This window comes from Electrophorus electricus, chromosome 15 (assembly GCF_041902795.1).
Source record: "Electrophorus electricus isolate QZ-2024a chromosome 15, ASM4190279v1, whole genome shotgun sequence".
NCBI lineage: Eukaryota > Metazoa > Chordata > Actinopteri > Gymnotiformes > Gymnotidae > Electrophorus > Electrophorus electricus.
In genome coordinates this window covers 8837234-8909322 of record NC_137511.1, presented here as the reverse complement: position 1 = coordinate 8909322, position 72089 = coordinate 8837234, and the positions used below count along the sequence as shown (strand labels likewise).

Below are 72089 nucleotides of genomic sequence, written 5' to 3'. Positions count from 1 at the left end.
ACCAAGCTGATTCTCTAAACCTAACTATAAGATTTTTAGACCTTTGGTTTCTTTAAAGCTTTAATATGACAAGTGTCACAATCCTTTAAAATTGTTACCTGTCCTGTCACTTTAATGTGTGAACATAATATCTAGGATAAACAGATTATCTAGACATTGTAGCTTCTAGAGTTCTAGAATCATAGCATAGAAGAACAAGAACAATGCTTAAACACAGATGAAGTGAGGGAGAGATGGACAGAAAACAAAATTATGAATTGCATAGTTATTATTGGTATTATGAAGAATAATACAGTTAACTTCCAGCATGAATGTAGTAGTTTCTTTCAGAATATCCCTCTCCTTCTATGTTATCACCATAACACTAACATTAGTCATCACAATGTACACCATATGCTACTGTACAACAAAACTCTACACTAAAACTCTATGTGGACAACATGGAAGATTCATGGAAGCTAAATAGTGAGAGATAACAAATCAGGCTATTCATAAGGCTATTTATTCACAGTGAACATTAACCCTATGTGCACTACTATCCAATAGTATTGTTTATTGCTCTTCGCATTTTTATGCCTATTTAACTTTCATTTTCATTTACTTCGGCTTGGTTAATTCCTTGATTTAAATTTCATACCTGTATGTTAAATCTGGGTTTTATAGACTATTTGAAATAAATTACATGACTTTTTCATCTGCCTGCCTACTCAGGTCAGCGTCAAATTGAAGGAGAAAGAAGTAGAGGCCAAGATGTTTGTGGAAGCAGAAGTACACTAGGAGGTCAGCATATGGCTGGAATAACTGAAGTAGTTAGCTAAACCCCTTCACAGCTCGGTGAGGAATAACAAATTGTGTATTTTATGTGAAATGCTTCTTTCATTTAGAAAATGAAGCTCCTGAACATTGATCTTTATTGTTCACCTCAGCAAGTTCATACTGAGGACCATACAGCAGTAAGAACACCAGTACCTTCAAACTCTTTCTTACTACCTTGCTGGTTCTATGTCTGCATCTCTCATCTCTGCATCTCTATTCTGACTCTCTCTCTCTCCTCTCTCTCGCTCTCTCTCTCTCTCTCTCTCTCTCTCTCTCTCTCTCTCTCTCTCTCTCTCTCTCTCTCTCTCTCTATTCTTTCTTTCTCAAAGGATATCAAAGACAGCTGAGACAGAGATGGAGCCAAATTACATGAAGATGTGGGTGTGCACACACACTCAGTCTCTCTATCTCACACACACTCTCAAACACACACTCACACACACACTATTGAATTTCCCATTTCCCTTATACCGGAACACAGAGAATCAATCTTAGATAAATAATTCACCTCGGAACATGAGGTACCTAATTGTTTTCAGCCTGACTTTTGGGTTTGAGTTCATGCATTGAAGTTTCTCTACTTTGGTTCTGGTTATAGTATAGACTCTGTAAATAAATTATTAAGTTTTACTGTTATCTGTGTTTTAATTTTTGTATATTATTACATTTCATTTAGAGATATTGAAGTATAACACCAATTGAATTTTATTTAATACTTTATCTTGCCATTTGAAAGTATTTCATTAATTGGCTTGAATCACCATGCCAGAGGTCATATAAATCTCATATATATCACCAGGACACAAATAGGAATCAAATACAGTGACTTTTGGATTACTGAAAATCAATTAAACCATCACAAATAATTACTCTTTTGTGCTGTCAATATCTACAATATATATTATCTATTAGAGCGCCATTTCTATAATCTGCCTAAGCCTGTTAATCAGCAGTGTCAAATAAAGGCTATAGGGTAAGGAAAGGCTGTGCTTGCTTATAACTAACTAACTATCAAAAAAACTCAATATTAACCCAAGGAAAAATTTTCCCCCTCCTTTCCACCCAGAATATTGATAATAGACAGATTAAAATAAAGCTATTATTTTTTTTAATTAACATTCCCTTCTTGAAAATATCACTTTTTCAGCTGAACACATAATTGAAGGGTACTGTGATAGAGGGAAGTATTAGACATTTAAAACTTGGCGAATATGTACTCTTGCAGTGTAAGCTTTGCCAAGTGTAAGTGCTAGAGGTAGTGAGGATGGCTTCATTTTTTTCTCAATGAGAAACAACTGAGCCTCATTGGGAGGTAGGGAATCACTGCTCTCATGTGCCAGTCAGTTGCTCTAATCAGATCTGAGGAGCTGGTTAGAATTACCGTCACCCACAGTGGTGTGCAGTCAAATCAAATAAGCTTGCTACAGTGAAATTAGAATATGTTCCACAAGCCACAGGCACAATTAGCACAACAATGGCTTAGGGAAACAAAGCTCTGCTTGATGACTACTATTGTGTGCACTGTACAGCCACCTCATGGGAGCTAAAAAAAAAAAAGGGACAGAATAAAAATATCTCAAATGGGAATTTGATAGCTGTTTTGAGGAATGCACCCAGGGACATTCTGTCAATGCGTTAGGTCGCAGAGGACAGGTGCAGATTGGATGTCAGTGTCCCTTGGGCACCATCCCACACTTCCTTCCTGTCCTCCCGCTGTCCTGCAGTATGGCTTTGTCACATGTAATTTGACTATTTGGCATAAGTGGTCATGGTGTTGAAACCCACTTTGTGCTCCTGATGAGTCCAAGGGAACAGCATGTGTAAGGAATGTTTCTTAGGAGTCGGGTCCTTTTTAAGCTATTTTAGGTTTTATCTGTGGCAAAGACAAGGGGAACCTGCAAGTCTGCTCTTTATTACTTGTCACGATTAGTCCCTCCCAGCTTCCATGTTCCGTGTTTTCCCTGTCTTGTGTATTTTAGTTCCATGCCATAGTTTCATTTTCTCTGCCCCGATTTGATTTTCCACACCTGTCCCTCATTTAGTTCATGTATTTAAACTCTGTCTTGAGGCTTTGTGCTGTTCATTGTTTATTTGAATCTGTGCCTTTATGTGTTTAGTGAATGTTTTTGAAAGCCTGTCTCTGTATACCTGTAAGTTTGTACTCTGTGTATCCTAGCCTTCATGTTTCTTTGCGTGCCCTGAATTTTCCCTAGTCTTTGTTATAGCCTAATTCTCATTTGCCTTCGTGTGTTTTTGCCCAACAAGGACGCAGCGAGATAGCGAGACTCTGGGAGGTGGGCGTTCCACTGGGATGAAACTCCGTCTGTTTCCACCCAGTCCGAGTTTGTTATGTCTCAGCGCCACCAAACCAGAGACAGCAAATCCCCTGGCGCTGTGGGTACATGGGCATCTTGTTCCTGGAAAAAGCAGGATCATGTTTATTTTGATGACCACAAGATCCCAAGTAAACGCCAAGAGTCTACCTGTCTTGACCAACACTGCAGGTGGGAGTGGCCTGCAGCGCAAGACGTGAATAGGCAGAGTGAATGCACAGACAATCCTTGGCTAGGCACTCGGCGTGCACTAAGGAGCTCGCTGTTGCGCTTATCACTCATGTGAGCCTTGGGAGCTGCTGAGAGGGCTCTGTCTGTGTGTTCCTCCAGGGTCACCCCACCAGTACCTGTGGCTATCCTGCAAGCTGCCCATCCTGATCCAGTTCCTGTTCCCGGCGTGAGATGCCACCTGTCCTGATCCTGGTCCTGTTCCCAGAGTGAGACTTGCTGCCGCTGAATGCCGCAGCCGCTGAACTCCGCAGCTGCGCCCCCAGACCTGGCAGTTCCTGTTCCTGGAGTGGAGGAAGTCACTCCATGAGCCCTTGTGCCAGGCCTGTCCCCATGCCACGTGCTAGACTTGTCCCAGTGGCTGCTCCTCTAAGCTCTCCTGTGCCCCAAAAGGCTGCCACTGCCACTTCTCCAGTCTCTTCCGTGTCCGCAGACTTGTCTCCTGATTCACAGGCTTCATGTTCCCTGCCTGTCCTGCCCTGGCCTGTGTCTCCTGTTCCCTGTGGGCCTCCTGTGTCGCTGTTGTTGCCTCCTCCTGCTGCCCTGTTTTTGCCTTCTCTGTTGCCTGGTTTTGTTTTTGCTCCTGTTGTGTTGTCTGTCCCTCTGCCCATTTTCTGTCCCTGTGCTCGTCTGCGTGTCCGTCCTGGTGCCACTGTCCGTTTGTTCCTGTCCCTTGCCTTGCCAGGTCTGCTTTGCGTTTTTGTACTCTTCATCCTCCCTCCCAGCACTTGTCATCCGAAGTCTGTTTCTGTTGTGCATTCTGTTCCTGCTCCCGCTTCTGTTCCTGTTCCTTCGGTTTCTGTATTGGTTCCTGGTTCTTGTTCTGTCTGCTCCTGTTGCCCAAGTTTGTGTCTGCTCCTGTTGCCCAAGTTTGTGTCTGCTTCTGTTCCAGTGCCTGTTCCTCATCGTGCCCATTCTGTTCCTGTTGGTGACTCGCCCTAGTCCTGTTCTTTGTTTTTGTTTTTGGTGGATCTTGTTTCCACGCTCCGGAGTTGTGCGCTTTGGGGTGGGGAACTGTCACAATTAGTCCCTCCCAGCTTCCATGTTCTGTGTTTTCCCTGTCGTGTGTTTTAGTTCCATGCCATAGTTTCATTTTCTCTGCCCCTCATTTGATTTTCCACACCTGTCCCTTGTTTAATTCATGTATTTAAACCCTGTCTTGAGCCCTGTGTGTTTGCTATTCATTGCATGTTTATTTGAAGCTGTGTGCTTAGGAACAGGCTTTCAAAAGCAATCTCTGTATACCTAAGTTTGTACTGTGTATCCTAGCCTTTGTGTTTCTTAGCCCCGAGTTTTCCCTAGTCTGTTCATAGCCCAATTCCTGTTTGCCTTCATATGTTTTGCTCATGTATCCACATACTCCCCATGTTGGCTCTGAGCCTGGATTGCTATGACTCTGATTTTGGATTTGCCCATAAATCTCGCTCTTCTTCGCACATGGGTCCACCTCCTTACCGCTCACCGTTACATTACTTCTAATTACAAGAAATGACTGCAGAGATTTGTTAAACAAAAGGCCCCGCTTGAGTGTTTGACTTTTTTGTTAATATTGTTCATCTCTTGACTTCTCCTGTTTTAGTTCTAGCTACCTCTCCTTCATTTGCTAGGACTCACAGTTGTAAGAGGGTGATGACTTCCATACACCTGTGGGAATCCTGCTCCCATATCTTTGAGCTACCATCCATGCAACATTGTTAAGCATATCAACATGCACAGAGAAGAATGCTGAAACTCTCCTACATCTTACTGTCTCATACCTAGCAATAGGGGAGGGTGATCATTCTGTATTCTTGGAAAACCCAGCCAGGGAGGGCACACAGGTCAGCTGCAATTCAAACCTCAGTCACAGTAGCAAGGGACACCTTTGCACTGATAAGCAATGCTTTCTTCTCCACATGCACCACATGAGGGAAACTGTTACAAACATTACAGCAAAGAGAGGAACTGGTGCACATGTAGTAACCATCATTCATGTGCCAAGATAGTCAGTTACTATTATGCCCCAATATGATCAATTTGTGTCTATTCTGGTCATATGATTGTAAAGCAGGGACACTGAGGAAACAAAAATGAATGATATGTTGTTTTACAAAGGTGAGGATGAAAGCAAGAAAGAATAAAATGTAAATTTGACCTTTCTTTATTATTCTAATCCAATCTTAGGTCAGTGGTTTATCTCTTGTAACATTTATTTGCATTCAGTAATGACCTTACACCCAAACACCAAGGGAATACTGATAGGCCTGATACTTCAGTAGCTGTCAGAGGCAATGAAAACTCTCACTTAATATGGCTATGTCTACAGTATGTGAGAATACCAATGAATTCAAAACAGCAATATACAGCAATAAAATACAATCATAAATCTGTATAGAGGCCATGACAATTAACAGGTGACATGTAGAAATGAATCTTTTAATGCGTTCATAGCTGTCTTGGTTTTGTTGTGATGACCATCATTAAGCACCATATTTGCTAAAAGCATCTGTTGTGATAACCTATTATAGCATTTATTATTGGACTGAATTGATTTGCTGTTTCATTATTGAATTTTTCAGTCATATTTTTCCACCTGAGTCCTGTGTTGATGTGAAATGCTAATGTTTATAATATCACTTTAAAATTTAAATTTAGAGCCAATTAAGGATGGTATTAAGGCTAGCAAGTACTGCAAATATTATCCGTTGGATAGTCTGCTATATGAGCTAAAATGAAATAAATTGGAAGTTAATTGAAGTATAGGAGAGGGCTGAATCTCATCTAATTTAGGCTCATTATCATCACTATCTAGGAGACCTTATCCACATTCCTTATGCAAATTGGACTTTAGCCATGATATTCATTAAGTCGCACAGTTTTTAAATAAACAACTACAGCCAGCCTTCTGTGATGCCCCCCCCCCCCCAAAAAAAAAAAAAAAAATTAATAGACCTTCAAAAGTTTAACTAGTCAATACAGGGATCCCTTTAGTCCCTTTGTTAATCCTCATCAATCATTTTTACTCACTGTCCTTCAACAGTGTATTCTGAACTGCTGGTTTTTCACATCATGATGTTCAGTGTGACAGTCTCCATGAGTGAAGTGTCACCACATGGCCATGTCACTTTTCTGGGTGGGTGGACTGTCACATTTCCACTCTGTCACATGAAAGCAATAGAGACTGACAGGCTCAATGAGGATAGATTTGTTTTTCTGTCCCCACTGAGCAATGATGAATGTCTGTCAATCTGACCTTCTGACTACCATCACATGGCTCTCCAGATTTTAGCTCCTCAGTACACTGGGGAATGTGGAACTAGGGCGATTCTGGTTGGTTTATATTGCATTTTGAATCATAAATTCCAATGTCTTTAATACCCTAATAGATGTTACAATAGTTGATTGAAAACAAGTAATATATTATGGAACATAAATCAAGATACAGAAACTTGCTTTCTCAGTATTTCATTAATCAATGCATGAGTCTCATTGCAGAGTATATTATCCATGGCAGAGAACACCAGGCACATGACATTTAGACACACACACACACACACTCACTATACTGCTTGCCAATGATAAACCTTGTCCAAAGCTGATGAATCCTCATGTGCAGGTAAACATGGCAATGATGTATGAGCTCCATCTCAGACACTTATGGCTCTATGCCACATCATGATAAATTACCCTTTACAGGTTCACATGGTCCAGTCCCCAGTGATAATATAAGAACAACACAAACATGCTTCAGTGTGTCCATCTCTGTGAGCTCCTACACACCTACTAAAACATTAGCATGAGAAGCAGATGTGGGACAAAAATCTGTGACACTCTTTCGTCTTCAGATATGCATCATCTCTTTTATATTGGAGAAAAAAATGGAGGGAAATGTTATCGATGTTGACCAGACTCTGAATTCTGTTTGCTAAGGATCAGCTTGCTGGTTTTCAGCAGCCCACAGATGTTGATTGTGGAAATGCTCACCACTTTATAAGCCATACAGTACGCTCTACATTCTCATGCTCATAAAAGACTGTTAGAGGGTACCTTTAACACCAGTATCAGTATTGCCAGGGTGATTTTAACATGGACTATCATGAATAAACTTTGAAGATGATTTGTGCACAAGAATTACAATATTTGGCTACATGTGAGTACATTTCTGAATCTGAATGGAAATTCATTATGGAATGGGCCTTGGGGTGATGGAGCCTGAGATGAGAGAGGAGAAACAGTGTACTGCGGTGCAGTGACTCCAGAGCATTCATTACTCCAGCAGCTCAATTTCAAGAGTTCTCTACCCCCAGTAAGGCAACCCAAACTGTCATTACTTGGTATAATCTCCCCTATAGGTCCGTATTATCCATTAGTAACAAAGTGAAGGTGTGATTATGATGAATATCTCTGACCCTATAAAAGGAATTGTCTCTCTGAGTCCAGTATCTAACCCACTTCTGTTCTTTGAAGAATGCATGGATCCATTCTCTTGAGGAAAAGATGAGCCATTCATTTAAATAGAAAGTAAGCGATTGGTTTTCCCCTGTGTACAGTAAAAGCATGTTTGCTGGATTCTAAGGAATAGAAATCACACTGGATATGCAGAATCTCTAACAATCTGTCAGCCTAGGAATTAACCACAGATTTGCAGTTCATGGTTCACACAAGACACTGAAAGGATGTCACACCTCTGTAAGCTCTTTTTATAGCAAGGTTTGTCATCAGGCTTAATTGCTTACTGGAGACTTTACGCAAGGCAACACATTTGGAATGTCCTCATTCTGCTGTTCAATCGACTTCCTCCTTAGATATCTTTATTCTTCTCCCTTTCCTCTCACTTAAAAATCCACATATCTGCCTTAATTCAGATTCTCCCAGAGCTCACTGTCTCTTTCTGACCTCTGGCTGGGGCAGCCTGCAGCCTGAGAAGCATCTCCTGATAGAGGCATGAAAATCTCCCAGCAGCTGACAGAGTGGCAGAGACTGTGCTTGGGGCTCTGTCGTCATGCCAGCCATGGCTTTTAAGGATTAGCCCAGCACCTGAGCAGCTCTGTGATCACTCATATGTCGGCTTGTGATGAGGTAAACAAGTCTTATAATGCTGTAGTGGTGTCGAGCTTATAGCAGAAGACCTAAGTGTGCCATAGATGGTGTTCTGTTAACACTGCTTTGCAGAACTGTGAAAGGTAAGTGATAGGGCTGCATTACAGCTGTAGCAGCAGCTCGGAGGCAGTCTGAAGTGGATAGTAAACACAAGTGAATGCAGTAAATTTGCTATATACAATGAATTAGCAAAATATATTCAGCAACTACTGGGACAATAGCTATCATTTAAAAACACACTAAGGACACAAACAATAATTATTTTTTTCTTTTCACCTTTTTCTTTTTTCTCTTTTGTTCTCTTATGCTGGAGACTCCAATATATCAGCTTATTACTTGACAAAGGTGTAGTGTATGAAATCTATTCTGAATTTAAAAATAAAATGGCCTTTGGGACAAAAAAAAAAAAACCTAAATTGAAAGCACAGTAATAAAAAAGACACTAAATTGGAAATGCTCTATTCTCCAGAAACTGGAGGCAATGCATGAGATACATTTTTTTCCAATGAAATAAAGGACTCATGTGTTCTATGTGTCTTATCAAGGTAAAGCACCCTCTCTTTCAGAGGTTTAACACATCAACGGTGATGTGGAAAAATAGTACATGTTGAAAATAAATATAGAATTTCAAATAGAATATATAACAATAAACAAAGACCAATTATGAATTACAACAATAAATATAGCTCTAAATCCCGAGGTTAGATGATATTTGAAAAACGTTCTTCGTCACTATACTCAATTGTTTACTTTGTTTTTTTACTTCTTTCTTGTAAAAAGCCCCAGACGCTGTAAATCTCTCGACATGATGAAGTGAACTGTCAGACTATACAAAAAAGCACATTATTACTGAATCACAAACTTGCAAACCTACACACAAACACACACACAGACATTCAAATAGTTGACCATTTTAAACAACCATTCAGTCAGTTGTGAATAGGTTGAATATTTTAGCAAGTGACTGCACAAGGTTCACTGGCAAAGCCTTCTTAGAAAGAAGCCTTGGATAAACATTTGAAAAAAAAAAGAAAATAAATAAATAGGACAAGAGGAGTGAGAGCAAAGATCCAGTGGCTGAATCAGGCTATTCAGGCTTGTCACAGCATGAAGAGAGAGAGAGACAGAGAGAGAGAGAGAGAGAATTTTAGAAATCCAGGAAAGTATGTATATGAAGAGGAGGATGCAAAAAGAGGTAACGTTGAGAAGAGGCAGCATCAAAGGTTAGCATAAGAAAACCACAGCCAAAGACATCCAGAAACAGAAGCATTAGTGAAAGCAGCAGGAAAAGGCTAGAGCTAGCATCCATAATATCTTCATGAAACTAAAAATAAAAACAAAACTGCACATCAATATGAATTCTGTGAACAGCATTTTGCTGTCCTATTTTGGGAGGATAAAACAACAAAACACTTTTCTTCAAAAAACTCACTAATAACATATACTGATCAGATCAAATTTTCATTACCTTACGTTTTACTCATGAAGACTTTAGAACACCTTTAATATTTTCTTAGAAAACACATTCAGTTTTGTGCAAATCACATTTTATAAACAATACTTATTATACTACTACTATTACTCCTTCTATTTGTAAAAATGAACTGCTTCTACTATTATGAGGACTACTACTACCATTACTAATATTATTGTTATTCTTTCTTCTTTGGTGTGGGCTTCTTCAGATTCCTTGCCTTGGTCATTATTATCTTCTGGAGAGAGTTCCTACCAGTCCACTGGGACAACCAGGATCATGCAAAGGATGCATTTATATCCAAACAATGTAAAATTAATTAGGGTTTATTCCTGCCTTGCATATTTCAGACAGGCACCATGGACATTGTGCAAATCTGGAGAATTACTGTCTTGGGCATTAACTTCCAGATCTTTTTCAGTTTAAGTCCTGCTACTTGCCAGTTATCCCCTTTTCACTGGCCAGGATGTTCCTGCCATTTGGAATTGCATTGTCATTGATCATTGCTCTTCTAATTCCCTTGTTAATCACTGTAATGTCCAACAATATTGCAGGTTTTTTAACACCTCAATTTTGTCCAGGCTTAGGTAACCATGACTTTCATTGCAAAATAACCTAGCTTGCAGATGCTAATGTGTACAAATGCTGTGATATTGTTATGTACTTTAGGCTGCCATGTTCCTTTGTATCAGAAGAATGATGACATGCTACTCTTTTCACAGCATAGGCTTTGGGACATTGGTGACCTTCAGTATTTTGGTTTGGTAGCATATGATGCTAAGGTCATGGGACTGTGTGCCAGTGAAAGCTTCTCCTGGTGCATTTTCCACCAATTTCTCTTCCTCTTTCTGCTATCAGTGTTCTTGCTTGAAGTACTGATGGTGTTTTCAATTTGACCTTCCCTCCAGCTCTTGATTTAAGCTTTTCCAATCTCTTGTATTTCATTGCTAGTTGTACTGTTTCATAATGTCATTGTTATTATTATTATGATTATTATGATTATTATTATTATTATTCCTGTGTTTTTCATCAGATGACAAATTACCCAGAAAACATAAGAGACATGGGAAAATTGGCACAAAAAGAAATTTCACTCAAAATTTACTTTCAAATCTATATGGGTTTTGAGACTAGTCCTGAGGTTAAGCATGGGGGGGGGGGGGGTGTGGCTACTTTTTCCCTTAGCATTTTTCAACACATTTACAATCTGCTATGAGCACCATGAAGATGAAATGTAAAGCCATTGTTAACTTTGTTGCATATGAACATGCTGTGTCTGTGTGTGTGTGTGTGCACTTTGGGGTAAGGTGAACGGAAGAGGTGATAAATCACATTAATGCTTCTTCAATTATTTTTTATGATATGTATTAATCTTATACCATGGCATACACACAACTTTGTTTGCCACACAGAGCCTCCTCTTTCAATATATGTTTGTTGATGAATCATTTCGGAAAGTTATTTTTAGAAGGTTATTCAGTCCAGTGAAACTGGAACCTCAGCTCAATATTGCCCCCCATTGGTGATACTAAACATGATGATGTTATTTACATCTAAATCTCCCTCTTCATTCTCTCTGTGTCTGTCTCTGTCACTCTCTCCAGCTCCACCTCCCTCACTCTCACACACACAAGCCCATGTGTACACAAAGATGTTGATATAAAGAGAGATACAAAGTGAGCACATACAAACATTCATACATGCCTTGAGCAACAATGTCATTTATTCATATTATATATATATATATATATAGATTGATACACACAGAGGGAGAATAAACAAACACATAAGCAGAGTTCATTATCCTTTGTATTATTCTATTATTCTTCTTTTAGATATTTATTGAGATGGGGCAAAAGAGAAAAATAACACTGGCAGTAGGATACCTGCTCGAGACATACAATCTTCTGAAGCAGACTTATTTTAAGCTGTGTTTTAGCGCTCAAGTGAAGTTAACAAAACTAGCTGGAATTGAAACTTAACAGTGTTGCTTTAAGAAATGGAAAACTTTATGGAAAATAAATAAACATTCTCTTTGGGAAAATGTCTAAATTCATTCTTTCCATCTTGCATTATCTTTCACTTGTTGGTTTGGTGCATTTGTGCTACCTAAAGGTGTCTCTTACCTGAACACCTACTAGATGATGTGTTGAACAGGTAAATTGATGCTAAGGGTGTAGGATTAAGCTGCACCATGAATGGTTCCTCAGAAATATGACACATATGATAAGATTCTGACCGTTTCCTTCAAAATCTATCATTAGCAAATCTAATGTCACTCTTGACAAGAAATCTCTGGGCATCAAATATATTAATTCCATCTATACTGGTAGTTAGGATTTTGTGCTGTTTGGTTTGAATTGGCATCTTAAAATCAGTAAGTGCCAGAGTCTTTGACCTGCACTACTCACCTCATATCATCTCAATGGGCTAATTCATCCCCTATGAACAACTCCATAAATATGGACCACTTCCACAATGTCCCATCTTAATGTGAATGGGCTGGCCCTGGTTAACCCAAAGCATATTGTAAAAGTGTCCTGTGTAGGACATTGCTTTAAATTACCCTGACCTTTCTCTTTGTCTTCCTTGTTATTAGTTTGGCATCTGAAGTGCATTGAGTGCAGTCAGTGCATTTTGAGGCCAAAGAGCCTTTTCTGATAAAACATAGGGCTGGGCTGATAGTGGCATTGAGAAATGGCAATACTAAGCTCTCATATGTTTTGATTTGTTCCTAACTAATTCTTTTGCCATTACTGTCCATTTTCCTAAATTAAACCACTGTTGACTGGGTCAGAAGCTTGACAAAACTGGCAGTAAACACAGAACTTTTGCGGTTTCTACAATTAAATATACAATTTATATTTCAAAGATGAAAAATTAGCAGTAACCCAGCACTATATTCTGGTTGCATAAAATTGATACAAATAAAAATAAATTACCAGTGTGTGGTGTATGACTGAAAGAGAAGTAAAGAGAGAGAAAAAGTGTATGCATAATCACAGATCACAGAAACCAAAAACAAATTGTGGATGAAGATTTGCCATAACAGGAAAAAGTTTTTCAGGCAAAGTTAATTAGACTCTGCATTGCTTTGAGGAAACTCATTCTTTTATTCTTATCTGTTAATTTGTTCTTTTAGTTGGATAAATTTCAGATAGTGAAGACAGTACATCCACTCTCCCTGATATGCATGGTGGATAAAATGTTAGGCAACCCATCACCACTGACTCGCTTTTTTTTTCTGCTGGTAAAATATTCATAGAGACCCATGTGCTTCAAAGTGTCTTCACTAGATAGGTTATCAGGCATGTGGTACTTTTATACAACTCATCATACGAAGTCTTCTTTGTCTATCTATCTGTCTTTCCCAAGCTTACTCTTATTCTCATAATCTCTCTTATTTATTTATATTACAAAAAGAAGCATCACATAGTTGTTGCCTTGCTATCTTCCCCGACACCATTGTTTCTCCCAGCTAAATATAAAAAAGATAGTGTTACCATTTTCTCCCTATTGGTGTACACTGCTATCTACCCAAACACCAAGGTAAGGACAGATGATAATGACAGACCCTAAGAACCTGCTTGAAGACCTTCCAACAAAATACTCCCAACTTGTAAGAAGCAAGAAAAAAGTGAGACCTACTCCAGAGCCACTCTCCTTTCTGTCCTCCTGCTGATCTACATCCTATGGTCTTTCACCTTCATCCATTGTCACTGAAAGGTGGATTAGACTGGGCTTAGATTGCTTTAGACATCAAACATCAGCACGTCCATCCATCATGGAATGCCTTTTAGGCCATGGATCATTACTGCCATCTATTGCTTTTTCACTCCTTTGTCCCTCTCTCCTTCCCTTCTCCTTTATTCTCTGCCCCTCTCTATTTTCTCTCCTTTGCTGTGTCTATCCTAACCTCCCAGTGCCAGCCTTTATGTATCCTTTCACCCCCACTGTGCTCCGTGGCAAGCTAAGTCAAAGCCGCAGCTCTGGGGTACTAAAGGCTCTCCTAACCCCTTCTCTTTCTTCTCTCTCTCTCTCTCTCTCTCTCTCTCTGTGTCTCTCTTTTTTTTGTCATCTTTTACAGGGGACTTGTGAGTGGCAGCCAATCATGAGATGAACCCTCTCTGCCTCACTCTTTCTCTCCCTGACAGCAACTGAGAGAAAAAGAGAGAGAAAGTGTAAGAGTGAGAAAGAGAATGAGAGGGAGAGAGAGAAAAAAGCGACAAAGAGAAAATTTCAGCAAGCAACAGAAGCATTTATGAAGAGAGAGAATTACAACAATTACAACAAAGAGTGGCAAAAAGGCTCAAAAGAAGAAAACACAAATATGTGAAAAGGACAAGAAAAGCTGTCACACACAAGCACTGAGAAAGACGGAGTAAAGACAGCAAGTGAGGGTGAGACAGTGCCATGGAGCGACACACATTCCAAAGACAAGGGGTGTCAGTAAGGTAGCTGCTCTCTCGCTTCCTCTCTTTCTTTCTCTCTCTCTTTCTCCTGCTCACAGAGTCTCAAAAGCACAGTCTCTGTCACACTCACACGCGCTCGTCCATGCACACACACATGGTCCGTACTCAGGCTTAGAGTGTAAGTGCAGGAAAGGTGACAGAGCAGACAGTGCTTCGCTTTGCTAAGGAAGGAAGCAGCAGCATGCCTGCTAACGCATAGATCAGCAGTGGAGCATGAAAACTGAAGGTAAAACCTCTCTCACTCTCCCTCCCTTCCTATTTCCCTCCATTTCTTTCTCTCTCTCTCTCTCTCTCTCTCTCTCTCTCTCTCTCTCTCTCTCTCTCCCTCTCTCTCCCTCTGTCGCTTTCTCCTTCTCTCTCTTTTTCTCCCTCAGACAGATGAAAGGAGCGTCCTGAAAGAGTGCAGTCATGTACATAATTCCTCCAGCATTCGCTGAATCTAAAGGTTATCATTAAGACAAATGTGTCCTACAGAGCAGGATTTCCACAGTTGCCGTGGAGATATACATCACTTTAAACCAGGGAAAATAACTGATTAAAGATTGACAAAGAAGAATTGCAAGCAACTGAGAAAACTGCATGGAACCAAGAACAAGAATGTGAGTGGATGAATATATATCTACACTTATTTATTTATTTTTAGGTGCTTTAGGTAGAGAGTTTTTAAAATGCAAAGAAAGGAGTGAAAATGTCTGTAATTAACATGGAATATGAGTAAGTACTGATTATACCATCAGTTTTTGGTTTACATCTACAGATTCTCCTTTGAATGGCTTGTAATGTTACTGGTGGACTTTTTAAAAGCTCAGACTGAGCTGACAGCATTGAACAAGATTTTAATACTCATACTAATTCAGGCTAAATTGTTCACACTCTACATGGTTGTTGTGTTTAACTTGGTGAAAAGGCAGTGTGCAGAGGAAGATGTTGCAGTTGTTGCTTCTGTAGTAGGAAATATCTTAGCAGTTCCATACTGGACAATGATGGATTTGCATATTATTAATTTGAACATATTTTATCCATATTTACATGCAAGTATTAATATTCATGTTGTACTTTGAAAATATTTATGTTGCACTTTGTACATTTTAACTTCTGACAGAGTGGGCTTAACGCCATTAAAAAATGCAGAAATATGAGAGAAAATGCAAATGTGCCTGTTAAAAGGCTTAGAGTTTCCTTGAAATCAATCACATAACATGAAATGTCTTGGTGAGGGTTTAGAACAGAATTTTTACTTTGAATATGTTCTAAAAATAATGCTGATAGGAATTCTCCAATTACAATTTGCTCTCCAATTACATGCTTTTCCATGTTTCCAGTAAGCGGATTATTTTGGTGACCTGTGCGTCATCTGTACAGTGCTCTTCTTCTTGGCCTTGGGTCAGATAATAAATGGGATGTGTGTGTGTGTGTCTGTGTGTGTGTGTGTGTGTGTATGAGAGACAGAGAATGAGTGACAGATAAAGAAAGTGAGAGTAAGAGAGAATAGATATGAGAAAATACTGGGTAGCATCTTATTGTGCTATGTGTTTATGAAATATCTCACACACATATACATAAATTATAATCATACACTAACTGAGTATATGTATTTCTGAACATGCTTTTTCAATTATCATTTATGCTGCATGAGCATGATGCTGATCTCTGGTATATTGATGTATTATTGTACTGATGTGTTATTATGTCCATTATTCTTTTAAATGTTATTAAACAATAATATTTAAATAATTAAATATATCATATATCAAAATATATCATTATTAAGTATAATGGTCTTACCTTGCCCTTTCTAAAATCAAAGTGAGCTATTACAGGCTTTGTATTCTCACTCTCTCTCTCTCTCTCTCTCTCTCTCTCTCACACACACACACACACACACACACACACACACACACATACACACACACACACACACACACACACACACTGAACATTGTGTCATTTCTACAATTCACCTCCTAGCCTAGTAATTTTGCAGAATAAATGATTGTAGAATAAATGCATTTTTGTCAAAGCAACATGTTTGCATTTGTTGAACTGTGAAGTGTGATCTTAAAGCCCATGTGAATTACAATGAATTAAAGTGTATTCCCTTTGAGTAAAGTAATAAAAAAGGTACCCAGCAGCCTTACCTAGTGCTTACATACAGAACTTTTCTTATAAGTCAAGTTAGTGAAATTCATACAAATATACAAATGTGATATCATGTTTATTTGTTCATACAGTATCACAAACTTTGTTTTGTTACTTGGGAATCATTTTGATTTTGATAGATTTCAGGATTTTAACAATCATGCAGCTTATGGAATCACAAGCATAAAAAGTCCTTTACTATACAGAGTACATCTTAATTAGTGTTCTGTCAAGCATATACATACCTACATTCAATATTTAGACAAAAAGGAAAACAACAGTATTTTCAATTATGCATGAATTGAAAGGAGAGATGAAGATAAAGAGCACTAGAGAGAGAGAGAGAGAGAGAGAGAGAGAGAGAGAGAGAGAGAGAGAAACGCACATTGCAATAGCTCTGCTGTTGTGTAGAAGAGATGAAGAGCTCCACCAAGTGGTCATGTTTTTCAGCACTGCACAGCCATGCAGCCTTACTTATAGATCTACTAATTTAGATGATCACATTATACACTTTCTCTCTTTGCTTTTCTTTCTTTCTATGTATTTCTCTCCCTTTGCCTCTCTTTGTGCTTTGTGTCTCTTACAATCCCTCTATTTTTTAATCTCTCTCTTTTACTCTCCTTCTCTTTTTCCCTTTCTCTGCCTCACACTTTCTCTGTGTCACTGACACCAATCACCCTGACATGTTGTACTGGATCAGTATCAGTATCCTATATTTTTGAATTCGTTCAAATATTCTAGCTCCTGTACCCCATGGGACTAGTGCTCTAGGCAGAATACAGGTGTGGTAGATCTCGCAGAGGTATATCTGAAAGACTTCAGGCAGTGTTTCAATCTTTTCTCTTGTATGCTGTCCATAGCTCATCCAATAAATGCTGTGCTAGCGAATAGCTTGCCCCTCTTCCTTCTTCCCTCTCCATTTCTCAATAAGCCTCACCACTCAATCCCATCAGGGCTTCAAATCCATTTTCCATCCTCCACATATATGCAATGTCAAGGTCATTGGGAAGGTAAGAAAAAAAAAAACCTTTCTCTACTGGCTATGTGTAAAATGAATGTGGAGCTGCATACTAGTGGTACCCCACATACGCCTACAACCATCAGTCAGCTGAGAGCAAGGCATGGACAGCACTAGCCCAGATTCCCTAAATGATCCATGTCTGAGGAAGTCTTGGGGGGAATACACCAATAGGGAGAGAAGGAGATAGAGAGAGGGAGAGGGAGAGCAAGAGCATTGTGAGATGAGGTTGAGCAAACGAGGCTGTGCTGGACTATGGGAAATGTACTCCCAGTAGAGACTGCTGCTCCAGACTGATTTTATAAGTCTCTAGAGAAATAGAGCCCTGCTTCTCAGACAGGACTACAGCAATTACAAAGACAGAGTCTTGCTAGCCAGGGCACAGCCGCTCCACTCTTCCAACTTGTGTGTGTGTGTGTGTGTGTGTGTGTGTGTGAATGGGTTTCTACTGCTCTATGGTCCTTTGGTTTAGTCAGGTATTGGTGTGTCATAGTAATAAATCCCTACATAACAGACCGAAATCCTTAGTGTTTATGTAACTACAATGTTCTTAGAAAACCATGGAAGCTCCTAAATGTAGTGTATTCCTTCTAATCTCCTCATTACCTCTTCATTCTGACATCAACGTAAACTAGCTCTGGTCTATATCCTGTTTCTCTGGAAACCTTGTGTACTAAATAAAAATTTTAATCCCTCTGCATATTTACTACAGTACATCGCAATTTCTCCCTGGAATTTTCATCATATGTACATATTAAGGCACAATGAAGCTCTGAACCTTCCAAACATATTTGAATAGATATAAACTTACTCGTGTACCTGAGTAAATGGCGGTTAAGTTCAGTATACTTAAGTATGCTCTCTTTCTATATTTATAGACTATTTCTTATGAAGCTATAGTGAAATTATCCCACACTGACGTTTACCTTCATTCCCTTCATAAACAACTTTTAAAAACTTTATTGACTTTTAATACATTAATCAAGTTGAGCTAATCAAGCAAACATCTGTTGAGGATTATTTCTCCTCTTGTGTAGTCTCTCCAACCCCCAATTTGGGTGCAGTAAGTGGAATATGAAAAAAAAAATAAAAAATGCTGGTTTATGCTTAATAAGCATGCTATACCAAAGATTAATATCCAGAATGCTATTAAAACTCAAGGACAGCCTTGAATGATAATCAGAAAATGCAATCACAAGAATCACCACGCTTTAATTGCCACAAGTCTGATTTTCCAGAATGATCTTGTCATCATTGGGACAGTGCTGGAGAGTGAGGACAATAACGAGCAAAAGAGAATGAGAGGAAAAAGAGTTATAAGCTTATTGTGGGTCCCCTGATATCCACAAGAGTACATAATCTCCTCTTTGGTGCCTTCCAAAAAGAGCATTATCTAAAAAGTCATGTTACCCGGAAGCAGTGTCAACATTTTCTCAACATAACTGGTTACGTGCACAGTACTTTCCTTAAGACAGCATGGCCTCATGTGTGGTGCATACTGTGATATCTCAGTGTTGCCATGCTTGAGTAAGCAATGCCTGATGTGTCACTTACATGAACAAAGGACAGGAATGTGTTTGCATATACAGAACCAATTTAATGTGCTGTAATTAAGTATAATAAAAAAAAAGTGTTTTTTGCAGTTCACACATACACACTCAAGTGTATCACCATGTTGAATGAAGGATGCTCACAGTTACTCCGTATGGTATGAACGTCGCTGATGCTAATATTGGCATATTGCAGACTAATGTCACATACTACAGAGTAGTGCAGTCTAGCATCCACCAAATTCATCACTGTGTGAGGGTGGCCATTGGTCAGATAGAAGAACTTTCAGCTCTGGATAGTTTGAGCATTAAGAAAAGTGAGACTGAATTAAATCTGATGCGCATCTACCAAGATCATGGCACAGGTTTAAGCATACCCCATGTGGTAGCCCTATATCACATTTCCTATTGATATGAATAGGGTGCAAATAAACATATTTACATGTCTCCACATTACATAATGGTTGTATATTAATTACAAAATTAACAATATTGTAAATCTTTAACTTTATTTTATGGAAAGTTCTGTTTTATTCATGAAGGCTTCTGATGAGGTTTTGAATGTCAATATTTTCCCCGGCTCCTTTTTCCCCGAGATGCATGAAGTGTATGAAGGAGTCCCACAGAGGCCTTTCTATGCTAGCCCTGCATGAATTCATTATTGACATTAGCACATTCAGTGATTCCCCAAATTACAGTAGGCAAACTCTCATACTGACGCTTTGTGAATAATGGCTGGTTTCATCTGTATCTCATTAACCAATTTATTTCACCCATACTCCTAAGATAATTTTAAGTGTTGCTTCAGTCATGTGAGATGGACTCAAAATGTAATTTTTTTTTATGGACAAAAAAAGATCCACTTTGTTCATCCAAATGTCTCTTGTGACATTGTACCTTTTCATTCTGCTTTCTTTCTCTTGTTGATTCAGATCGGAGAACAATATTATGAATCTACTCCTCATTTGCTTGTGATTCCCCTAGACAAAGTGTAGGTATTAAATGCATGTTAGGCTGGCTTGGTACTTTAGGCCCTCTGCATTTTCCTTGAAACTGAGCTTCCATTGAATTGGGAAAACATTTTTTGGATTAAGTTCCAAAAACCCATAAATTATGCATGCACTCCTTAAATTACCTATCAGGAGTGGCCCTGGAGGACACTGTACTTCATTGAGCCATTGCAGGTTTAGCTAAGCCTACTGCTCTGTCTATTCTATAGCATAGAGTAGTATGTAATTAGAACTTTCAGAGCACCACTACAGTTTGCTATAGACTTTTCATCTAGTGCTGTGTACACTGTTGTGTATGCTCTAGGGAAATGAAGTTTTAAGCAGGTTTAGTGCTGACCAAGTTATTTAAGTATTGGATAGCTCAGTTGGACACTATTTGGTCATTTTGTTTGCCTGAATCTACACAGTATCTTGTCACTGTGTCTGCTGTGTCAGCTTAGGGTTATTCAATTACTGTTATCTTTGCCTGACTGCAACAAAAGAAAAAGTAGCACAATGCTTGACAATGTGCTTCATCAATCTTTTCTTGCCTTCTTTCAGGTGCAGAGAAGAAAGGCAAAAAGGACACTGAGGATAAGATGTGCCATTCTGTTGTGATCTGCATTCAGTTGCATTCTCTCATACAACACTCAGTTGCTTAACTGATTCCTTATCGAGCACTCTCCAGGAGTGATTGGATACAATGATAACCAACCTGTTCACTTTGCTCCTGCTGTTGTCCATCCCGGAGTGGAGCTCCACCCTGATCCGCCCTGTACCTGGAATTAGCCCACCTGATAAGGATGGACGGACACTTCACCGCACTAAACGTGGATGGATGTGGAATAGTTTCTTTCTCTTAGAGGAGTGGACTGGAAGTGGAAAGCAGTATGTTGGCAAGGTAAGGCCTATGTTTTAAAAATGATTCATTCAGTTGGAGGTTCTCATAAAAATAAAGATCCTAGGAGAAGACAAATAAACCAAGGATGAGATTATTTTCCATCTTCGTAAAAGAACTGATTCTTGAAATGCTGCTGATCGACCACAATGCTCGAGAGCTAGGGAGGAAAAAAAAACAAGCAGCTAAACAGAGCAGGCACAGTGCTATTTTAGAAAACAAATACGACTTCCTTTGTTCTACATGCAGACATGCAAGCAAGAGAAATAACACCACCACCACGTCATGCTAAAACTTCAAGCCAAGTAAAACTGGTACTTACAAAATGTCCCAAACCATTTTAGCTGTGAATTTGACTATGGAAATCTCAGCTGGAAATAAAGACACCGAATAGCCTGCGTTTTCAACAAAGAACTGAAAGACAGCAAAGCCCTGCATGCAACAGTGTGAACTCTACATGTTCGGCAGTAACTGCGAGGTGTGCCTGCCAGCGAGCAGTGCCGCGATAAAAATCACAATAGCGGAAGTGTTCTTCACAGCCCGTGTGGCATCAGATCAGAGTGACATGCTCGTCAAGCCACCAGCGTTACTGCTGAGCTCCGAGACAGCCATAATTTAGAGAGCTGCGGTTACACTCCTAAGAGGGAGGGGGAAATCAGCACAGTTGTCGGCAACCAATTTTGTGTTGAGGAAGCTTGCTTTCATCGCTCCCTTCATCTCCCCCAAGTAAACAAGTGTCATGAGCAGGGGAGTGGATTGGAGAGGGGGCCTGAGACAGTGAACATAGGCTGAGACATGCCTGTGACATGTGTATGAGAAGATCACTGGGTAAAGGAAAGATGCACAGAAACACAGATGAAAGTGAATAAATGTGAGAAAGAAAACAATAAATCAATCAAAGGGAGCAACAAGCCAAGAATGCAAGATTGATGTTCCCACTCGTAGTGTAATGTTTACGTAATGAAGCAGCGAAGCAGTGCTGACTGGGACAAGCCCATCAGTAGAGGAAGTGGTAAACTCAGCATGGCCTGGCCTTCTTCCCAGAACTTTGATGCTTCTGTTTCTTCCCACCCCCCAACCCCTCACCCAGCCCCCCTCTCTCTTTCTCTAGCTGGCAAGTTTCTCTCTGGCATGACAGCAATCACATGCATTTGGCCCTTGTCTTGCCCACAGTTCAAGCTCCAATTAAAGTGCCAGAAAGACATGGAGCCACCATAAATGCTGAGGAGGAACAAAACACCCACATGCTGTTTTTAAGGAGGATTCTGTGGAGCTGCTATATCGTTAATTTCATTGGTGAAATTGAGTATCTGTGTCTGCGTGTCTGTATGTGTGTGTATGTATATGTGTGTCCTGCTCATTGAATAGGCACTTAAAAGCCCAGCAAGAAGCCATCTCAACCATTGATGGTCCCTCTAATAAAGATGATTCAGCAGCCATTGCTGAGACCTGTGGGAGGCCATATTTATTTCTGTCCAATCAAGGCCTCCACTGGTCTCCTGTCTCACTGAAATCCCAACCATAGACTTATTCATATTCACCAGTATAGGGACAGAAATAACCCAGAAAGAAAAACAATTCACCCATGAAAGCTTCATGTGTCATGGTCCTCTAAGACATGTCTATTATGCATCATGAAAGCCATGGAAAGCTATAGAAGCAACCAAATATAAATAAAGAAAAGAACAATGCATGTATGCATTACATTTATTCATTCTTGCCAATTAATTCCCAAACGCCCTACAGCTATCTCAGAAATAACCATTTGGAAATGGTGTTAGACATTCAGAAATGCAGTTAGACACCAAAACCACCAATTTAGCACTGATGGTCCTGAAGTTCATTGAACATATCCAAGAATCTAGTAGAGCTCAGCAAGGATTTGGTGGTTGACACAAAATGCCCTACCAGCCTTTCAATATAAAGCAAAACAGCAAATCCTCAGTAACATTTTGCTAAACACACACTTGCCACTAGATTGCCATTAGTCAGTAGAAGTCCATAAGCACCCTAGCCCTGGTGTGCGGCAAGGCACTGAAAAGGGCTGCTTCTCGGCATGCAGTCAGCCTGCTTTTGTGGATGCAGTTTGGTGAGAGGGCAGTAGCTCAGGCGCTGTTCCATCAGCACTATTGATGCGAACAAAATCCTATTAACCTTCCCAAGCCCTGTGATTCACTGGGTAAGTAAACAAACTCATGCTCTCCTGGCTTTTCCTTGGCCCTGTTCAGCCCCTCCTAACAAGCCCTTCCTGATCCTCTGCACTTGACTTCTCTATGGCCTGTTGGGAAAAAATTATTATTGTTATTAGTAGTAGTAGTAGTAATAATAATAATAATAATCAGCAATAATGTCAATAATTAGTATTGCTGTCGCCTGAACAGTGTGAAGAGTGAGTATTTTTGTAATTATGAAAGCATCAGTAAGGGAGTGGAGGAGAACGATTGCTAACTGTATGCAAACGCAGAGGCTTTGCTAAAGCCACATAAGCATGGATTATAGCCCTGTTTGAATATGCTACACTACAGTGCTTCCTGAAAGGCGAGGGCCTAAACTCACAACCTGCCCTACAGCCACCCATGGCTTCAGTTTCAACACAAAGCCTTAGAGTCTATAAAAGCAAAAGTAAAAATCCACTATTGCATAGAAAATAAAGAGTAAAACCAAACAGGGCATTGCTTCTATCTGGCTGAAGTGTTACCAAAGCAGTGAAATAAAACAGCTTATGTCCACTCTGCAGTAACTTGAAAATCTCAGTCACTTCCTGTTATGGCAGAAAACAAAAAGTTGAAGATACCTTGTTTCAAAGTTAGTCATCAACAGGAGTCTATCATTTAATCCTGACTTTTGCTAAAGCACTTCCTTCAGGGACTACCCTGTAAATTCAAACCAATCTCCAGGATATAGTGTCTCTCTACTCATGCTATCAAGACACCTGTTGCTGCTCATTAGCTAATTGTCTAGTTGATGATACATGATTTAGGTAAACAATTGTACACAAGCTAATGGAGTCACTTGAGTTTTAGTGCCTTGATTACTAAATTCCATGGCAATATAATTATGCACATCAGACCACATAATTACCTGGAATGAGGTGAAAATTACAGCCAAGGCTAAAATGTCTGTCTTGACTTTACAATGAGGCATACCAGTATCATAATATACTGTGCCATCTGAAAAACTTAGATATGCTGTTGTTCCGAACTGCGAAACAAAAAGCATTGTGTGTAAACGTTGAAAGCAATCTTCCAGATATTTCAGCACTTTTGTGGACAATTTTGCAGACAATCTTACAAGGTATAAAAACCATCTGAGTGCTTGCAGTGTTTCTCCTTATTCACATAAATACCCCAATAGTGCCCATAGCTAGAAGAAGAGATGAGAAGAACTGGAGGGAAGGCAATGGTCGATGTTCATGCGCCTTTCAACCATTTCAAACAAGATGTTCTGCACAAGCTGAAATGCACTGGGAACTACAATGTGTGAAATAAGAGTGACGATGAAGCTCCCCAAGCAGGGCTCAAATGAGCTGTAGGGAGGAACCAATGGATAGTGTAAACTACTGAAAAAATACCTGGAAGGAGGTAGAGAGAATGGGATGGGGGCACATTTCAGCTAGCAATGGAAGTGTTTGTATGAAGAAGGAGAATTGTAAACTAAAGTGTAAATTAAAGAGGAAGACAGGTTTGATAACCAAGAAAAAGATTAAAGAAATAAAGAGAGAAAGAACGATGAAAGTACAAGAAAACAAAAAGGCCTAATGGTTGAAAGGGAAAAATAACACATCCATAGTTATTGTGGATCCATTGTCGGCATATCACTTATTGTCCTATCTTGCCTATGAAGCACTAAGCAAGTGTCCACCAAACTGACAAGAATTGTCAATTATTTCTTCTTTGCTCTGTGTGTCTGCAAGGGAATTAACTCTTCAAGAGTCAAAGGCTCATTTTGTGAATCAGTAAAAGCAACTGAAAACTAAGCACAATACAAAACATGGTTGCATATATAAAATGTGTGCATATATATAAAACAGTTGAGCATTTTACACACTTGCAGTATGCAGCACTCATTCTTCCATCTTTGTTGAATAATTATTCCTGCTATAGAACAAAGAGTATCTGTTCATGTTTGTCAGTGCCACAGAGAGTGCAGTGTCGGGCCAAAAAGGGTGCTATGTTGTGCCAAAAAGTGTTCACTGAGCAAATGAGCTAGCTATCAGCATTCCTTGCCATGCTGTGCTCTCCCTGTAGTGTCTCTGAAATGAGTGGAGAGACAGTGCCTGGGGTAGAATGAGGAACTGCATGGCCAGAACACAATTTTATTTTACACGAGTCACTGTAAATGTCCACCACATGGCCGAGGGATGTTTTATTTTGAAATGTCTTTTAATTCGTCCCCAAAACCCCAGAGGAGCATTTTTTCCTGGACACTAATTAGGACACTGCTGAGAGCATAGAGAGCAGCTGAATGGAAAACATTGGCCACACTTTGGAAAAGAAACATCTGGAGCATTGTGATTCAGAGCCATCGGAAGAGACAAATACAAAGGGAATTACAGTCAATTAGACCTGTTATTAATGGCGCTGTAAGTGCAGTAATGGTATATGCTCAGGTTGACATGCATGACACTGTGCATACCTGAGAGCCATTTTTGTGCATTAGTGCAAGAGAAAGATGAATAACCAGCAGTAGTTAAATTAAATTAAATTAAATTAAATTAAATGCTGTTTATGTAATCATAGAGGGCATTTTGCAATGTACTGTTTTGATTTCACCTTATATGGTAGGGAGCATCAGTGATTGTTTTAGTTTCATTTAGATATTTAATAATTAGATAGCACAGTTTATTCATTACATATAGTAACTAATACAGCAAATACAGTAATCATTACTGTCTAAAGCAAGTCTATGTAAAATTAACTAAATCATTTCTATGATAACCAAATTCATATACCTAGAAAATCTGAATAATCTGTTTAAGTTAAAGGGAAGTGAAAATGTATTTAGGCATTTGCCCAGTTTACTAAAATACTCTCTTATATTCCAGATATCCACTAGGGAGCACAAAAAAGACAGTTAATCTTTATATATATATATATATATATATATATATATATATATATATATATATATATATATATATATATATATATATCATACATCCTTAAAAAATAATACAATGAAAAAAATCTGCTATTATGTCATTAATGATGACAAGCAACAAACAACTTTTTTTTTACGTTTCATCCCAAAGGGCAAGTAATCCACTTCAACTTAATGACCTACTAATGCAAGTGCCTGTTCAAGTGTATGTTTACTTGAGGGATTAACACAATTATTGTATGTGGATCCCATGAGCCAGTAGTCCTTCAATTACCAATTATTCTATAGACACTATAATGTGTACGCTGGTTTTACACCATCCTCTTCTTTCTTTGTGTGTCCTTGTCCTAGACATCTTTGTATGGATTTAAAGCTCAAATCTTGTAGAAAGACTTCACTGGAGGATTTTTCCACAATAAAGGACAGAGAATGTCTAATTATAGAGCTGTCAAGGGATTTTATACATAGCTGTGATGAAAATGGGATCTTCATTATTGTAGCAGCTTCTGATCAAAAACCATATTAATGGCCTCTCTCTAATTCGCAACATTTTATTGTAATATTCTGTTTGTTCTCAAAGATATCTGCAATATAAAGCATAATTTTGCTTTGCAATTGCAGGGACTTTATGTTCAAAATAATTGTTGAAGTTATTTGCTACAGAAGACTCGGACACAATCATCTTAGAAAAAAAATCCAATTTGCTACTCATGATTTACTCTGTAAAAGCAAAAGGAGGTTGGAGTTGGAGAGCAGGTTGGGCCATGAACAGTCCATAGCAAGGTTCCCAAAAAGAATGTCTGTTTTTTTTTAATGGAAGCTCAAAAAAGACACAATTTCAGGCAAACATCTCTGAGTTTTGTATGAAACCCAGCAAGTCGTCTTCTGAAAAAAAAATCTAAATGCAATGTTATTTCAAGATATAACCTTGTTCGTCCCACATTATTGCTGTCGATATGTTTCTTAAGATGCCATTTGTAAATATATGAAAAAATAATTAGATCTTATCTGAAGTTATTTATATCTACTTTGGCTGGTATGCATGCTGTGACTCCCTCTCACTGTCACTCTGGAAAACATGGACCCATCTGATAAAGCGTACAAACATTTTATTAACCACTTGCTAATGAACTTCTCGTGTTTGCATATATTACTGCCTGTGTGCCGAAACCTCAGACCATCATGCCAACTCTTTTCGTCTTTGGTTGACAATTTCTGATATTGTTTTGTCAAAAGAAGCCAACACTTAGCCTTGCTTGACAGGAAAGAAGCGTTTAATTACAAATCTTGTCTTTGACATATTGCATCCAAGATACTGGAATTACAGTTGTAGTGATTATGTAAGTGAGCTCTCTTGTTTATCACTTACTATTATGCTAGAAAACTATGCATAGGCTTTTCCTCACCTAGATGACTGTTAGTTTACCTGTACCTGTTTTGACAGTCAAAACCAGATATGTACAAAATATTTCTTCCCTTACTGAAACAAGAATATGCTTTCTTCACAAAAAGCTCCTACCTGTGCTAAAACCCAAAGGAAGTTTCTTTCCATAATGAACCATACACTGAAAAAAAAACAAAACCCAAAAAACCTTGTGAGTCAGCCTTAACCTTTTTAATCTCTACTAACCTAACTGTATCATCGTTGTAGCAAAAAGTAATACTTGTTTACCTGCTGTGGTGGCACTAGATAAAAGGGTTGTCTCAAGCAATAGTACTGTTTCTTGCTGTTATATAAAATGCACACAGTAACAGGGGGCAGAAGTAGGACAATAATGTTCCATAATTGTAAGGTATATTTCTTAAAATTTTATGTAAATATATGTTCTTTATTTTTTTTCCTTCTAGAATTCTTGAATAGCACAAAAGTTCACTTTCTGCTAACGACAAAAGCTTAATTTCTTTACAGCAGAAAGATATACTATATATATTACACAAAATAGTTAGTACTGCCCCCCAGAAAGTAAAGGACAATGCAAGCAAAAACACATGTCATTTCATGAAAACACAAACTTGGCAATATACAGAGGTTAGGTATATTATACATATAGAAAAGAGAAAAGGAGAAAACAAAAGAAAAAAGACCAGAACAAAACAAAAACCACTACTGTGATGATTGCAGGATTGTGCATGTATAATGTACACCTAATATAATTGCATGATTGGAAACCATGATAGTGTGATGATGCAATCCTTAAATGGAAATATGAGTGACTCAGATTACCTGCATCCAGATGAATGCATGTAGACAAAAAAAAAAATTACACCCAATTATAGCCTGCAGTCACCTGTAATTACTCTAATCATGAAATTGTGGCCTCCAGAGTTTCCCATACCAGTAACATAATAGAAGCAATGTTCATTTTGTTGCCTCTTGTATTACAATGGCTGATTTTGTTGCTTTATAAATATTTTAGTGAAATATTCATGGAAATTTGATAATGATGTGGTATAATGATCTTGGAACCAGTTGGCTATTTCTGTCTGCTGGGACATGTAGTTGCAGAGATGTCCTCTTCACATGGCATCTACAATCAAGATAAGAAGCATTGCAATCAGTTTGAGAGGAAGCAAGTACACAACTATTCTTGTTGCTAAGAGACAGGTGCAAAAAGAAACTTTTCTTTGAGAGAATCAAGTTTTTGTGGTCAGGTCAAACATTTCTGTGTCCATATACAGTCTTTTCTTGTTGTCAGGAAATTAAAACCTGAATAAATTAATGAATAAATAAATAAACAAATGTCATGAGCAAATAAAACAATAAGGGGTTCTGCAGTAATTGTCATGAGGAAGAAATGGTATAATTTCTTCTGAAGCTTTATGATCAGCAAATAAACTTGTACTAAAAGCTAAGTATTTAGTACTTATTATATTGTATTAGTATATTGTATTAGTAATTAGTATATTAACAAAGCAATTATAATTAAATGTATTGAATTATTTATGACTTTAAAATACCTTTAAAATTCACACACTAAAAATGAATTAAGGCATAGAAAGTTTCTTAAATGTTGCAAATTAATCTGTTTTTTATTTCTTTCAGCTTCATTCTGATATGGATACAGAGGATGGTTCAGTGAAGTATGTTCTCACAGGAGATGGAGCAGGCACCATTTTTGAGATAGATGAAAACTCGGGTGACATTCATGCCACCAGAAGGCTGGACCGAGAAGAGAAGGCCTCCTACACTCTTAGTGCTAAAGCGATCAACAAAACCTCTGGACAGGTGCTGGAAAGAGCCTCCGACTTCATCATCAAAATCCATGACATCAATGATAATGAGCCAAAGTTCAGTAAGGACACCTACTTGGCCAGTGTTCCTGAGATGTCCAATGTTGGTAAGTTTAATTGTTGTAATTTGATTTTTTTTTGTCTTTTTTTTCATGCAATATTTATTGTATAGACAATTGATGGTGAACTTCATTTATCCAGTCAATAATCTGTTCTGATTTACTTGTGGAATAGCAGAACTGTTTTGCTGGTTCTGGATGCAGTGTGTTTTTGTCAGTGTGTTTTTGTTTTCTGTGATGCATTTAAACTGATTCGACAACATGAATCACATCAATACCCCATTGAATTTATACATCAACTATTCCCTCTGTTTATTTGATATTACTCCAGACCTAAAATTCTTCCATAAAAAACCCATACTACATACAATAAAATGGCACATCTGCTAAGAATAGGCTCCTAAATAAAACATGATCATAAGCCTGCTGGGAGTAGACCTTTGACCTCCTAAAAGATTACTTCTCTAACAATGGAATGCATGGCTCTAGAGGAACAAAGAATGTATCCATCAGAAACACAGTCAGAAAATAACATGATACATTTCACAGCTAAGAGATTTGGAATTTTTAGACAGTAAAAAATATTTTGTTTACACACTTTTCACAATTTTTGTCATAACTGTATAATGAACATTCAACCTCAAACATATTCTCTATTAATATATCTTATTGCCTACATTACACCCATGAAACAGGGATGTATGCCAAAATAAAAAAAAAAATCCATTAGTTGTTACAAAATATTAAATTACCTTGCAATTTTATTTCAAAGTATAACTCATTGGCTGATGAGCTCTTTTGATTAGAGATATTGTTATGATAACACTCACTTTTGATCTTAATGATCATGACCAACAAATGAATCAACAGCTAAGAAAATTAATCAAAGTGCAATGAGCGAGCCATGCAAGAGTGGCAGCACATGTGTTTTCTATTTAACACTGGAGGAGTGTGAAGTCATGTGTACAAACCCTTCAGTGCATCAATGTATAATGTTTGATAAGGTAATCAAAACTTGCTAAAATGTGTTAAAAAAACAAAAGATAAACCACATATTCTAAACCATATTCTATATTCAATATTGTATTTTCTATTCTACACTGTATATTATGGGTAGTCTGCTGCTCTGCTGATAACCATGGTCAGCACTAAACACCACAATCAACTTAAAAAAACAACCTTTTTTTACTGTAGTGCTGTATGACTTAGTGGAAAATGCTTGGTCTGACAGTAGTCAAATGCAAAAAAAGGACTCACATACAGAGAAAAAACTTTCAGACTGGAGTCTGGATTTTAGACATTTCTATTTGTTATATTAGAGAGCTGTGCAGACACTGAAAAAAAATTGCAAAAATGCATAAAAAGATAAATGCAAACGTTTGAGTCCATGTTGGACACCTAAGTGAAAACTGACAGTAGTCAACCTTGTACTTTCTTCTGGATAAAACCCGACTTTTATTTAGTGGTATTCCCACATGATATGAAGTCACATTCATACAGCAGACTAAGGTAAAAGCAGCAGTCTTAATGGGTCCGTCTCTGGCGTCCCAAGGCTCTCAAGCTCGAAACTCTCCGTCTGCTTTCCCCCAAGCCCCTGCTCTCTCTTTCATTTGTCTATTTCTCGATGGGGTTCAGAGTTACATCATCCACAGCACTCCAACTCTAAATGGGACACTGCACTTGCTTGCTTCTCCACCTTGTCTTCCTCCCTCTCCCTGCGCTGCTCGACGTCGAGCATGATCGCACCTCACCATGTGTGTCGACGCGAGAGGTCACGGGTGGCACACGTGTTTAAGCTGAACAAACCAGCCATGTGTCATGAACGTGCGTGCCGTTAATCAGGCCTGGCCATCCGTGAAGAGTGAGCCCCTGCTCTCGTTGTGTTATCCCGGCACCATTGGACCGCGACAGATGTTTCTGCGTTCATTAGCATTCTGTGAGTTGGGCATTTAGTGTATGCCACTCAGAGGAGGTCTCGAAGATGCCAAGGACAACATGGATCAGTGGCAGAGGCAGAGTGTGCGCAAGCCCTACCTTCAGAGGCGAGGTGATGTGGAAGGCCCAGGTCACCTTAAAAGTCCATGTGTGAGCAAGAGCAAAGTTGTTTGTTATACATAAATGAAAACAAACAGACACTTGAGCTGAGCCAAGGACCAAGCAGGGCATGGCTGCATCAGGAGGAAGTCCTGAAAGTCAGATCAGAATGAGAGGAGAGTGTTGGTTTGCACACAAAGGCCACTCTTTTCACAAGATATTAAATATTTTTATGCCAAACCTTTCTTCATATGTCAACCTTTCAGGTACAACAGCTTGACATTTCCTTTTATTGGCCAAACTGAAATAGTAGTAGTGTCTGCTCAGAACAAAGGAGTCACACTTGTTTTCAAAGAATAATTTGTGCTTCTGTTTGATGTGTTAGTATTTGTCTTACACTCATGGAAAAAAACAAAACAAAACAAAACTTTCTAATAGTAATGTCTAGATACAGCAGTCATCCAAAGTAATCATGTGCTGGTGAGGGGAAAATGAAACCCTAAAAATGTCATACTACAATAATTTGAAACAGCCTACTTTTGGTTTAATTGGGCTAATTATGTTTCTTTGAGCTGATCAAACCACATTACTCTCTAGCAATATAGAGTATCATGAGAGCATAAAAAAGAATGGGATGACCCAGTAACAGCAGACTGAAGAAAATATGACTATCAAAGACATGTCCATCTCATAGCAGTGTGGGAGCAATTATGAGATTGCGATTTAGATAAGAAACGCCATGAGATAAGCTGAACATAGATAAAAGAGCCAGTGATCTAGCACAGCCTCTACTTCATTACTGTTCTCGCTGGGGGGTGCACACACATTTACATGTTTTAATTACAACTCAAAGGGTGTGCACATATGCTGGATTAACACCACCAGGATGTGTTTCATACACATAGTACTGGCTGTGAGACGTGGTATTATTATTATTATTATTATTGTTGTTGTTGTTGTTGTTGTTGTTGTTGCTGTTGTTATGAAATGTGTATATGTAGAATTGTAATTTACTTAGTAGTGGCCTATATCATTACCTATTCTGACCTCTTGGTTCATTTTTGTAAGGTGCATTTGTGATGAAAGTATTGGCTACAGATGCAGATGACGAATCCTATGGAAACAGTGCCAGGCTTGTGTACAGCATACTACAGGGACAACCCTACTTCTCTGTGGAGCCTGACACGGGTACATGATTATGTATCATCAATGTCCGCATAAGTCTGCTTTTATTTATCTGTTTATTTAGAGCCCAGATTGCTGTCATTTCATGTTGTATCTTTCTTGTGTACACTGACACAGCAGCAAGCTTCCTGCATTTTCACTTTATCCTTCATCCCTTCAGGCTGTGCTGTGATGTCAGGTGGACACCCTAATCCAAGCACTCTCTTTGCCTAAGTGAACAATTAGAGTAATTCTGGGCCAGTGTGTTGAAAGCGTGTTTATGTGAGAGTGTGTGAGAGGTCCAGTTGGACTACCTCACAGTGCAGGCTGTTGCATGCTTTTTTTATTATCCCAAATAGATGCTTGAAATGCTGATAGTTATTCTCTGAATGTATAAGGCTTAGGTGTTGTGTCCATGTTTTGATTCCTGAAATTTAGAACCAAATAATACTTAGACTGTTTTTTTTTTTTTCTACAATGGTGTAATAGAGCAGCCCACAACCTCAAACTGGTACATTTACCCATCTGCATGAGGAAGGATAAACTATGGAAATACAGGGTATAATTGCCCAGGGATTGATAAACTATGAAGATACAGGGAATACTTTTTCCTGTGGATGGGTGGATGGGTACCATGGAGATACAGGATATTAATGTGCCTGAGGAAGGGTAAACTACAGAGATACAGGCAGTCAGTTTATTGTTAGGGAACTAAATGGCATGTTAGAAAATGGCATATTTCAGTGCAACAAACTATACATTTCTGCTGAGACATTTTATCCTAGGGCTGCTAAAATATCTCACTGATGATCATTTATTTTAAAAAGGTTCCTCTCTCAACTCACAAAGTTTTCCACTTAATCAATGTAAAATAATTATCTAAGACTTAGATTAAAAAAATGTTTTTAGTTTAACCAGCGCTTACAAGGGCCTATGGTACAGTAGCATGCAAGCTATTATTTGAAAGTAATTTTGCACATATGGAAGCATGAACATAAGCAACAACATATGTGTGCATTTTTGTTTTCCATCAGGTGTAATAAGGACAGCTCTGCCCAATATGATTCGAGAGAATAGGGAACACTACCAGGTGGTGATCCAGGCCAAGGACATGGCTGGGCAGATGGGTGGTCTCTCGGGCACGGCCACTGTCAACATTACACTGCTGGATGTCAATAACAGTCCTCCTCGCTTCAATTTTAGTAAGTACCCATATTTGCATGCTGGACATGTTAAAGGCAAGTGAAGGAAAAATCAAACCCACATTCGTAAATCTCCATTTGCAAGCAATAGACTGAAATGAGCAGTGTTAGCAATAATCCACAAAAGAGATCTTTGCACTGCTGTTGAGTTCTACCCATGACCCTCATGTAAATACTCCTTCATGTTAGGGCTTATAGTGAAGAATGTATCCCAAACTCCAAATCTGGGATGTTGGTAAGAACTATGTAGAGGTGATCATAGCACATTTCTACATCTTACATTATGAACAAGGGGGATATTTAGAAAAGAATAAAGTGGGCTAGAGAGGGAGAGAGAGTGTGCTCAGTCAGAGCTTATTTAATTTTGTAATCCCTCCTTTTGCTGCATTCTTAAATCTAACATCAAAAACACACAAGCTTGGGACACAAAACACACACACACACACACACACACACACACACACACACAAACTAGAAAAGTTCCAGTGGTTCATCGAAGCTGAAATTCTATTAAACACTGACCATAGTGAGGTAGCTTTGCTTTTCTCCTGAAACATTGGTAAAAACAAATAAATACACTCTGAAGCAGCCACTTAGAGAACAAAGAGTTCACTCGTACGCCTGACTGATTATTCAGTTTATTCACTTCTTCCTTGCTATCCTTCCCTGACTCCTTTTTGAGGTGTCTACACTTTGAACGCTTTTGAGTCAGCTGAAGTGGGATCCTCGGTTGGCTCGATCAAGGCAAATGATGCAGACACAGGCGAGAATGCAGAAATGTGGTACAGCATTCTGGATGGCGATGGGCAGGACGTGTTTAGCATCGTCACAGATGCAGCAAGGCAGGAGGGGGTGATCATAGTCAAGAAGGTGAACAGACGCATATCTCATGTTTCCAGTGTGACGTAAATCCACTATTTATGAATTCTATATTGTCCACAGGCTTTCCTCTTTTGCAGCCTTGCACACGTGTAGATTGACATATGAGTGCATGCAAGCACACTACTGGGTTGGAGGTGCTGAGAAAGTAATCTTTGAAATTGAAGCCATCATGTCCCATTAACTTTACAAAAGTGCTTAATTCTATTCACTGCCAAGATCTCCCTTATTTCCTTGAATATACAGAGATATATTTGGTTGGTGAAATCTGCCTCTAGCATGCCTTCTTTCTCTCCCTGTAAGGTCAGGCTTAGAAGCAGATTGGGCAGTTATTCAGACCTTATTGCTAAAATAGAAGCAGTGATAGATACTGAGGTAAAAGAATAGGCGGAAAGGTAAAAAAGAGCACCTCGAGTCACTAATCTGCATATAATTAAAGGAATGTATTAAGGCCAGTCATTTGTGCATTAACAAAAAAAGATACTTAACGTGGAAGAAAAGGAGCAGCGATAAGCACTATTCAACAGGAGTATCACATCATGGCTCAGAATTACAATAAGAAAAGTTCAAGTCCAACTGCAGTTAGGCAATGCCATTAATCCACAATCAAATGGTCTATTCCGGTCAAAGCTGAAAAGACCTAAAGAAGTAAGGCTGCCTTTTAATTTGAAAGGATATCAGACTCATACATATATCTCATCATTTTTCTTTTAACCTTTTCTTTAGCCCCTAGATTATGAAAGCAAGCGGATATACTCGCTAAACGTACAAGTGACGAACACACACCTGGACCGGCGGTTCAGTCACTTAGGTCCATTCAGCGACACAGCCACAGTCAAGATCACAGTCAAAGATGTGGATGAACCACCTGTCTTTGGACGGAGCCATTACATTTTTGAGGTGGATGAGGATGCGCCTCCTGGAAAATCCGTTGGCACAGTTTCTGCCCGGGATCCTGATGCTATAAATCACCTGGTCAAGTGAGTGAAGATGAAGTTAGTGAGCGCCACTGAGCCATACAGAAATAATTTGACTTTTCCAAAGTTCACAGGCTTGTGTGTTTAACGCTCTATTTAGCCTGTGCCTAAAGGGAGCAAGAGGATCACATACTAGATGTGAATACTTGTTTCAGATAATGAATTGTATAATGTAGATACCAAGTTGTAAACAAAACATAACATACAATAAAGAAACAAATAAACATAGGTTATTAACAAAATAATCACCTAACACCAAACACCTTACAGTAATCTGTTGTAGTCTTAGGTAACATGAGAAAGCATTCAAAAATGCACTCCAAGATGGTTTACTAGATTCCATGTTAGAGCAGCCCCATTGTCTAATTGAGGAGCCAGGCAACAACAACAAGGTTGGAGTGATTATTGGCACCTTAGTCACAAACCATATAACACCAAACTCAAACTGCATTACACCACCACTTGTTTAGAATATAATATAAAGATCATAATATAAAGATCATTAGTATAGTTAGTATAAATTAAAACAAACCATGCAATGCTCCATTTAAAGGACTTGTCTTGTCATATTCCTCATACTCTGTTCTTGTTGTTGATCTGATACCTTTGACTTGGTTAAATTGAATCCAACAACCTGTCCTGAAGGGAGTATGTGTTTATGTGCATGTGCTTGTAGTGTTGTATTTGTGAATGTCTGATTTTAAATGGGGAGGAAAAGCAAATTATTCATGGCATCTCTGCTGGTGATTTCCCTGTGGAAGTAGAGCAGGATGAATACAAACACTGTTTATCCAACCATCCCCCACCCTTTTGAATTCAATCCAACTTCTATAAGTCTCAAACTTGATGTGAAAGAGCCTGCATTGTTTTCTGTTGTCTCCTATCCACATATTCTCTCTCTCTCTCTCTCTCTCTCTCTCTCACACACACACACACACACACACTCACACATACATACAGAAAGCAGGAGATAAAAGAGAGAAAGGGATGGACTGAGTGAATAAGTGAGTGGGGTGGCAAGCACACATTCAATGAGTGAATGTAGAGCGCTGTCGCTCTGGTTCTGTAATGCATGTCATACTCTGTTGCATATTTAAATGTCAGCAGAATATATAAGTTGACATTGATAAATGGCTCTAATATGAATGATTTCCTTACCTTCCTTCCTGACAACAAAAGGAATAGAATAGTCAGAGTCATCAGCAGTTGAGCACTTTCAAATGAGCAAAGTCAAAATGTCACCTTATATGCTTCTGAATGTGACTGATATAGCCACTTCTAGGTGAAATAAATACCATGTAATCTTAGTTAACTAGTCTACTCAAGGGAAAATATTTTTAAATGAAATTAAATCAATGAACAAATGAATGAATGAATGAATGAATGAATGAATGAATGAATGAATGGCAAAACCCATACACACATACAATACATACAATTACTGAAGATATAAAATGTTTTTGAGACAATAATGAACTTAAACTTATGAACTGGCTTAAACCTATATTAATAAGCTTTAATACATATCTATTTGCTCACAATTATAAAGTCAAAACATATACATCCCAAAATGTATGACCCTTAAACTAAGTGTCTAAGTATTTATTTGATTTCATCCCAAATGTAGGTACTGTTTCAAATCCTTAATGATGAATGATACATTCTGCTTGCCTGTAATAGAAATGTGCACAAAAATCCAAAACTATGTGAGCCTGTTCTCTCTAGCAAATCATAACTACCTGCCTTGCATTCATTACGACCATTCTTCTGTACAGATACACCATCGATCGGCACACCGACTTGGAAAGGCTGTTTAATATCGATTCCAACAATGGCACCATCAGCATCCTGCAAACTCTGGACAGAGAGACATCCAAATGGCACAACATTTCAGTCTTAGCCACAGAAATCAGTGAGCAGTTTTTATATTGTTGATTTTTCCTTTCATCCATGAACATAAGAATGGACATTATGCAATTAACAGTAATATGCTTTCATGTTTGCTCTAGAAGAAAGGGAAAGGTCTAGCCAATTATTACATTTGAACAAAAAGCAGCTTAACTGAAATTTGGCTGTCAGCTGAAGCAGTGTTTATCTGAGAGCGCAAGTACAGTTTTGCTTTGTTTTGTTTTCAATAAAGTTCACACTTGCCATACAGTACAGTAGTATTTCCCCTGAGTTCAGCATTCTTCTTCAATTTTGTATTATGAATGAATACCCTGCTTGCAAAGAAAAAAAAAAAACAAGATATATATCCGCTAGTAACTCAAAAGGCTCTAACAATAACTTTTTTTTTAATATCCAGTATAAGACAAATTAAAACTTTAGCAATAGAGCAAATCCACTATTGCCTGAATCCAGACATTCAGAAAAATCCATAAAACTCATTAATGTTTTAAGATAAACATCAAACTTACTCATGCTGTTTGTTGTATTCAATTACTGTACTCTATATAAGCATATTTGCTGGTAGTAATGCCAAAGTAAAATAAGGGGCTCTAGTCTGTATGTATTTGCACAGATATAATTATTCCTGTCATGGCTTTCTACTGCAGCACATTGGATTAAAAATAAAAACAATGGATATGAGATTAAAGTGCAGGATGCAATTTTTAATTTGATGACATTTATATCTATATAATGCAAAACTGAATTTATAGCCCTCTTTATACAACAGTCCCTCAGCTTCTAAGGACCACAAGGACCATTGTCTGCTTTATTCTTTCTTGGTCAGCTGTGGCCATGCATAAAAGAGTTAAGAGAAGGTCTAAGTTGATTCATAATGTGGAATTGCATTTGCATCTGTCAGAAAAATAAATAACACTTCACACATCACTGTCTAAGGTTGCTTATATAAAGTCATCTCTCACGTTCAGGTGGCTCCCTTCAAACTAGAGTTCCCGTGTTTATCAAAGTGCGGGATGTTAATGATAATGCTCCGGAATTCGCCATGTATTATGAAACCTTCGTCTGTGAAAACGTTAAAGCTGGCCAGGTATGAAATCTGTTTGACTTACCAGGCAAATATGTGACTCAGAATTTAATGTATTTTTATAACGGCATACTCTAATTACATATGACATTCTATAGTTGAAGTAAATGTTCAGAACTGCTGCATTTGAACAGTTACAAATATCCTCCTGTTGAAATGTGTTTTGTGTTGTCTGTGATGCAGCTCATTCAGACCATCAGTGCAGTGGATACAGATGAGCCTCTTGTTGCACATAAGTTTGTTTTCAGCCTGAGTACAGTGAACCCTAATTTCACCATCTTCGACAATGAAGGTAAAAGTTGCAAAGCAAAACACAGCACAAAGTGACTCATCTGAAGCCCTACATTGCATTTTAACCATAAAATAGGCAAATATCTTATTTTAACAATTAGGCTCACCAATATTCCCCTGGTGCGCTAAGTCAGAAAATCAAAAGCAGAGTACACATGACTAAGAAGGCAAGATATGAACATTATTGAACCACTTTGGTATAAAGCCAGACAAAGATCAGGCAGTTGTTTCCCCAGCTCTGATAACAGACAAATGGTCATTAATCCTGGCAACATTGCTGTTTACCCTGCAGATAACACAGCGCGGATATTGACACGCAGGGGAGGCTTCAGCCGTCAGGAGATGAGCTCGTACCTGCTGCCTGTGGTGATCTCGGACAATGACTACCCCATCCAGAGCAGCACCAGCACTCTGACCGTGCGTGTGTGTGCCTGCGACAGCCGCGGCAAAGTGCAAACATGCAGCACAGAAGCGTTGCTGCTCTCTGCTGGGTTAAGCACTGGAGCACTGGTGGCTATCTTACTTTGCATAATAATTCTGCTCAGTGAGTAATGCCTGTTCATGTTAAATAGCGTACACTGCAGATAACTTAATTCTTCACTGTCATTCACCTCCTACTATTTCTGGCTACTTTAAAGTATATTTTGTCTATTTTTACAAAGCTTTACATTTTGTTATGATGTATTTTTGAATTGACTAAAGGTGGTATGAAAACTTGCTTGATATTCTAAGTTAACTGTATGACTAGGAGTAAGGCAAGCTCAAAATTACATTTTCTTTCCTTTTCACACACACACACACACAAAAAGTGTGATAAATGAATTTCAGGACCCCATTCTTATAGAACAAGCTTTTAAAAATGGCAAAGCCTGTAAGATATGGTTGCAACACAAAGAACACAAGCCTTACTTCCTAACTTGTTCACCCTTAAAACTGAATTAGACCATTTTTAAGTATGTCAGATATATCTTAGTCCATGTTTTCACAGTGTGTTCTGACCTACATCTCCTCTCTCTTTGATGAATGATGGAGAGCAATTCGCTTGTAAGAGGGCTCTGAAACTCATGGCCAGATAATCACAGGCATGCCCAACACCACTTCACTGCCTTACCATGCCAATTTAATTTTTTTTACTTCAATTTTTTTTTTTTAATTGAAAGATTTGGGTCTCTGCTTTGGTTATATAATCAAACAAAGCTTATTATTCTTAATATAGCTACTATCAAATTATGTTAATCTGGTTTACAACATCTGCATATATGCACACAAAACAAACCTATGGGCAGACTCTTATGACTAAGAATGTTATTTAATCCGATACCAGTTCCATTAACTGTGGTGACAAAACACTTTAGAATGTGCACCTTTTTTCCTGATGTTATTTATTCATGCTCCTTTAATTTTCCCCAAATATTCTCTCAGACGAGGCAGGGCAAAACTAGGGCACCCCATTAAGACATTACTTCAGGTGATGCGTATAGAACTCTTCCACTCCTGCCTCCCTCTCATGCGCCCTGACTTAGGATGTGCAACAGAGAAGGAAAAAGAGCTTTCATTATTAAATGCTGGCAATTGACAGAAAGTCCTTTGTGTTCTGCCAGTCCCCTAAGTAGGTTGCTCGCTCCTGCCTAACATAATGAAGTACCATGTTTACCTGCTTGTAAGATAATGCAGGATAGGAAAATGCACCCAGCTTCAAACAGCATGAGTTCTTTCTGAAGCAAGGACCTAAAATATGCTGTTTTGATGTCCATCAAAAATAAATTGTGGATGGTACTTGAACAAACACCAATCATGGCTCACCCGAGATAATATTATTGGAATCAATACAAAGATGATTGCATAAATAATATAGTCATTGTATTATATGTTTCAAGGTTTGTAGAATTAATAAAACATTCCTTAACTTAATTCTTTAACTGACCCACTGCGCCCCCCTCCACCCCGCAAAAAAACCCAACAAACCAACCAAACAAACAAAAATAAACCATGTTGCTTTGACACATCATATATTAATCTGCTAAATTAGATGTTAGAATAGAAGACACAAGCAATGGTTCAGGATAGCAGGTATGCAGTTTCAGATCTGATGAACACTCATTTAGTAACCTAAATAGAGAAGCATGAAAATAGTATAACTGTACAGTGTGCATATATGTAAGAACTATACATAAATGAACATAATTTTCTTCAGGTGACATATTGTAGTCCATGTCAACTCATTATATTTAACCGACTCTCATCATGTACTCCATCTGGTGAGCGGCAGTAACTGTCACACATTTTATTGTTTCTCGTATCAAACACAGTCAGACCCACCATCTCATTTCCCGCTCTTTCTTGCTCTCTCTCTAAATAGCCCTTTCAACTAGTCCTTCATTCCTGAGTAGACAGGTTATAGCATTGAAGGTTGAACCTTAGCTTTTACGGTTCTTGAGCACAATATCATGACATCTGCTCGTTACTCTCTCCCTCTCATGCCAGTCTTTCTTTCTGACGAGCTGTCTAATTCAACTCTGCAACCCAGCACAGAGAAGGGGAGCAGTGGGCCATAACGAGAGATTGCTACCTTCCCCTCCAACCCCCCGCCCCAGACCTCAGAACAAGCCCTTCCCACCCTGCAGCCCTCTAGGCTGGGCAGCCCCCCTGCAGGGCCTCCTTCATAATTAACACCTGAGTGGGAGGCAGGGCAATCGCGTCGTTTACCTGCTGAGAGGAGAGAACAGGCACTGATCAGGAAAACAAGCTGCAAACAGGAGCACCTGCTCTCTTTTTTAGACAGACTTTCCCTATCTCAAATAAGAAATAACAAAAACCACTGAGTTTAACTATTAGCCCCATCCTACTTTTTATAAAAGTTCAGACAAAAAGCCCAACAAGATTTAAGTTGTGGGGAAAAAAAAAAAAAAAAAACTTGGAAAACCTTTGACAGGTTGGGCCTGGTCCAGCAAAATGAGCTCTTAAAAGCCTTGCATTCTGTAATATGACATGAGTGTTGAGTAAGAGAAGGTGAGAGAAACAAGCAGAATAAAGCTCTCCGCCTTTTTTTTCTGAATCTTTAATTCTACGAGGTGATCGCTGCAGACACTACTAAGTCTTTATCAGCAACAGTATAGCTCTTTCCTCCTTCTATTCATGAGGATCATAAGCGCACGACACCTTTTGAAACACACTCCTCTGCATCTTCTGCTAAGCCCTCCGCAGTGTTATGGAGTGCTAGCTCCATTCTTATCTCCTCTCCCTGCCTTATCCAACCCACAGCCATGCGTTTCTGGCTCTCTAGCACCCCCTTTCTTCCCACTGCTGTAATGGAGCTCTCGCTCCCTAACTGATCTCGCTCCCTAACTGATGAACTAGTATTTCATATTGGAGGGCAGCCAATCATACCCTATTTTCTGCTTTTTGATCTGTAACTTTTTGACTTTATGATTTTCTTTTGTGCATATTGTTGTTTCTCAGGTCACTTACTCAATGAATGTCATTCTGGATTTGATTACAGCATTTTCCACTCTTTTGTTGCTATAGTGATCGTAGTGATCAGATTTCAATCTCTCTCCATATTCATTGTTCTTACTGTTACCCCTCTTCCATGCACAGAAATGCTTAGGGACCATAAAGCATTATTCATCTCAGCTGTCACCATAGTGATTGCAATGTTTTGTTTGTCTGTTCCTGTCTCCATAGTGATTGTGGTCCTGTTTGCGGCTCTGAGGAGGCAGAAGAAGAAAGAGCCTCTGATAATTTCCAAAGAGGATGTGCGGGACAACGTGGTGAGCTACAATGACGAAGGGGGAGGAGAGGAGGACACGCAGGCATTTGACATTGGAACGCTAAGAAACCCAGAGGTGATCGATACCAATAAAATGCGACGAGACATTATCCCAGAAATGTTATTCCCCTTCCGACGTGTCTCCCCCATAAAAGACAACACAGACGTGAGGGACTTCATCAATAGCCGTCTTCAAGAGAACGATTCAGACCCCACAGCACCGCCTTACGATTCTCTGGCTACCTACGCCTATGAGGGTAATGGCTCACTAGCAGAATCTCTCAGTTCTCTCGAGTCAACAGCAACTGAGGGTGATCAGGATTTTGATTATCTTAGTCACTGGGGCCCACCATTCAAAAAACTGGCAGACATGTATATAGGAAAAGAGACACACAGAGAGACTTAAAGCCAAGTTTTAACACTGTACTGGGTATTCTGATTCATATCACTACATGAACTTAGACCCACACTTTTATGCAGTTGTGTAATCCATTTAGAGTCAATGAAGACCTGAAAGTCAGCTACTGGAAACCTTTCATACAGAAGACAGACTCTTTTCTTCTTCTCCGCATTCTTCTAGTACTTCTTGCTCTTTCTCTTTATCTCTTTTTTATCCAGTAAAGATGCCTTTGAAATTTAGGAATTTGTTGTGATCAATGGTGTGAACAATGTGTTTTGTATCTTCAAACAGTGATAGCAGCTTTCTATACTATTGATGTTTATTGCTAAATAAATGGATGAAAATAATCTGATTATTAGCTTAGATTTTATTGCAAACCATGTCTACAATAGATACATGTATAATATGTTTTACAATTATGAACATAATGTAAACTCTTTGGAATCTTTGTTTAAGAGGATGTGTCCCAGTGAAAGGTTTGTATGGATTTTGTCAAACTGTGCATTCATCTCAGCACACTGAATTAGATATGTATAATGAAAGGTGTAATCTTGTAGAGTAATGACCATAAACTCTTCATGTTGTTTGGATGCTGTCATGTTGTTTTATACTGTATTTATATTTTTATACTTATTTTGATAATAAAGTTTCGAAAATCACTTCATACCGTTTCCTGTATTCATTATCAGTTCATGCTAAGATGACAGAATTGTTCATATGAGCTTAATTAAAGCGCCACCACCACAGAAAAAACAGTAAATGGTAGTGAAAAAGTCTTTTGAATGCACTGGCCTATAGTGAGCAGCTTTACTATTTGACCTTGAAGAGTTTGAAAAAAAAAAAAAAAGATTTTGTTGGATAAAGCAGCTGTTAACATCATTTCTGTGATATTTTCTTCCTTTTACTAAAATGTGAAAAATAGTTGACCTTGAGCCTCTTTCAGGGGATGCTGCAAATAGAAATCCTCCCAAAATTAATGTTTTTATTGCATCTAGTCAAGAAAATAATATCATTCATGCAGTGAAGCTGGTTTTTGTGTTATATCAGAACCCTTCTAGTTATTCATTTGTATGAATACATTTACAGTTCACTTGGTGTCCTTTCTAAGTGTCTCCATAATTCAGCACATATATTTTTCTCATTATATTGGAAAATCATGTTTTACCAAGGTTGAACATTATGATAAAAACTGTAGTTTAGCAAAGACAATAACAATCTTAAGCCACTGAGAGAAGCAAAAGTAGAAATAAAAGCAGTTATGCTTACACCTGCACATAAAAGTGTTACCTATTCCTTCTTTTGGAAGAACATTTTTCATCTTCCTCTGATACATTTTTCAACACTGTCCCTAGATTACTAAATGGTGTGACTTCCATTTGCACTTCAGCCACGTGGAAACAAGCTGTGCTGGTAAAAAATAAAATCCCAAATGGCACAGTTTTCAGTAACTTAATGCAAAGAAAAAAGTTAAGAGATTTAACAGTACTGTTTGCGTGAAATCAAAACTGGAATTTTAAATCTAGAATCTGGAAAACTGGAATCTTGGAATCAAAACCAAGATCAACTGGAATTTTAAATACTCGCTTTGAGTTGGGTTACTATATCTCTGAACATTATGAATATAGGATAGCAGGACAAGTTATGTCTACAGAAAACCTATTTTTTCTACATTTAGATTTCTCTCCTTGTCTGTGACAATGTGATGTGAAGGGCCAGGCAGAATCAGATGCTGGAGGATATGAAACAGGAGCTTTATTAGTGTTCAACTCTGTGGTAGCTGAATAAACCAGGGTCAAAACCAAAAGAGCAAAGTAAGGGGGAATCCAAATCATAGAGCTAGAACAATCCATGTCAAAACCAGAAGAAGCATCCAAAACCAGGCAGTTAATCCAAAAAAATGGGCAGGCAAAAATCGGCAACGGGAAATACAAAATCAGGGTAGGGTACACAGGAAGCTAATCAAAGAAAAATAATGCTCGATATGCTTAGAGAATCTAGAGGAAATACTTCACAATGTATGAAAGCTTGAGATAGGCTTATATACAAAATCCTCTGAAGATACAGGTGAATTCAGTATTCTTGTGATGATCATTTGATTGAACATCCCTGATTGACTGAGTCATTGGCTGGGTGACAAACTGTCTGCTGGGTAGTGTAGTGTGATAGCGGGTCAGGCAGCTTGACAGTACCCCCCTCCAAAGAGTCCAGGATGGCCACGACGACCATGACGACCTCTTGCCATCACGGCAGATTCCAGTCCAGCATGAGAATCCTCCACAGGAAGGCAGAGAGGGTGACTCCGCAGACGAGGAGTAGGCTTGTCCGGGAATCTTGTGTGGAAGTCCGAAAGGAGGCCAGGATCCAGTACATCACAGCAAAGGACCCAGCTTTGTTACTCAGATCTGAACCCCTCCCAGTCCACCAGGTATTGTACTGAACCATCCCTTCTCCTGGAGTACAGAATGCGGTGCACTGCATATAACAGAGCAGCGTCATAATCAATAGGCTGATGTGGGGTCTCATCTGGAGAAACCTCATCCAAAAGACCTGAAATAACAGGCTTGAGAAGAGACACATGAAAGGATCCCGAGATACAGAAGTGTGAAGGCAGGCTCAGTTGGTATGTGACCTCGCTGATGTGTTTGGCTACTTCAAATGGGTCGATATGCTTGGGGCCCAGTTTGCAGCAGGATCCCTGCTTACAGAAGTCCCATGTAGATAGCCCCTCTGTGTCTGTCTGCTATATCTTTGTATCTTTGTAGGGCATGTTTGATACATTGGTGTGTCTCCTACAATATCTTCTAGCTATGCTGCATCCACTCATCCACAGCAGGAATATCATCTGTGATAGAAGTCTACTGAGCTATAGGGGATTGGTAACCTAGAATACAGGGGAGGTCAGTGACGAAATCCAAGGTGATGTGAGACCAGGGTCTTTCAGGTACAGGAAGTGGCATGAGTTTTCCTGCAGGGAGAGTCTTAGGAGTCTTGCTCTGGCTGCAGATAGAACATGATGAAACATATCGGTGACTGTCGCTTGTCATACTCTCCCACCAATACCAGTTAGACAGGACCTGACGAGTATGTGTTTCCCCCAGATGGACTGTAGCGAGGGAGGAATGAGCCCAGGTTATTAGACAGTCCTGGCAAGAGGCAGGTACTTAACATTTGCCCGCTGGACATTCTGTTGGGATGACAGTGCCTTGTGTGACTTGTTCGATTTCTTGATCTATATTCCACCATATAGATGCCAGATGCACCCAGGTAGGTAGAATGGTTTCTTTATCACCAGATTTCTCCTCATTCTCCCCTAAATGAATACAGGACAAGGCATCAGCTTTCATATTGCATGTTCCTAGATGATACATAACCATTAAGTTAAACCTTGAAAAGAATAATGACCAATGGGCTTGATGGGATGATTAGCCCCTCCACCCCAGCCAGTGCCTCCACTCCTCCAAAAACAGTTCACATTCTCCTATACCATAGTTTTGTTCCACCGGGGATAATTTACAGGAGAAATATACCACTGGGTGTAATTTAATTTTGTTATGTCTCTGAGAGAGCACAGCTCCTACACCGATATTCAAAGAGTCAGCCTCTACTACAAATGGGATTGTCGGATCAGGATGTCCAAGTGTGGGAGCAGTGGTGAAAGCCTCCTTTAATCGGATGAGTGCTTGCTCAACGTCTTGATTCCAACAAAGCTTGGTTGATGCTCCTTTTAGGAGGGCTATGAGGGGGGCCACTATACTGCTGAAGTTCCTGATGAAACGTCGATAAAAGTTTGAGAAACGTAGGAAGCTCTGGAGCCTCTTGACTGTAGTAGGCACCAGCCAATGGAGGATGGCTTCTATCTTTTTATCATCCATTGTGATTCCCCCATGACTGACTACATATCCCTGGAAAGTTGTAGTAACAGGAACTCGCATTTCTCCCCCTTTACATAAAGTCCATTCCCAAGAAGAGTCTTCAACACAGATCTCATATGTTGTACGTGGGTCTGAAGATCGGGCGAGTAGATGAAGATGTCATCGCTATATGCAATAACAAATCTCCCTATTTCTTCTTGAAGGACATTGTTGATGAAGGCTTGAAACACAGACAGAGCTACACTGAGACCATATGACATCACTTTGCACTCATGGTGACCCCTAGTGGTAACGAAGGAGGTCTTCCACTCATCTCCCTTCTTTATACGTATAAGCTTGTAAGCACTACGGAGGTCTAATTTAGTGAAGCATTTTGCCTCTCGTAGTTGCTCCAGGGCAACAGGGATGAGGGGTAGTGGGTATGCGTATTTCTGGGAGCTCTGATTGAGATTACGATAATCGATGCAGGGGTTAAGGCCACCATCTTTACAAAGAAGAAGCCCGATGCCAGGGGGGAAGTGGAAGGCTGAATGAAGAGTTGCCTCAGTGCTTCATCTATATACTGATCCATGGCTTTCTCCTCCACTTGGGAGAGAGGATAGATGTGAGCCTTGTGTAATACAGCTCCCTCCAGGAGTTCAATGGAACAATCATAGGGATGGTGTGGGGGCAACAAGGTAGCTTTCTTTTTACTGAACATGCTAGTGAGGTCCTGATATTCTTGAGTAGGGGAAAAGACTTGGTCATCAGCAGGACTCTCTGTCGTTGTGGATCAGAGTTTAATCGCGGGTAAGGTCAAACAGTCCTTCTGACATTGAGCAAACCACTGAGTTATCTCCTACTGGGGCCATGATATGCTTGGGTTATGTTGTTCAAGCCAAGGTAGGCCCAGAATAACTGAGAATGACGAGGCTTTTAGGACAAGAAATGAGACGAGCTCAGAATGGAGTGCGCTGGTGGTAAGTTTTACAGGTGGAGTGCGGAGAGATATGGAACCAGCCCTGACTGGTGATCCATCCAGAGCAGCCAGGCAAAGGGTCTTGGGTAAAGGCTCTACTGGGATATCCAAATCTTGTACCAGACAGGCATGTATGAAGTTGCCCTCTGCCCCGGAGTCAACTAGAGGACGGAGTGTGAGATCCAACATAGACGGGTGGCATAAATGATTTAGCTACCATCCTTTGCTTGGGCAAGACCACTACTTGGGTTTGTGGTGTGGGAGTCGTGCCACCTCTATGACTAAGTGACACAGATCTGTTGGGTCAAAGATGACCATCCCTGATAAGATGACACAATGAGCCAGAGTAGAGACACAGACCCTCTTGGAACCTGCGCCACCTCTCCTCTTCGGTTAAGCGAGAGAAATCACATTGCATTGGCTCCACCATGTGTTCTCGTCTAGGCTCTGATCTATTACTGGGATGGGGTAGGTGGAACGAGTAATACTGGCTCTCCATGGTCTTCATTCCTGAAGATAACGATCCAGGCAGATGGCAAGAGCAATAAGTTGATCCAAACCAAGCTTATCATCCCAGCAAGCTAGCTCATGCAATACCACCAAATTTAGACCGTTTCAGAAAGTGACAATTAAAGCTACATTGTTCCATCCGCTACCAGCAGCCAGAGTGTGGAACGTTGCATAATCAGCTATGGAATGGTTGCCTTGGCATAGTTTAGTGATAAATTCCCCGCATGCTCTTCGTTCATGCAGGTGGTCAAAAACTGCTTTAAATTGAGCGATAAACTCCTCGTATGACAATACGATGGCAGTAGCACAGTCTAGTGCCTTGTCTGATAGACAAGAGGTAAGGAATGAAATCATTTCATGGCTAGAGCAGGGTGGAATACTATTGAAATATATGGAGCATTGTAGCAGGAAACCCCAACACCTTTCAGGGGAGGCATCATATTTCTCAGGTTTACTCACGGGGAAGGTTGGTTGAGTACTGATGACAACGGCAGCGGATAACAGCGTTGGGATGAACTGGGCTATCATTTGTAGCCTGGGGGTAAGTTCTTTGAGACACTACCCGAGTTCAGACGTTTGAGTCTGTTGATCCGCCTGTTGTTTGACGATCATGTCCATTGACCACGTGAAGTCCTCAAGCACCTGTTGGTGTTGGTTGAGTAGCTGACCTTGGTTGGTAAGAGCCTCCTTCAAGGCTTCCAAAACTGCGATCTGCATGAACGTGAAGTATTCTGTGGTGGGCCAGGCAGAATCAGACACTCACGGATATAAAACAGGAGCTTTATTATTGTTCAACTCAGTGGTAGCTGAATAAACCTGGGTCAAGACTGAAAGAGTAAAGTAAAGGCGAATCCAAATCATAGAGATAGCACAGTCTTTGTCAAAACCAGAAGAGCCATCCAAAACCAGGCAGTAATTCTAAAAAAGTGGCAGGCAAAAATCAGCAATGGGAAATACAAAATCAGGGTACGGTACAGAGGAAAGATAATCAAAGCAAATAATGTTCAGTATGCTTAGAGAATCTAGAGGCAATACTTCGCAATGTATGAGAGCTTGAGACAGGCTTATATACAAAATCCTCTAAACACAGGTGAATTCAATATTCTGGTGATGATGATTTGAGTGAACGTCCCTGATTGGCTGAGTCATTGGCCGAATGATGAACCATCTGCTGGGTAGTGTAGTGTAATAGGGGCTCGGGTGTTATGACACTGAAGTGGTTGCATGATGTTTATATTTAACATTTTAATGTTGTGTAAATGTATTATTCTGTTGCCTGCAGCAATTCATCACTGTATTACATGGGAAGATCTACATCAAAATAAATTCTAGCATTTTCTCTTCATAGATATTACATGCAATACTAAATTCGTCAGCTTTATAAGATTACACAAAGTACTACATTTTACCAACTGTCAAATTCTGGCACTGTTAAAGATTGTGTGTGCATGTACATAATTCAGACACTTCAGGGAGGGAGGAAGGGCAGAAGAGAAAGTGAGGAAGAGGGTGGGGGAGACAGAAAAATAGAGAGTGAGAGAGAGAGACTTATCCATTACAATAAAATCCATTCTTATAGAATCATTTGAAATTTCAGACTAGTACTGTCTATGAAACACAGGACCAAATGGCAAAACCATTACATCATCACCATATGTAACTTATGCTTGAAGAAAATAATAATGATAAAATAAGCCTTTCTAGCATTGTGTTTATTAATTTTTATTTATTTTATTGTACCAGTTAATGTATTTATTGTATCAGGTTATCTTATAACTATCACTATGCGAAATCTTGACCCAGACTTTTGGCTGAAGGCCTAGGTGATATAATCTTTTTTTCCTTGGTTGGATTTGTGGTTTACCACAAACTATAATAGAGTTATTTGGTAGGTGTCATGATTAGTCCCTCCCAGGTTCCAGCTTCCGTGGTTTCCCTTTCTTGTGCGTTTTGGTTCCAAGGGGTTTTCTCCACCCCTTGTTTGATTGCTTGCACCTGTCCCTCGTTTCTACCTTTGGTTTATGTATTTAAACCCTATTGTGTGCCGTGGCTGTGGCTGTTCATTGAATGTGTTTAGTTCATTGATGGTTGAATGTATGTTTATTCTAATGGTTATGTTTCTTTGTACGCCATGCCTTTGTGTTATCCTAGCCTCTGTGTTTCCTAGTCTGTTATAACCTGCTTAACCTGTGTGCTTCCGTGTGGGTTAGTTCTCGTCACTGTTTATGTTTAGTTACTCGTGTATCTTAGCCCTTGTCTCATTTGTCATGTATTCTCAGGCTCTCTGTGTCAGCTCTTTGACCCTGGACTGCCTTAACAATTCTAATACTGGATTTTCCCCTATTAAATCTTGCTCTTCTTCGCACATGCGTCTGTCTCCTTACCGCTCACTGTTATAGTAGGGTGATACAAATAACCTTGAAAAACAAGCTAACATTTTCACAGGTTTGCTTTACACACACCCATTACCTCACAACTTCAGGAATGCAGGAATTGACAGCTGTGTGGCAAGTTTTGAAAACCTTACTAGCTACATTTTTACTAATTGAAAAACATCATGTTTAAAAAGATCTGTCTCTTTTATATATATATATATATAGATAGATAGATAGATAGATAGATAGATATAGTGTGTGTATAAACTCGTAATCTGCAGAGATAAATGAGTAGATATCCTGGACTACAATCACAAATCTACTGGATTTAACATTACATTAACAGCAAATAGCACTTCAGTAACACAATTCATAAATGTGGATTACCAGCACATTTTACCTTATCTGTCATATATGGTGTTACTGTGTTTTGTCCTGATTTGCATATGACTTTAGCAATTCATAACTGAACACCACTCTACAAAAAATACCACCTGAGCCTGCCCGATGGTAAATGTCCTGGTTAGAAGCCAATGTAGATTGCATAGTCTTTTCTCCCTGCAATGTTTTGTCACACTTTCAAGTCAATTCTGTGAACACAACCATTTAGTTCATTGAAAAGTTTATTTAAACTCTTATTTTAGGGTCTGTTTGAAGTGCACACGATAGTAAACTGCACAAAGTACACAAAGATGAAGGTGATTTGTTTGAGCAGTATCTCAGAATACCGTGAACCTTTGACAGAAAAAATACATGTTTAGGTGTTGCAGAGGAAGAAAATGTGAACAGATATAGACGGAAATACTGAAGTCAGCGCAGTCATGCAACTCACATCTTGGTCAAAGTATCAAATGCTTTATATTCTTTATGTAACTGGCAGTTTTCAGCCTACCACTAGTCTCACAACTGAGGTTAGTCAGTCATCTGTCTCTTGACATTGCTCTTTAATATGCATGGCCTTCTTTGCATGTCAATTTTGATTGGCTTTCATCCTGAGCAAAAGGTGAATTTTATGGTAAATTGACAAGTGTGCTAATTATCACTACATTATTATGAATAGGATTTAAATACTGTGTCACACATTTTGTGTGGTGTTTCACAGTTTATGAATCTGGCCCCCTGTTCCTGTAACTCCTAATCATTGTTTCTTGTGGTTAAAAGCTTGAGCTGGTTGCATAGTTTGTTAAAAGAGGTCATTTAAGTTGGCCTAACATAAATGTTATTAGTTGTAACTACTTAATTTTGATCTGTTACTACAAACAGACCTACTACTCAATAATTTTTTGGTCAGCACAATTAATAAACTTCACTTGATTTACTTAGATTTAAACAATAATAAATGTGTTGCTCATACTCATCAGTTGACTCATCATGTTTTACAATGCATTGTAACTGGAGGCGATATTTCTCTACAGCATGAGTTCAGACCAGGCAATGCCAAAGCATGACATGCTCTAGAGGAATCTGAATCTATAAATGAAACCTGAACTCAGTCTGTTCACACACCAGATATGCAGTCCCTAAATATAAATGAGGCATAACCTTTTAAGAGGTGATGAAGTTGCCTGGCAATCTCCAGCCAGAAACTTGCCATGGAGATTTGATGTAACCAAGAAAAAAAGCCCTCATATCATTAGCTAGAAGTAATCTGAGGAGAGGAGTGACACTGTAGTCCTGGGGCCAGTAATTTGAGTTAGTCTTGTGTTGGCTGTATTTTTTTAATGCAACCTGATTTGCATACATAAGAATCAAGAACAGGCCAAGATAATGACAATAAGAAAACATATTCCAGCAATTGTTTGTCAAATGAGCATTAATGATATTGAGGAGCAGACAATGTCACATTAAAAGCCCTTAAAACTCATGAGGAGCTCTAATTTATTTCTCAATCAGAAGAGGAAAATGTTAGTGCCACAGCATAAAAGTGGCTGTCAAAGTCATGACTTTTTGATTTCTCTGGATATTCACCACCAACAGGGCAAGACTGGCGCAAAGCATGGCTTCCTGTAGAGGTGAAAACAGTTTAATCACAGCTTTTAGAGTGGATAGGGGACCAGGCATCACACAGTGAGCTATTTGGAGAAAGCAATGACCCATGCACTGCAATGAACTGTGGGAAATGTCTCATATCCTGAGGGACACTGCAGGGTTGCTGGAGCAACGTGATGGGAAAGATCCTCATATACATCAATCAGGCTGATCGTAGGGGATGATCATAGAGATCACAGCAGCAAGAAGCTCTATCACGCATATAATGTTCCCTCTCAAGAGGGATAGTAAACTGTGTGCCACATGGAATAACACATGAAAGCTCTCTTGTTAATGCTAAGTTGGCAGTTCACACATTGACTGCTGGCAGAAGGTCGAACAGTCAGTCTTCAATAAGCTGTCAATTACAGCATGTTTCACAAGCCTTGGAAGCTGACTCAAGATCAGTTTTCATTGGAAGCATGTTCTTTGTTGCCATCTCACAGCACTGCAAGAAAGTGTCAAGTCAGCAAGTACTGATGTGTGTGAAGTATACTCTTGTATTTAGTGCTTCATTTCAGCAGTGTCAGCTCTCACATTAAACACCTTACACTCCTCAAAACCGCTGGTGAATATAGTCTCATTCCTAATTCTTTACTCTTGAACTTTATTAGTTTCACTGTAGTTACTGAATAGTTCACAGTGCTTACTATTAATAACTAGATAATAATCCCGGCATTTAAGAAGACATCAGACATCAGTAGGTGTGTGTGTGTGTGTGTGTGTGTGTGTGTGTGTGTGTGTGTGTGTGTGTGTGTGTGTGTGTGTGTGTGTGTGTGTGTGTGTGATATTCAAAGGTTATGGATAACCACAGTTAGTACTTACTGAATGATGTGTACAGTATTGCGGTTATTTCTCATACTTTATAAATGCAGCCTTTGCATTTATTATTGTCTGTAGGGACACTTTATTCCTCAGGCTTAAAACTTGATGGAGAACAGATATATGTTATTTTTTATAGACTTTCTCTTTGTTCTTCACAGCTCCAGTCACAAATGCTTTGCTGAGTATGAATAATTCAAGGTATGTAGTTAAATTTGACTTTTACTGTTTTGAGCACCTTTCTTCCTAGACAAACTGACAGTTGAATTAGGTACATGAAGTCATGTGTACAGTGAATCATGTGTACAGTGAAAAGTACTGGGACTATATAAGAAACATTGATTATTTTTGTTACACCTTCATTGCATTAAAAATGAGAAGAAGAATATGAGGCCCAAGCATAAAATATCATAATTTGTTTCTTGGTGAAATGTTTCATCCGTCCTGGACCAGTGCTCTTTCCTGTGTTTAGTTCTAAAGATTCAGGATAGGCATATGTCTTGATGAAAATTAGTGAAGGGTGTTTCTAATTGCTCCATTTTTTCTTTTATTTTCTGACTGACTGAAGCCACTGGAGTTTGCCTTCTCTGGATTTCAGTTTAAAGACATAAATCAAAAGCAAAACTTGAGAACTGACCATGATGGAAAAGCAAGAAATACTGAAGATAAGATTAAGGCAAACTCCAGTCAGATCCTCTGCAAAACAATATCATCAACAGTATGGTGCACTACAACTCCTGCCCCCCCCCCCCCTCCCCACTCCACCCACCCAAAGCAATTACCAGGTGATCCAAGGTATGAATTAATGACAAAAAAATCCCACTTGAGCCAAACAAGCCACTCACAATAAGTAAAGTTTAAGAGTGAAAATATCATGATTCACCACTCAGAGAAGCCTTTGAGGGGAGAAATACAGAGGCTACAGCAAGATGCAAACCTGTCATCAGAACTGTGAATAGAAGGCCAGACAGGATTTCACAAAGAAGTACACAGTTGACACATAAGAGGTTTTTTTTAACAAAGTGTTATAAGATGAGGTGAATTTAATGATAAAAAGGGAAAATTATGAAGAAGAAGAGGAACAACAAATGATCATATGTGTACATCCTCATGCAAGAAGCATGCAGGAAGAAATGTCATAGCTTGAGCATGTATGGCTGTCTGTGGGAAATTTCTTTATTGTTCATATAAGTAATGATGAATAAGTGAATTTTGAGATATACAGAAATAGCTTATATTGCCATGTCAAAAAAAAAAATGCTCCAAACTATAAAGTATACACATTATATAGCAAAAGAAACTGATCTAAGCCATACTGCACATTTACGCAAGAAAGGAATTTAAAGCGGAAGCTAAATCAGGCCTAACCAGTCTCCTGATTTAAATCTGATTGAGCATCAAAAGGGCAAAGCAAGGGTATAAACCTAAATCTCATTGAGAAACTTTGTTAGATGATAAACAATACCCAGAAAAAAAAAAAAATTATATTCTGCACTGTATTCTCATATTTATCTTTTCATCTGAAATACGTCATGGACATGCAACAGTTTTCATCACTGGTGAAATAATCATACTTTTTTTCTGTACATTTTTTTCAATTCAGAAATGAATTGATATGTATGTGACAAGTCAACCACCTGACTTAACCAGAGTGATGGCTGAAACTGACAGTGGAAAGAGGAAAGGAGAGCCAGGAGATGATTAATGTCAAACAGTGACAGAGGATAGTACCTCCTCCAACAGGTCATTACACACTACCATGATTTACCTTGCTTTAAGCTTTAATTTGAGATAATTAATGTTCCCACATCCTCTGCATATACCCTATTACAGAAACATCTATGCTGAGTATGGGCTGGAATTTCCAAGGTCAAAGTGGGATACACTCCCAAAGGTGGTGGAAAATGACCATGCTAAGATCCTGTGGGACTTCCAGATATAGACAGACAAGATGGTAATGGGTAACCAACCGGATAGTAGTGGTGCATAAACAGCAGAAGAGGGCTGTAGTGATAGATGTGGTAATCTCAAGTGATAGCAACATCGGGAACAAGGAACACAAAAAGCTCAAGAAATACCATGGGCTGAAATTAGAGCTAGAAAAGATGTGGACAGTGAAAGCAACAGTGGTTCCTGTGGTAACTGGACCACGAGAGGCCGTGACACCCAGACAGGGAGAATGGTTCCAGCAGATCGCAAGAATATCTGAGATCTCAATCCAGAAGAGTGCATATACTACGCAGGACCCACAAGCTCCCAGGCATCTGGAAAGGACCCAAGCTTAAAAGATCATCAATGTACACATCAATGTACACACTATGTGTGTGTGTGTGTGTGTGTGTGTGTGAATATATATATATATATATATATATATATATATATATATATATATATATATATATATATATATATATATATATATATATATATATATAAGATAGAGGACACGTAAGACATATGGAGTCACACCACAGACTGTAAACATAACATCTACTTCAGAGCAGACTCAAGGGTGTGTGATGAGAGAGACAACAACTGGTTGTACGATTAATCATTCGAGTCATGCCGCCCCTTAGTCCCAGTGGATGTGCTCATTGCTTTTAAAATCTATCTTAAAAAGCAGCTCAGCTCTCTGGGGAAGCAGAGGGTAATAGTGGGGCAGAGGATCTCAAGGTTCTTGGCTATAAGGATTGCAGTCTAACAAGCAGTAGAGGGCGCCGCTGGGACACCGTGTTGATGTGGTGCTGTGGGACTCTGAACCAATTTGTGATAACAGTTTGATATATTGTCAAGCACTCTGAAAGGCCTAGCATTTGTGTCTATGTAATCTTCACCTTCCTACATTGGTACTTAGTGGTTAAGCGTGTGAACATTCAAGGCTTGTCAGCTAATAAGTAATTCATTTTGAAAGTCATTATTAAACTGAATGTATTTGGGATGATACAATATCTTACAGTTTCACTGTCAAGGGAGAATGACACCATTAGAATACTACCAGCATTACAGATTATAATTAATAAGTGCTCTTCACCCTCTAAAAGCCTGTTCCACAGTATATATGATCTAATTCAATGAGAACTTAATAAGTATTCTCTGAGAGAAAACTCTTACTCCATTGGAGGGGAAACAAAAATGCTTAGACTGTCCATTAAAACTCTTGCTGTAAAGATTTTCCAAGAAGTTGACGGCAAGGTTTTGCTAGATGAAACTTTTTGTAGTCTTCTGTCAGCAATGTAAAATGCAGTGGTCATAGATTTATCCATACCAACGCTTTCATTTTCAGTATTTTACATGAAATTACACTTTAAGGATAAAAAGAGGCATAAAAAGCAAGGATAATAAGAGGTATAAAAATCATAACCTCAAATCAAAGATCTTGGGTTTGGCTGGCTCCTCCCCCTCTTTCTCAAACACACCATATTTGATAGCATTTCAAGCTTCTTTACATAGTCACTGTGGAAGAAGTAGGCTGACAACCATGAAACATTATTTTAAGTGGCAGGGATAACCTTTTTCAGTGATACCCTCCATTGTAAATTACTTGCAAGCATATAAAATACAGACATAAACCTTGTATATTGTAATCACAATCTTAAACAAGACTGAGATGCTTCAATGACCATGCAATTTGTTGCATATTTTGCCTCCATCTGCATGATTTTCTTAGGGGAAAACTGTAATTGCAGTTTTTGAATTTTGGTTGCCTGCCTTTCTAGCTCTGCAGTAATATGCATTCATCACATCTCAGATGATTATGGAGGAAGTGAATGCCAATCATGTCATTTCCAGCTTAATGCTGATGCCATGGTCCTCTGACAGTGAGGACATGCAATTTAGGGAGTTTATGGAGAAAGCAAGGAGACGACAGCCATGAGAGAATTGTAAGGGGGTGATTTAGATAATTACAGTTTCAGCTGCCAAACCGAAGGCACACATTAGAGTTTAGCGTAAACACCAGGGAATTCAAACAGCAGAAGGTAAAATAGTATTGAGATTATTTTGGCTGGTATAATATAACACATTTTCTTGGGCTCAGCTGAGTGACAGATTTTTCTCTTAGGCTATGGGAGTTAACCTAAGGTAAATTAAACTCAAACAGATTCAACAGCACAAGAATACTCAAGGTTGATACATTCTCTTCCAACACACTCTCCTTTAAGGGTCAAAGTCATCTGGAGTTTGATGCTAGCTCTGCATATGGCCTATGCCTTTTAAATGCAACCAGCACATTTTTTAATGATACAATGTCTGAATTCTTGTACATGTTAGTATGCTTGGCCACTTTAAAAATGCTTCCCTTCCTTACAACATGTGTTTTTGAATACAGTTTGAGAACCGATTTCTAGAGTCTTATTTAAACTATAAAATATAAAGCTTTTTCACCTTATTATTAGGTGGTGTATATTATACAGCTTTTTCTTTATTAATTATCTTGTTTCATTTCAAAATAATACTTAATCTTGGCACAATTGTAGATTTAAAAAGAGCTGTAATTTGGTAATTTGTAAAAAAAATTCAGTTTAAAAATGTTGAGTTTATAACTGACTTTTTAACATTTCTTTACATGCATGCAGATATATAAATGGAGTCAAAGATACAGTGCCTAAAATGCACAGAGGTCCACTTTAACAGAAGTGTGCATGTCAAAAATGAACTATTATCACAGCCCTTAAAAATGTTTAGCAATAATGTTTTTTTTTGTACTCTCTACCTCTCTCCTCATCTGAGCAATACAATATTATTCCAGTTATTTAGTATGTGGCGCCACCTACTGTTTAAATTGCTTTATTACTGCATGATCTATATTTTCCACCCTGAATTGTGACAGTGTTAATAAAAAGAAGAATAGAAAAAATTAGATAAATGAAATTACACAGAGGAGCTTCAGCAAGAGATAAATGTGACATCTTTCAATGTCTACTTATTTCATGTCTAAATTAAATTCATGTCTAAATATCCAGCTCATCATTGATTAATCTGTATAACTTCCTTTGCCTGCTTGCAGCCACAAGTTTAGGGGTGGGCTACTAAACAGATTGATGTGGGTTCAAATTCTGGCACTGCCCAATAGTAGCTATTGGTCCCTTGAGCAAGGCAATTATCCCTCTCAGCTTCAGGGGTGCTGTACAATGGCTGACCCCATGCTTCCAAAAGAAGTGCCAAAAGAAGCTGGGATATGTGAAACTGCATTTTGTTACCTTGTACTTGTACTACTGGCCAATGACTATGAAGTTCGTACGAGTTCATACAATCTGAATCATACAAGTTATTCTTGGTAGTGTTTTACATCTCAAGGTTACGAAAGGTAAAACTATTTTATACTCAGTTTTAACTTTAGCTAATCAGTTGCAGAAAATGTAATGTGTGGCACCTCCTTGTGCAAACCTTTTCCTTTTCAAATGATATGTATAGCCTTTCACAGATGTATCTATACATCATAAACATCACAAATGTATAGCCTTTCACAGGCTTGTCCAAAGCCACTTTGTTTTCTCCATGGATGCGCTCCTGCTAATACATTTTAGGCCAGAATTTAAAGTTACTAATAAGCTAGAACCCTGATTAAAACCTATCACAGTCTACTTTTAGTAGATTCTTATTATTAATTGTGTATAAATTCTTGTTTTCACATTTTAAAATATATATAATTAATTTGTGAAATGCAATTAATTAATATGCGAAACTGTGACTACAGAAAAGTTGTAAAAAAGTTTGTCACACCAATAATGTTTCATGTTACAAATTCCTCGCACTTTCACTGCTTTATCTTTATTGAAGTGTAAATCCACAGGGTACTAACTGCATTTCCAGTCCTTATTTTGTTGCAGGACTTCTTTTATGTCCAAACTCTTTTATGTTTACACTACAGACTGACTCCATGCATTTCTGCTCTAGAGTTTCCTGATACAACTTGGAATCCATTGGTTTAGATGACTGCAAACAATGCCAACTGTGAAGCAACAAAACTACCCCAAAATGTTTGTCAAATTATAGCATCTTTGACTGTGGTGTCAAAACATAATTTAGTGTAAATTTACCAAGAAGTTAAACTTTTATGTCATATTTTAACTCCTCTGACTTTTCTCTCTGACTGATGGCTTCATTTGAACCTTAAGTGACTGGAATACATGTGTTTACCAGCTCCTGAGCTGGTACAGTTTTGCCTAAACACCTCAGGCACTACTAGTTCTCCTTACTTAAAAGACTGTAAGTGTTATACTCATGGCTAGTAAACAACTTCAACAACTTGTTTTTTACAACTTACTTATTGTCACTCTTACTTATTGTAATTCATAACAATAATATGACAGTTTAACTATAATATAGTATTTCCATACTCACACATGGAAAAACAAAGCTATGTGAGTACTTCAGTGGCAATCAAAATGGAATACTGTCTAATAACTTTATTGAAGTACATGAAGATTCCCCACACTTAGACTCTAGCTTCAGATCATATCAAGCAAGCTTCTCAATCTCTCAAGTGTACTTTGTTTCTTTTCATGGACCTCATGTCATATGTCAGAAGAAAACAGTGTACATTATGAAATTTGTGGCTATCTAGTTGATTTCATAATCATTACATGATTAAGTCATGATTTCATAAATGAAAAGTAATTGACTTAGTCTGGAACAAGACATATAAGAAACAAGACAATGTCAGTATCTTGTATTTTAATTTGCAGGAAGGGGTGGGCTACAACCTCATAAACCCCTGCAAATCACACACACACACACACACACACACACACACACACACACACACACACACACACACACACACACACATATATATATCATCCCTTTACTACCAACAGAATTTTCTATCTTTGAGAAGCAGCCCCAAGAGTTACATGTTGTTTTACTTTTTATTCTTCTTTCATTGCATTTTTGGTATATTTTTACATTATCTATAATATTTAGGGCAGTAAAAATATAACAACTTCAAAGTGCTCACAGTAAAAAATAATGGACAAATTGTGGCTTTCCCTTGTACTTCTATTGCATCCATTGGTGAGAACATACAGTATAGCAATAACTTTTCTCAATGACAGTCACCCCACTGCTGAGGTGAGCTCTTCATTTGCCCATGTTAGCCATGATCCAGTCTTCCCATTGCATCCAAATGTTCAATTAGCCAGCACAGACAGTGATCCAGGCTCAGACAATGTCACCCAGCATTCACAGGCCAAGTTTGGGACTTGGGACTTGGGCTGGAAGAGAACTGATAAGCTGTCATATGTATAGTCATATCTCATGCCAGCAATTCTGCTTTGCAGTGCAAATTAAACCAATAAATATCACGATCAGCTAGAGTCTCTCTCTCTCTCTCTCTCTCTCTCTCTCTCTCTCTCTCTCTCTCTCTCTCTCTCTCTCACTCTTTCACACACACACACACACACACACACACACACACACACACACACACACACACACACACACACACAAGAAAGATATCAAATATCATCAATAACACATATACACACTCACACGTTCACAGACAAGCATTTGTTTGTCCAAATTTTGTCAAGACCTTGCAATCAAAGAGACCCTGCATATGAGATTGTGACAGAGCAAGCCAGAGCAGATTTATGCCAACTTCCCTCTCTGCCACTGGCATAGGCTCTGGTCACCTTGGTAATGTGCCAAAGACCTGAGGACTTGCCAGCTAAAGAACTCTCTTGCATGTCCCTGTAGCTTTCATCCTCTATGTGGTGTCTGTTTATGAGACAGCAAGATAGAAAAGTGAGTGTGATTAGAGAGATAGAGTGCAAGAGAGAGAAAATGCCTTAACATGTTATCTGTTTAGGATCTATCAGGAGCAAGCCAAAGCGCATCACAGTTAAATGGTCCATCCAGATCTGATAAAAGCAATTTAACAGCAGGATCCTTTTTTAAAAACACAGGGGACATTTCATTATTACTGCAAAGGGTCTCACAACAAACAATCACAGAAACCCTGGGACATTGGGACACCTGCATTTCATAATTTTCCACTTCATAATGTCAGTTTACTTTGTTGCTGTGAAGGTCACAAGAGACTGTATATCCTGTCACATAGCTGTCCCATATATGCTAACTCAAAAACATAATTCCAGCATGACCCCTAGGCTCTTTATCATTTAACTCAGGAAAAAATAACATAAGCTCTTAAAATTCTACAAAGCTTTCTCTTTTATCTCTTTTATCCATATCCATATCCATGCATTTTATCCAACTTAAATTGTCCAGAAAAAGTTGGCCATTACATTTTCTCCCTCTCATTATATATATATATATATATATATATATATATATATATATATATATATATATATATATATATATATATATATATGAGGTTTATTCTTTTTTTTAATCACTGCATTTCTGTGATTCCAAGCATGTAAATGATAGTGAACACATTCCTCAGAGAGTGTGCAAGACTACTCTTCCTTAATATTATAAATGTACAAACTTTATTATAGATATAGCATAAATGATACCAGATACCAATAGTTATTAGCTCTAATTTCAGAGGTTACAATTGCAATATTGTATCTGAGCACTTGGTGGCAGTATACAATAGCCAGTGAATTTGTGTTCTTGTATCCCTTACTGCCGAAGGGTTCATCAGTGCAACTTTCTGATGACAGTGGGATTATACTTTTCTCTTTTACATTTTACACTGATGAACTATGTACTTGTACATTGTATGTTTTGCTGATAATGTTGTGCAACAGTTCTCATGAGTTCTTTATCTCTTTTGTACCCAGAAGATACTCTTGATATGCCTATAATGTCCACATTTTTGCAAGTCACATTTGAATGTCAATTAATTCATGCTATTTTTTATTTTTCTCATCCCAAAGTAGTTTATCCTTGTTCAAAGACTTGTCAACCTCCCATATGTTCATTAGTAACCTTCCTACACCTCATATCAATGTGTAAATTGTCTTTTACTAATAATAGTTTCTGAGAGAATCTGCTTATCCACATCACCACCATAAGAGAATCTTCCTTTCTAGCAACTGATAGAAAGTAAACGTGTAGAATTATAAATGTATACATTTAAATTATTATAAATATTGTTGAAAATGCTAGCCTCTGTTACTAAGAAAAATAAATGTTTAAGGTTTCAAGTAATTGGGAGCTATTTTCATAATATTGATATAGAGACTTGCGATAGTTTTCCAAGGCTGGGTTGATATAGTGATATGGCTACAAATAACTCTGTAAATATCAGCAGTACATCCCTCAGAGACTGCATTTTGTGAACCATGTTTTTATGCATGTGTTGGGCATACTCTAGAATGTACAGTAACTACATACCTTAAATAGAGGGAGAAAAAAACAGCAAAAAAAACATCAAAGCATCTGAGACTACAGATCACTTCCATAGAGGACACTAGTATACTCTAATATCTATGATATAGTTGAGTCATGTAGACTATCCTGTGTCTGTGCACCTCTCACACACAATAAGCATAACCTACACCTGTGACACTACAGAACACTCTTTCTCTGGACTATTAATAATTAGTCCTTTCATGAATAATGCAGTGTATTTTGAATCAACAATACTGGAGGCTGTACAACATTTTCAAGCCAATGCACAGAAGATGGTCTTAAAACATAACTTGACACTATGCCAAAAATTAGGAAGCTTGAATCTGCTGTCGTCTGTTAGAAAATTATTCTCAGAAATAAACAAATCTGGGATGGCCTCTAATGTATAGGTACCACATCATCCACTCTTATTCCCTCGCATTTGGTAATATTGCAGTTTTATTGAATGCATTGCACACAAGTCACTTTCTCTCCCCATTGTTGTGGGTCATGTTTAACATTAAAGGAGCATGCATATTTCATGACAAACACTGCACAGGAGTGGAGCCTTGATATTAGCCTTGATATTATAGATGTGCTATTCTTATCTGGCCTCTCAAACTAGAAAGAGATTTGAAGTGAAGTGAGATGACCTTAATATGTCAGTAGAAATGACACCTTATTCCAACTGCCAATATTATGTCAAACATAGCACTTCAGAAGTGAGGGTATAGGTGGAGTATGCTAAGCTCAGCTTAAGAGGGCAAATTGCAACCCAGTGGAAGCTACAGCAGACAGCCAAGTCAGGTCTCTTAAAGGACTGAAAGTGACTGTGACTGAAAGTTAGTGGGGACTAACATGTCATTTGAGAAATGTTTGTTCTTACTAGATTTCATTCGTTATTTGGTCATTTTTGCTTTGATAATTTATTATTTTATCAGATGTTAGCGTTTATTACACCATACCCTTATACCATATACCAATTAATAAAATTCACAATGATAATCTAGTACTGCTTATAGCAGAGAGCACACCTCACACTATGTGCATGAATAAAAGCCAGAAACAAAATACACATGAAAAAGATTCATTCGAGTGGCAAATATACAGTATTCAGGATTGTTTTGCATGAACATGTTCATTCTGCTGAATATACACCACAAGAGTTGTTGTGGATTTGTTATTGCACTCCCTAAATGTTATTCCTTAAAATACTTATTGAATTTAAGCCCATGGCTGAAGACTGTGGAATCATCCAAAAGAGAAAGGGATTCCCTGTCCATTTTTTCAGCAGCAAAAGAGGGAACCACTTCATCTCTAAAAAAACATCCTTTAATTATTGAACATGATCCAATTCATTTAAAAATATTTAGAACATAGTAATAGCCTGTGCTTGAAGGCCATCTGCACTTGTGTTTGGTGCATGTTGCATGGCTCTAAGGTAGAGAACTCAGCATTTGTATTAAAATCAATACACTTATTGTACCATTATCAGAGAGTGAACCACCACTGTTCCAACCACAGAGAATGAATATTTACATTGCATTTGAAGGCAAATAGTCAGCGCCCATTGCACAGAAATAAAATACATACTATTAAACGTACTGTTTGCTGACTCTCTGGGGGACATCAGGTTGGTAACTCAGTCTCCAAATCTTGTCAAACTTAACAATGGATATGTGAGATATTGAGGGGCAGCAGAGCAGGGGGCTGTGCTGCAATAGGTCCATGCTCAGGAAATCACCAAGAACCAAAGAGTAATGAGTGTGACTCAGAAAATGAGCTGTAGGCTGCTGCAAAAATATAACCTTTTTAAGATAGGTCATGGCCAAACAGAAAGCAGAGGTTACACTAGTTCATATCAGCCTGGGCCCTTTTCACAGTACTAGGCGGTATCTTTGTTGACTGAATAATATCTGAATGAGTGAAAATAGCATTTACATAGTTCTTTCCATTTTGGAATTCATATTTCAATTTAGAAAGAAGAGTGGGAAAAATAATGTAAATTTAAATTCTGATGAGCTATGCTTCAGTCCTTTGGGTTCTTCTGTGAAATGTAAAACATACATGGGTATTGTTTTCAAACAGCTTTTTTTAATGCATTTTAACCTTTTGTCCACACACAAACTGCATTTTAGACCCTTAAAACACCCTTGTCAAAAGTCCTTCTAGGGTAAAGATATCCAGGAACTTAATTTACAGTGTTGTTGTTTAAACAGTGAAAATAGAGTTTTTGGTTTGTAACATCAAGGGTGTGTACCAATATCACTTTTGTTTGACATCAGGGTTTGCGCCATTATCTCCTCAGCCCAAATAGTGCTAGTTTTAATGTTGTTAATAGGACTTTCTCCATGTTTACACATAAACGTTCAGTTACTAAGGAACAACTTGTAACGGCTAGCCCGAGTGCCACAGGGCGTGGAGCAGGATGCACAAACTTCCTCGGTTTTGTGAAACATTTAATGACATTTAACGGTGGTGCTCACACAACATAAACGTACCACGTGACTTGTAGAATTGCACACGATAAACACGAACATGAAATGGTTAACAATAAAGATGAACTGTAAACACAGATATGTTTAACAACGAGAAAAGGAACATTACATCAAGATGTTACATCCACAATGACCAACAATCCTGCACACTATGACGAGCATTTAAATACGTAAACAAAACAAGGTGCAGGTGTGTGCAGGTGTGGTCACAAACAACAACCCTCCTACTGCACGTGGCTGGCCAACCCATGTTACTCACGGGAGGTGAGCGTTCCGTGACACATTCAGGTAAAAAGCAATAATGTAAAGTATTTTCATATTATAAAATACAAATATATCTTACATGAAAGAAAACATATGGTGCAATGCGTTTTGTTAGAATAGGGAGTTGTTTTCTGGTATGCACAAATTCTGTGACCCTGTAACATTCATGTGATAACATGTGTTTCATGTTTGGTCCCTCCTAGCATCCTTATTGTCATGGTTACCCTGTCTCATGTATTTTTTTTTGCTTCCATGTTTCCTTTTCTTCAACCTTCATGTGTAGCACCTGTGTCTTGTTAAATTCTTATTAGTACATGTATGTAAACCCTGTCTTGCTCTGTTTGCTTTGCTGGTCATTGTGTTAATCCTAGCCTCTTTGTATTACATCCTAGCCACTGTTTGTGATTCATAGCCTCTTTATTATTCCTAGCCACTGTTTATATTTCAAGCCTCGTGTTTTCTCTTCCTGTTTGTATTTGCTAGTGTTTAGTGTTAGTTCCTATCATTGCTTGTGTCTTTGTTATAACCTGCTTCTCCTTTTTTCATGGTGTGCTTTTGTCTGTTTGCTATGTATTCTCGTACGCTTTGTATTGGATCTATAACCCTGGACTGTTCTGAGGATTACGATTCTGGATTTGCCCATAATAAATCGCTGTCTTTTTTGCATATGTGTCCACCTCTTTACTGTTCAATGTTATAATGTGACAGGATCAAATTATTCTTATAGGATTTTATGTTACTGTTTAAATTCTTTTAGGGGCAAAATGGAAACATTTTCATTAAATATGATAATATCTACCTTACTAAAGGAAATATGTACAATCAGTAGCATCAAGGCTTAAAGGCCCAAACTCAATAAACTATGAATCGGCAGTTTAATAACCTATAATGGTATCATTGGTCTAATTGTGTGGCATATCAAATGGAAATCAAAATAAGCATGAAATATAGTTGTTGAATTTTTTTATTACAAAAATAGGGCTTAGAGCAAGCCAGTGAAATGAGCAAGTCAGTCAGTCAGGTTAATAAGTCCTGGGTGCTCAAGGTTAAGATGAGGTATTGGCAGAGGTTAAACAGTTTAAACTGAAGCTCGCATAAAAAAATAGTAACAGGGAAACTGGTGTGGGTGTGTGTTGTGCTGGTAGTTGTTTCTGTAATAGTGAATTGCAGATTTTCAAAATGTACCACTACTAAATATTGTTCAATGTAACTTCATTTACAAACGCAACAATTATGTTTCCCTTTCCAAAGACTAATGTTTTTATAGTCTGCTTTGTAATCTGAGGGCATTGATGTTATTTTGTTTTGCATTAGTAATTAATGGACTTTATATTCTATTCATTTTAAATTTTACATTTACATTTACAATTACATTTACATCTATGGCATTTAGCTGACACTTTTATCTAAAGCGACTTACAATTATGACTGAGTACAACTTGAGCAATTGAGGGTTAAAGGCCTTGCTCAGGGGCCCAGCAGTGGCAGTCACTTACTCATAATAAATAAAACTACTTTTTTTGTGTGTATTTGTGTTTCAGACAACAAAAACAGGAGAAGAGGATAAAAGGCAAAGCGGAAAAGTATACCAGCAAATTGCTGAACTAGAGAATGCACTGCACTAAGAAAAGAAAGCTGAAAGAAAAACACAAAAAGGTCCCAGCATTTAGCAAATAATAATTAACCTAGATAAAAAGTCAATTAAAAGTTAATTAAAAGTTGTTCTTTGACCATCATATTCAGAAATCAGTGCTGTATCACAACACCCTAATTTATGAAATTTAAGAAAAAACTATGTTTCAGAGGTGAAAAGAGAAACAATATCCAAAGAGGAGGTGGGCATGGTTATTAGAAATTACTACATATGGTGACTGAAAATGACTGATTTTCTGGAACATCTGGAAAGCAAATATATACTTAATTTTCACAGGAATATAACAAATATGTATCCAGATTTGAGACCAAAGTGAAGGTCTTCAGAAGAGACAATGTTACTACAATGGCATCAGGCAAAAATCTCCAAACTTTTACCAAGTACAAAAAGATGATTCATGAGAGGCTCCTACCTGATGTGGTAAAAAACAAGAACATGACATAACTTTCTAAAAGTGCTGCAAGGATATTATACACCTCACCACTTGTAACACTACTAATGCCTTTCAAGTGGTGGGCCTCTCCTTTGCTAATCGGAAAACTTGCATTTGCAAGCTACATGAAAAACTGGACTTCATGGCAAAGAGATTTCAGCAGCTAAAGCTTAATGAGACTTAAGATCTTGAGGGTCTTTCTTAAATGAGATGCCATGACACCTCTATCATGTAATATATTTATGATGTGTGAGAAGTGTAATGATAAATCAATTTCCATGTCCAGCACATACAAAATTGCAGAAAAAGTGACCTTCACTCAGTGGGCGGAGTAGTAAAGAAAAAAAAAGGAAGGATGAGGAGCGAGCATCAATAAAGGTCACTGTGAAGGATGCTGTGGCTGATACACATGAATAATTGGACTCTGTTTATGTCAGAGGAAATAATAAGTTTCCTTGCTATAAGTTTAAGGCCCTGCTGATATTTGGATTTACCTAAATCCTGAACTAGATCTCCTACAATAAATAAATAAACCCCCCAAAAAAATGAATCCAGAGGAATATGCTCCTTCAGCTTTAGTCCAGGCGATGTAAAAGAGTATTTTAATCCATCTTTAAGGAGAGACCTGGCCAAAACTAACATCAAAGCATATTCTTAGAAATTGGAAATGTTTGCTAGCCAGTCATGGGAAGAGGGCACCAAGTAGCATTGGAGCTATACTGCAAATCTGAGGACAGTCTAATAAGTGAAGGCTGTGATATATTATTCATGACCCTTGATATAGCCCTCGAGAAAGTGTCAACTAACTTACCAACTTTCACATTAGTAATGAAAATTCATCATTTGGTAACTCTGATGCCAAGAGAAATTATGTGTGGAGATGCCAAGAGGAAACCACCAGTGTGTGGGCAATGGTGCATGATCAAATATGATGGTTTTTATCCACACATTATTCTTGCCACATATGTGAGTGAAATGGATGTACCATGTTAAACCATATCATGTATTTAACTAGATTGATATAATTCTGAGAATGCTCTAGAATGTATATTATGATAGCCTAATCCTGTGACATCTCAGCATATGTAGATATACAAATGTTATGTGTTGATTAGACGCTTTGAATGAATGATGGCTATGTTAAAGACAATCAATGATAGTGAATGAATGAAGGATATTTGGCTTTCATTCAAGCAGTTCACAAGGATTAATAAATGATTCATTTTAATAGTACAATTGACAGTGACAGTTTCGCCCCAAGTGCCCATGTCACCACTGGGACAATCTTGGTGTTAACCTTCCACATTCCCTTTATTTCTTATTTCAGTCCCTGGTATTTTTTCATCTTTTCATATCACTTCCTTTGACTGTTTCCATCACTTGGGACTGGGACATTTATTGCCATTGCTGTTTTCTGCATCTTAACTATTATTGTGTCTGATTGGTTTGCCTCTATTTGATCTTCTGTCTGGATCTAGAGGTCCCACAGAGTCTCAGCCTTGTTGTTCTCTAATACTCTCTGTATGGTTCCTCCCATTTGGACTTGGTTGTCCAGGTTAGAATACCTTGCATATGTTTCTGTATATGACCCCTGTCACTTAGTTGTGTCTGTCTTAGTGTCATCTGCGCTGTCCTCCAGACTTGCCTTTTACAGCTATTGATAGGGTTGTATTTTGTTTGCCAGTTCTCAAATCTGTTGGTGAAACATTCCATGGAGGGCCTTATCCTGCCATTGCACCTCCTCTGCTTTCATGGTGACCATGTCCCCATTTTCTCTATAGCACTTCTTCCAGATGGTGTCCATCTTTGGATATTGGATCTTGGGTAGAGTGCCCCATGCATTGTTAGGAGATTTCTGGTCTTGATTTCTATCTTAGTTTAGTATGCCCTTCCCCCCCCCACTAATAATATGTGATTAATTACTTCCTGAGTGATATTGACAGAGGGTGGTTATGTTTATCCAGATCTTTTCTTTAAAGTTTAAGCTCAAAGGGTACACATTCTTGATAAAACAATAAAAAATTAATTTGTCACACTCAAGACAATGCATACCTTCATAGCATCTTTAATTCAGTAGGCCCTTGACCCTTCATTCTTTAACACAGAAACATTATTTAACAAAGAGACATTCAGAAGATATTTTACTGTTATTATTATTCTTGTCACACGTGAACAATTTTGGATTGGGAGGGGGCATAGTTGTAACATTATGCTATGAGAGATTTGGTTTGTCATCTATATGTGTAATGATCACAAGCTTTGATGGTGAACAACTGAGCCAACTCTTGTGGGCCCATTACATAATGTGACTGAAGGGCAATGGGTTTCCTGACAATGAGCTAACAACATCTGCTACATGCATACAAGTGTAACAGATTTAGATTCAATGTAAAGCAATACTTGATGGAAATTATATCTTGTCAAAGGCAAATGTTGAAAAGAGTCATAGAGGACAATTGTTCTGTGGCTAATAACACAAAATAAATAAATAAATAAATAAATAAATAAATTAATAACTATATATATATATATATATATATATATATATATATATATATATATATATATATATATATATATATATATATATATATATATATTTTTTTTTTTTTTTTTTTTTTTTTTTTTTCCAAGTAAATAAATGGAAAAATATATTTAAAAATAAGTCTTTAAAACAAGTTTTAAAGTGTAAATAATACACCTTCCATTCCAACCAAATTGCAGTATTTTCTTTCAATTTGTAGCTTAAGGGCAGATTTTAAAAAGTCAGCCTCAGTATCTGAGGTCTTGTAGTTTAAAGCGGTGCTTGACTATGTGCATGTATAGGCCAACAAAATACAGAGTAGTTTATGAGAACAAAGACTCAGCAATTCCCCAGGGACTGCTGTGCAATCACATTGTTCTTTGTTCTAATCTGCAGCATTTTTTTATGGGTGCAGAGGCTAAGCCTTGCATTGCTGTAGTCCTTCCATGGCAAACACCATTGACCATTGAGCATTATTTTACACTGTTTGTGCCTATGGCCCTCTGATTCCTTGGTAGCCAGTAACAGTAGCTACAGTAAGTACAGTAATGGTAAACCTTTTAGTGTTGCAGCAATAAGCCTCATTATGCAGGCCACTATCTGAGCGTCATTTCCTAGGGGCAGGCAGGTTGCTGTCAGATGAGAGAAAGCACCTGCTATCACATTAGCCTCTTAGCCAGGCCTGCTATTTGATTAACAATAGGGATGAAAGTGAAGGACACTCAAGCGGTAACACTAGCATAATGGAGACACCAGGCTGTATATTCCCATGTTTTTTAATGGTTGAAGTGGCAGTCACTTAATTACTGGCCTGATTAATTACCTCATCTCATCTCAGGGCAAGAGCACTTAGTCTTCACACACAATATAACATCCTCTCATCAGCCCCTCCCTCCTTAGACTATTTAGCACATGCACATTGAATTTGCAAGGCCAAACTCAGATATTCAGGTTAATATGGCTATTCATAGTTAAATGGATGAGTGAAACCTCCATTTACCTCTATCAGGTGTAGGACAAAATCAGCCACTGGAAATATGGAGATTAGAACAGCAACTCAACTCAGAAACAGAATTTATGGAAAAAACATTTGACTATATATATATCAATGATGAAAACCCATTGGACTAATAAAGCTGTAATGTGTTTTAGAGTTTTGCAACTTGGAATTTATGTTAAAACAATTATTGCTGAAAAAGTGGTGGTAGTAGTGTGAAAATGGGAAGAGACAGCCACAGACAGAGGTCTATAACTGCACAAATTTGATTTACTTGATTTACAAAGATGATGTAAACACAAGTGACACTCCTCAAAGGTAAATAAAAATGAAAACATTACAAGCAGTTCTTAACTGTCTAAGTCATTTTTGGGACTTCTTATATTAATATTTTAATCTTGTAAAATTATGTCGGAAAATAACCCCTTCATGCATTATTTTATTTTAGGCATAAAGTTTGCAGATCCATAAAATATTATCATGGTTTACTTAGAGGTCAGAAAACTGCTTTTATCCAAAAAGACTAAAAAACCTACAAGTTTTATATACACACATACATTCACAGCCATACATTCACATATACATTCAGAAGCACTTTACTTGCATGGCTGATGAAGAACCTCTCTCTCTGAAATGTCCTGTATATAGGTTATATTGAAAACCCACAGTTAGCATATGTGTACTATCTGTAATAAAGAACTGTTTACTACCAAATATACAGACACAACTCCACTTGATGTAGCACATTTTT

The 72089-nt window shown here is 38.3% G+C and overlaps 1 protein-coding gene and 1 long non-coding RNA gene across 3 annotated transcripts; one reads left to right on the top strand and one right to left on the bottom strand.

Moving 5' to 3' along the window:
* Positions 1-14489: 14489 nt before the first annotated feature.
* On the top strand, positions 14490-43748 carry cdh10b (cadherin 10, type 2b (T2-cadherin)). 2 transcript variants are annotated; one of them, XM_027008518.3, is made up of 13 exons: positions 14490-14628; positions 14777-15001; positions 20660-20999; positions 29140-29434; positions 32489-32608; positions 33619-33786; positions 34469-34656; positions 35392-35645; positions 37418-37554; positions 38519-38637; positions 38818-38926; positions 39218-39469; positions 42610-43748. In XM_027008518.3, the coding sequence occupies exons 3-13, from the start codon at positions 20802-20804 to the stop codon at positions 43098-43100; spliced, it is 2331 nt and encodes a 776-aa protein (XP_026864319.2). In that variant the 5' UTR covers positions 14490-14628; positions 14777-15001; positions 20660-20801; the 3' UTR covers positions 43101-43748. The 2 variants fall into 2 exon arrangements, with proteins under 2 accessions (XP_026864319.2, XP_026864322.2); XM_027008521.3 differs by lacking the exon at positions 14777-15001.
* LOC145651340 (uncharacterized) lies at positions 16601-20861 on the bottom strand. Its single transcript, XR_014117242.1, has 2 exons — positions 20814-20861; positions 16601-20089 (listed from the first exon to the last, which is right to left on the bottom strand). It is a non-coding gene; the product is annotated as an uncharacterized LOC145651340 (long non-coding RNA).
* Positions 43749-72089: the final 28341 nt, after the last annotated feature.

Coding starts and splice junctions, on each gene's coding strand:
- cdh10b (XM_027008521.3), top strand. CDS start 20,802: ATGATAACCAACCTGTTCACTTTGCTCCTGCTGTTGTCCATCCCGGAG. Junction 29,435..32,488: donor TCCTGAGATGTCCAATGTTG/GTAAGTTTAATT, acceptor CATTTTTGTAAG/GTGCATTTGTGATGAAAGTA. Junction 39,470..42,609: donor TTGCATAATAATTCTGCTCA/GTGAGTAATGCC, acceptor CTGTCTCCATAG/TGATTGTGGTCCTGTTTGCG.